The sequence below is a fragment of the Lactuca serriola genome, chromosome 3 (genome assembly GCF_051521515.1).
Source record: "Lactuca serriola cultivar US96UC23 chromosome 3, Lser_US96UC23_V15, whole genome shotgun sequence".
In the NCBI taxonomy this organism is placed as follows: Eukaryota; Viridiplantae; Streptophyta; class Magnoliopsida; order Asterales; family Asteraceae; genus Lactuca; species Lactuca serriola.
This window is the reverse complement of record NC_136410.1, coordinates 10553874-10625962: the sequence shown is the minus strand read 5'-3', so window position 1 is coordinate 10625962 and position 72089 is coordinate 10553874. Positions and strand designations below refer to the sequence as shown.

The 72089-nt window shown below is 37.1% G+C and overlaps 2 protein-coding genes and 1 long non-coding RNA gene across 3 annotated transcripts; all 3 read left to right on the top strand.

Annotated features, from left to right (window-relative positions):
* The first annotated feature begins 19667 nt into the window (after positions 1-19667).
* LOC145091467 (uncharacterized) lies at positions 19668-21322 on the top strand. Its single transcript, XR_013702185.1, has 3 exons — positions 19668-20301; positions 20404-20578; positions 20676-21322. It is a non-coding gene; the product is annotated as an uncharacterized LOC145091467 (long non-coding RNA).
* Positions 21323-25332: 4010 nt separating this feature from the next.
* Positions 25333-27713, top strand: LOC145091466 (short-chain dehydrogenase TIC 32, chloroplastic-like). Its single transcript, XM_079029197.1, has 6 exons — positions 25333-25650; positions 26132-26363; positions 26454-26533; positions 26682-26835; positions 26950-27110; positions 27322-27713. Exons 1-6 carry the CDS (start codon positions 25542-25544, stop codon positions 27531-27533), a joined length of 948 nt encoding a protein of 315 aa, XP_078885323.1. The 5' UTR covers positions 25333-25541; the 3' UTR covers positions 27534-27713.
* Positions 27714-29331: 1618 nt separating this feature from the next.
* Positions 29332-32174, top strand: LOC145091464 (short-chain dehydrogenase TIC 32, chloroplastic-like). Its single transcript, XM_079029196.1, has 7 exons — positions 29332-30114; positions 30657-30888; positions 30994-31073; positions 31173-31326; positions 31430-31590; positions 31704-31750; positions 31847-32174. Exons 1-7 carry the CDS (start codon positions 30006-30008, stop codon positions 32009-32011), a joined length of 948 nt encoding a protein of 315 aa, XP_078885322.1. The 5' UTR covers positions 29332-30005; the 3' UTR covers positions 32012-32174.
* Positions 32175-72089: the final 39915 nt, after the last annotated feature.

The following is a 72089-nucleotide window of genomic DNA, read 5'->3' as shown; positions in this document are numbered from 1 at the left end:
ACATTTTTGTATTTTTCAAGAAAAAAAAAATTCAATTTTGACAAAAAAAATCTATGTTTTAATTTGGTGGATTTATAAACAAACTAACAACAAATGGTGTTGCTATGACATCCATCATTCATTTGATCTGCAAGATGCTTATTACACTTAAACACTTGGATTGTGGTGACTTGGTAAGGCATGTGGAAGATATGGTGGATAACCTATTGACCCATGTTCAAATCCTGGCACCACTCAACCCTTGTGGCCATGGAGGTTCGCCTGCAGTGACTCCAGGGCATGAGGCAAAGCCTCATGTTTGCAGCGGGGGATTAGTCGGTGCGCGAAAGCTGGCCCGGAAACCCTCGTTAGGGAAGTTTCCTTTCCAAAAAAACATGCTTATTACACTTTTGATACAGTATTTAACATATTTGGTTATGTTTGTATCAATGGATTAATTATAACCAAAAGATAATTATTCTTGACAGGATATTTTAATGATGTCCGAGCTAATCCTTGCCTCCTTGGTACTTCCAAGTATGATTCAATTTCCCCATATGTTAAGGCTTAATGCAAGAAATTACAGTATACTTTCATTTTATTAAATATAATAATGCACTTTATTTTTTTAGGATTGATTTTCAAGAATAGAATGTCTTATTCAAATGGAAGTGAATTTTTTGATAAGTGGAAGTAAGTTGTTTTATCTTGCCATTAGCAATTTTTGTACTTGATGCATTGCATTTAGCCATTTTTGGATCAAATGCCAGAAATAGCTACATTTTTTGTCAAATATAACAATATACTTCCATTTTTGTTTTTATAGATTTTCCAAAGTAGAATGTCTGAGGTAAATGAAAGTAGATTTCTTGAGTTGTGTGTGTTGTTGTTGCTATGTGTGTATGTGTAGTATATGAGAGTGTGTTTTGTGTGTGTATGTGGTTGTGTATGATTGATGTTGTAAACAGTCAAGTATGATGTCATTTTTTGTTTGCCTTTATCATCACTCGCAACAATTAAATACTTTACATAATGTCATTTTATAGTATGGTATATTAGAACATGGACCAAACAAGCAGCACCGTCATTTTGATTGAAACAAAGACAAAATTACATTTTTTTATCCATAAATTTTGTTTCCTTTATTTTTTAAAGATGAATAAAAAAAATAGCAATTTACAACCATTTATCTGCATATGTTGATTACATGTTCTTTGTTTATTGTAGTTTGACATAATTGTCATTTCTATTCTTTAACATCTTACATTCATTTTTTTTAAACATAAGTTTTTTTTTATTTAGGCATTGTACTTTGAAACTTAAATTATATTTAACCTTGGAATATACAAAAGAACTAAAGACAAACCGACAATGCTTCAAAATTCTATCATAGATTACTAATGTTACTTTTGGCGACACTACAAATGATTCTTTGCAAAATGTTTGAAGTTGACGTGTACCTCAAGACAATGTTTATTTGAAGTTAGTGATTTATGTACATGAAAGTCGAGATTTGGTTTCACTTTCAGGTTATGACGTTTCTAATTTAGAAATACCAATATGAGTATTAATGTAATTAAATATTATTGTCTTTTTCAGAGAAATGTATTTTGTTCAACAATTCTATGTATTATAAATTAAAGTACTTACAACTTTATGGGTTTTGAGCTTTGGTTTGAATGTAATTAGAAAAGATTTGTTATCAAACTAAATATTACAATCATATTAACTATATCGTTCCAAAAGTATAACCAAAAACATATAACTACAAAACATTTTGTTATCAAACTAAATATTAAGTTTTAATCGTGAGTTTTACTTTCAAATGTTTATATATTGTAAATTATATTTCATCAGAATTCTAATATTTTTCTTTGGAATTGACAAGTAATTATATAATACAAAAATAATTTTGTTCATCTATACTACCATAAATTAAATCTAAGTTAAAATGTTTTTTTGATAAGTGAAATAACTATTTACAATTCTTAATTTAAAAGTGGATGGGAGACTAATTTATTACATTTAATTTGGAAACAATTTATGAGTAGTTCATTATTTTTGTTTTAAAGGCTGAATATTATCATTTTATATAACATAAGATATTGATGGGGTTTACTTATAAAAAGCTCGCACAGTTTAAATTAATTGGTATTTTCTGTTTAACGGCTATTTGTTTGATTTTTTTATCTGTTACCGAAAAACAATGTTTTCATGCATCTAGAAATTGTTGTCTTGGTTGCAAAACGACTAATTTAAATAATTAAAGTAACGGAACAATTACTCATATAACTTAAGATGTTTTATCTAAAAAAACGAGTATACAATTTTTTACGTAAACCCTAACCCTCACCACCACATCTTACTCTCATTTGCGTAAAAAAACTAATCTCCTCTGTAGAAATAATGCACACCCGTCGCTTAGCGCGGGTAAACGACTAGTATATATATATATATATATATATATATATATATATATATATATATATATATATATATATATATATATATATATATATATAAAGATAGGTTCTGTTGAGATTAAATATAAAATAGAGATCTTGAGAATGAACCTCAGCCACGTATTTCACATCTGCTACTCTAAGCCTTCGACGTACCGGCATGGCAGACCTGGTATAATAATAAATGATTATACAGCGCCGACCATTCCTTTCTCCTCCACTACCGCCACCACCACTACTACCACCTCTGACACCAGCCGATCCCACCACTGTCACTTTCGTTACTTATACCACCGTCACCTCTGTCACCACCATCTCTTCTGCCACCAACTGTCATAATCATTTATGATTACTCAATCTGTGGACAAACATATATGTATAATCATTTATGATTAGGCATACCCCGTTGTTGCCGGTACGCTGGAGCATTAGAGCGGCAAATGAGAAATACGTGGTTGAGATTGAATCTCAATATCTCTACGTTTTTTTAATCTCAAGTTAATTGTTATATATATATATATATATATATATATATATATATATATATATATATATATATATATATATATATGGTTGAGAACAGTAGAAAGTTGAGAACGCGAAAACAGCTGATGACCAATCATTACACAATGGCATTATAGGAATTTTACCATAATTAAATATGAATTAGTCAATAGAAAATTAATTGTTCCTTTTTGTCATATCTGTAACTGCCGTTTTCCATTAAATTAGCTTTCACAATCAAATGTTTTTTTGGATAATTAGAGGATACGAAAACAACTATGATTTAAATTTATAGGGATGTTGATGGTCTATCGCATAATTTTACCTTTTAGTATGTTGTAAAAATGAACGATTGAATGTATGGATAATTATTAATTATTACAATGTGGCATAATCAATTATGAATATGTGATCGATTCATAATTGATTCAAGTGAGTGAATGTAGTAATGTTGATGTTGAACGAATTAATTTTGTTTTCGATAGGTTAGTTGTGAAGAAAAGAAAATGTCTCATTGTGTAATCATGTATGATTACATGTATATGTTATTGTCTGGTAGCATAGTTTAACAGTTAAATCTAATGAAGAAATAAATTATTAAATATTTGGAGTATTGGTAAATTTGTTGTATTCATAAATGCAATAGCATAACGAATTCATAGGTGGATACATATGATGTTAATAATACAATTTGATGTTTAAATCAAATGTATATAAATTCAAGGCTGAATGTAATGTTTTTACTAGTGTAGAAAATGACACAAAAGTAATTTCGGGTAGGGATGGTGGTAGTTATGATGGTGACGAAAGTGCCAAGGGAGTCATTTCAAAGTGTTGATGATATCGAAGGTGGACATTTTTTAAGCATTAACTTGATGGAATATATATTCATGATTGATTATATCGTCATATACATGACTTGTAAGCAACGTTCTTGGTTCGGTGAAGAATCTGATTCAACGAATGAGTCATTCATTAGTAATCTTGTAGATTCATCACGTGGAACTTCGAAGTTATGGAATCCCATTCAGATTTCCGGTCAAAGATTTTATGCCTGATGAAAGAAAAGGTTTCCTTAAAATTATTAGAACGTGCAATATAAAATAAAACTCACTCATATATTATAAGTAGTGAAAGTAGTATAATAAAAGTATTAACAAGATGATTACCTGATTTTGAATATATAACCCATTGCAACCAGAACACGGACACTTGCATGTGGATCATACTTATGTTTTGAACACTTTCTAAGAAGAAATTCGTCAGAAATAGGGCTCCTGAATTCTTGAGTTGAAGTTAACCCTAAATTAGAAACACATATTTTAAGGTAAGTAATTTGGATATAAGAATTATATAACGAATCTTACATTAGACACTAACATTGTTCTGGTTTAACTCTGAACTATTCTTTTGGTTTAAAACTTTATTCGGCTCTTTAGAGTTTGTTATAGGAACTTTGGTAGGTTTATTGCTAGCAGATGCATGATAGTCACGACATGAAATTAATATATATTTTTATAATAATACAAAAGAAGAGAATACAATAACTAAGCTGAAAAGTAAAGAAATACAATGATGGTTAACTCTAACATAAACACATTTATGGGTAAAAATAGGAAACTTCATTGATGATTAACTCTATAAACGTTCAAATATTAGAAAATAGTGATGAAAAATATAAAATTTATAAATGGCAAGCTAAGGTGTAATCATCGACGATGACACGTATATGTAAGGTGATGTTTGTTTTTCTGAAGCCAAAATGTCTACAGTCTGCAGACCATATCTGCAAGCCTCTGCAACAGAAGTGGTTGACCAAATGTATGCGGTCTGTAATAAGAAGTCTGTTTGTTTTTTAACGTCTGCAAGTACTGAAATAAATTGATTTTTCAAAATTAATTTCATGTCATAAACATAAAAAAGCATTTTTAGCAAAAAAGATAGGCAGCGGAGAAAGGAAAAAAAAAGATAGACGCCTTTTTTTTTTGTTTAGGCTAAAATGAGTCGTGAAGACCTTTGAAGACAGTGTCCCATGTCTGCGCCAAGAAGACCTCGCGCAGACGTTTTTTTTATCTGCGCACTTCCAAAAAACAGACACTCTACGATGACATATGTCTGTGCGTTGTCTACGCGGCGCAGACAAAAGTGGTTGCGCAAATCTAAAAAAAAACAGCCCCTAAATGTCATGTAGCATAATGTAATAGTAAAACAAGATAATCATAAATGATTAAGCATTTTGGTTATTGCTTTGTGTCAATGTGTTCAGTAAAAGTTTATATGTATTAACTTTAATCAAAGTTTGTTCGTAGTGACTAGTGCTTAACATAAACCTATCTAACATTAGATAAAAATTTAGGTATTGTTTGTTTTTCTAACAACGATAGGTTTATGGTAAATAAAATATTGTCTATGGCAAATAAAATCTATTTAGGGAGAGAAAGTATCTTACAATAAACTACAATGTACGTGTAATCCGTTTTGAATAAAGATCATCATTTACTGTTTAAATATAGATAAAACCAAAAAATTTAGAAAACGTAAAAACATTACAACTCAAGTTAGGGAAAAAAATAGACCTTAATCAGTTAAAAAACGAGTTGAATGTATTACATAAATCAACAACAAAAAAATTACAACTATATGCTTACAAAAAATGGAATTCATTAAAAATAGATCGATCTTAACTACGTATTGTTGCCGATTACGAAGAAAGAGTTCAAGAAATGTCATTGACGAAAGTCGAGATTACTTTTGGTGCAATTCCCGAATGTCGATTGTCCCTCCGATTGTTCGTGATCCGTCGCTTTATATTCCCGACGATAATGATAAAACTCACTTGATTGGGATAAATCCCGATATTCTCATATATCAAACTTAGAGATTAGTTGTTAGCAAAAGATGTCGTTCAAAACAATTTTGTTAGCAAAAGAGAAGAGATAGGTACGTATGAACAATGATTATTTGCTTGTGTCTATGATAATGATCAAGTATTTGATTCGTGAGACATCGTCTTATTTTGTATATACGAGATTAATAGATATGAGAATAATTCTAAATTTAAATTGGCTCATATTTAGGAATAGAAAAACTTGTAATCTAATGTATGTTTAAATTGGCTCATATTCAAATTATAATTTACATTTTCATCATATAGTTTTAATCGATTGACATAAATGAAACTTTGTTTTTAGCAATTGATATGAAAATTTAGATGGTTATGATGTGTTTTCTTGTTCTCAACCTTCGGGTGTTCTCAATATAACTTACCAATATATATATATATATATATATATATATATATATATATATATATATATATATATATATATATATATATATATATATATATATATATTCATAATAAAAGACTCTCTAAGGTGTCATATGTCCCTCTTATACACCCCATTCAATCCACATGTCATCTTTATACCATCTACTAATTTTTTTCCCGCTCACAATCTCTTATTCTCCGGGATTTCCTGATCCCGAAATCATGGTCAAATTCAAATTTAAAATCCCTATTTCTCCCCACTAGGGTTTTATTCAATAGATAATCTTCTCATCACCTCCACCATAATCGTGTAATGAAAATCAGAATACCTAACCTCTCAAACCTTGGATTTCAGGTTTTCGTCCTCATCTATGCTTCTAATCAATTGCAGGTTTAAGCTTCTATTTGGTTTTTTGATTGATTTTATTTCGCCTATGACGATCCTCAATTTTGTATATGTTCTATTACTGGCATTCAAGGTAAATCACATTTCAAATTGCTGAAAGAAAGAGAAGGTATACATGACACTTTCCTATAAGAAATGGTGATCAGTGGTCTCAATTTGGATGAACAAAAACAGGGCCAGGTTTGTTCAGACTTTCTTCAGGCTTTTTTTTTCGCTGCAACTCCTCATGTTATCCTTGGGTAAACCTCTATCCTACAAAAGACCCACTAATATTTTGAATTTTTGTTAGTCAAGAACCTGGGTTCTTTATCATTTCCATGAAATAATGTATCCTTGTGTTTATTTGTGTGTGTATTTGTATATGTATTTTTTGTGTAAAGACCAAGCTTCATAACCACACAAAAATTATACATACAAGCATCCTTCTCTTTCTCAAATATATAACTTTGGTGGTCATTTTCTAAGAGTTGGTTCTATGAAGGTCTTTGGTAAAATCTAGATCCATAAATCAAACATTATTTTCTTTTTGTTATCTCAAGGTAAAATACAAATCTGATGCAGGTAAAACACCAACATTCACAACCAACAACGGAAATGTCTCAAGTAACGGTGAAAACGATTATAGTTTTAAAAACTGTTTCTACCCGTATTCCATTTCTATTTCCTTTTGAATTTGTAACAATGAACTGCATTCACCCCAACGCCACTATGATATGCTACATGTATAATTATAGACTTCAACCTTTAATTATAAATGTTCGTATGTAACAGGAAATGCAATCATTAAGAAATAATCTTTTATGGACTGTCAAATTGAAACTCCACAGTATGTGAGAGGTTAGGCTTACTACAAAGCATACATAACCATATAACTACTAACTTTTGTATTATATATAAAAAAACTTATATTTTGCATAAATCTTCATCTTTTGAATCCGAGCAAAGCTTTCAGCTGTAGAAAAATGTAACGCCGTAAATTTTTGAAACAATTTTTCACTTTAAAAACATAATTTCATTCATAAGAAATTCTCAAATCAATGTTTCACATATTATCCAACTAAAACATATCCCAAGATCCCAATACATAAAGACTCCAAAAGTGTGTACTGATCATGTCGGGACCTTCCTGCGATCCTCACTGGTACCTGAAACACATAACACATAACACGATAAGCATAAATGCTTAGTGAGTTCCCCAAAATACCACATACAACACATATTAGCCACTCGAGGCTATAACTCTGTATGACCCTCTGGTCAGTGTGTCTCAGTGGGACCCTCCAGTTCCATAACTCTGTGGACCCTCTGGTCCTAACTTTGTGGACCTTCTGGTCCTAACTCTGTAAACTCTGAATCATACATAGCACCAATCACATAAAAATAATGCAATGTATCACATCATATAAATAGCATACAAGATACTCTATCACATAACTCTAATTACCACTCTTGGTAAAGTATGGTGAGAAGACTCACCTCGGGTAACTAAATCTCGAACTCAAAAATACGGGTCTAGCCGCCGCCTAACCACATAGAATAATTACTCTAATCAATACGACTCTCAAAGGCTAGGCTAATCTTCCTCTAGGTTCTCTCAGAAGAGTAAAATGGTCTTTTACCCCTCCCATGGCTCAAAGGTCCAAACATTGGCTAAACCCTAAAAGTCAACAAAAGTCAACCCTCCGAGTTACACGGCGCGTACAAAATCTATACGCTGAGCGTACCCGGAAACTTCACAGAATCGGGAAACGCGACCCCCAACGTTGCGCGTATCAGGATTACGCCCCGCGTAAGTCCCAGTCTCATACTCCTTTGATTTTTGGGTCTTAAACGGTTAATACACATGTTCAACTTCTAGATCTGACTATTCTAAAGCCACTTAATCCATAAAGTCGGTGACTTTAAGCCTTTGCATGGCTTTAGAAGTCACCAACACCCAAATCATTCCATTTCTAACCTTTAGGAGCCCATAACTCAAGCATGGTCAACTCTTAATGACCAAGACTGGATTTTTATGACATAGCAACCCCAAAATAAGCTAACATGGGACAGATCTCGGGTCCTAGGAGCTTATCAACACATAAAGTTATCAACTTGGGGGACAAAACCCTAAAACATCTCCATACAAAACAAAAAAAGAAAAGAAGGAAAGCTTGAAGCTTTGTACCTCAAAATGAAGCTTTTCCCACTGCTAATCTCGGATCCAAAAACTTGAGCTCTAACTCCTTCTCTTCCAAAGCTTTCTCTTCACCTCAAATGTCCAAGAATACACCAACAAGCTCTCCAAGTCACTCTCTTGCTATAGGAATGAGATTTAGGGTTTGGGAGGTTAGGTCTCTCAGAATCGTGGCCAGAAAAGAGGCCATAATGGTCTTTAAATTGGTGGCTTGCAAAGGATTAGGGTTTCATTACTGGGCCGGGACGCCCTGCGTATACATTGGTACGCCCCGCGTACCGGGCAATCCTCCGCGATCAGGCACACACACGAGTACGCTGAGCGTACACCCCAGTATGCCCCCCGTACCCATCTTCTATTCTTTTCCTTGACAATGACTAAAATAGACAACTGCCCAAAGATTAGGGTTCATAAAGCATACCTTATTTTTGGGATGTTACAATTCTCCCCCACTAGAACCATACTTCGCCCTCGAAGTCTCATGCCGTAAACAGCTCCGGATGCTGCTCCCGCATCTCCGACTCTGGCTCCCAAGTCAGCTCGGACCCTCTCTGATGCTGCCACTGGACCTGCACCAAAGGCACCTCCTTGTTCCTTAGAACCTTGATCTTCCTATCCACTATTGGAATTGGCCTCTCGACATAATTCAGGCTCGCATCCACTTGAATATCCGCCAGTGGAACCACCTCCGTCTCGTCGGCTATACACTTCCTCAAGTGAGATACGTGGAAGGTATCATGAATTTGAATCAACTCAGTAGGTAGCTCTAAACGATATGCTACCCTGCCAACCCTCGCAATCACCTTGAACGGACCAATGTACCGGGGCCCTAGCTTGCCCCTCTTCCTGAATCGGATCACTCCTTTCCAAGGAGATGCCTTCAGGAGCACGAAATCTCCAACCTGAAACTCGAGCTCGGGTCGACGCCTATTCGCATAACTCTTCTGGCGGCTCTAAGATGTCAACAACCACTACCTGACCTGATGTATCTGCTCTGTCGTCTGAAGCACTATCGCAATACTGCCCATCACTCGATGCCCCACCTCTCCCCAACATATTGGATTCCGACACCTCCTCTCGTACAACAACTCGAATGGAGGGATACCAATACTCGAATGGTGGCTGTTGTTATAAGAGAACTTAGCCAAAGGCAAGTACGTGTCCCAACTTCCTCTGAAGTCCAACACACATGCTCGAAGCATGTCCTCGAGCTTCTGAATCGTCCGCACACTCTGTCTGTCCGTTTGGGGGTGGTAAGCAGTACTAAAATGTAACCTTGTACCCAACACCTCATGGAACTTCTTCCAGAACATGGAAGTGAAACGTACATCTCGATCGGACACAATCGAGATCGGGACTCCATGCCGCGATACCACCTCTCTCACATACATCTCTGTCAGTCTCTTTGCGGAAGAGCTCTCACTAATAACAAGGAAGTGAGTGCTCTTCGTTAGCCGGTCAATGATCACCCAAATTGCATCGACACCCCTCGCGGTCCTCGGCAATTTGGTGATAAAATCCATCGAAATATGTTCCCACTTTCACTGGGGAACCTCAAGTGGCTGCAACTTGCCATGCGGATGCTGGTGCTCGGCCTTAACCCTGCGAAAGGTCAAGCACCTCTCAACGAACCATGCAACATCCCTCTTCATATAGGGCCACCAATAGTCTCTTTTTAGGTCCAAATACATCTTAGTGGCATCGGGATGGATCGAGAACCTCGATCTATGCGCCTCCTCCATCAGAATGGTTCATGCCCCGCCCACAAACGACACCCAAATCCGACTCTGAAAGGTCATAAGCCTTCGACTATCAGTAACGAACTCAGATATCTGCCCGATCACCCGCTCTCTCTTGCGGTTCTCCGGCATCATGGCTTCTGTCTGGGCCTCTCGTATGGTATGCAACACCGGAGTCATCACCGTCATCCTCATACAAATGTATCGCATCGGGGCACTCTCCGCCCTCCGGCTCAGGGCATCAGCTACAACGTTAGCCTTTCCCGTATGGTACAGGATCTCACAATCATAATCCTTTACCACATCCAACCATCTCCTATGGCGCATATTCAGGTTGGGCTGATCCATCAAGTACTTCAAACTCTTGTGGTTCGTGTATATGATACACCGGACCCCATACAAATAGTGACGCCAGATCTTGAGGGCGAACACCACTGCCCCCAACTCCAAATCGTGGGTGGGATACTTCGTCTCATGAGGCTTCAATTGCCTCGATGCATATGCTATCACATGCCCTATCTGCATAAGCACCGCACCCAACCCCGATATCGACGCGTCACAATACACCACAAAATCTTCCATCCCTTCCGGAAGGGCTAACACCGGGGCTTCGCATAATCTCTGGCGAAGCGTCTCAAAGGAGGCCTGATGCTCAGGACCCCAACTGAAATTCACTCCCTTCTGGGTCAACTTGGTAAGAGGAACGACAATCTTGGAGAAATCCCTAATAAATCTACGATAATAGCCGGCCAACCCCAGAAAGCTCCTGATCTCGGTGGGGGATCTCGACACCTTCCAACTCATCACAGCCTCAATCTTAGCCGGATCGACCAATATCCCATTCTGGTTGACGAGATGCCCCAAGAACTGGACCTCTCGCAACCAGAAATCGCACTTGGAGAATTTGGCGTAAAGCCTCTACAATCTCAAAACTCCAAGAATCTCCCTCAAATGCTCCTCATGCTGCTCTCTGGACCTCGAATACACTAATATATCGTCGATGAACATGATCACCGATCGATCCAACATCGGCCTGCACACCCTTTTCATGAGATTCATGAACGTTGTCGGTGCATTGGTGAGCCCAAAAAGCATCACCACGAACTCGTAATGCCCGTAATGAGTCCTGAACGCCGTCTTCTGGATATCCTCATCACGCACTCTCATCTGATGATATCCAGACCTCAAATCAATCTTAGAGAACCAAGACGCTACCTGCAACTGATCGAACAGATCATCGATCCTGATAAGGGGTAACGGTTCTTGACCGTCAACTTGTTCAACTCCCAATAATCAATGCACATCCGGTTTGAACCATCCTTTTTCTTGACAAAAAGGATCGGCGCTCCCCACGGTGAGCTACTCGGCCGAATAAACCCCTTTCCCAGCAGCTCCTGAAGCTGCGAGGATAACTCTTACATCTCTGGCGGCGCAAGGCGATAAGGTGCCTTGACAATAGGCACCGCTCTCGGAACAAAATCGATACGAAACTCCACCTGCCTCTCGGGAGGCACACCCGGAAACTCCTCGGGGAAATCTTTTGGGAACTCTCGCACTATCGGTACATCACCAATTGAATTCGGCCTCTCTGCGGCCACTCGTGTGTCCATCACATAGGCCACAAACCCACTACAGCCCTACTGTAGACTCTGCCTCGCTCTAGCAGCCGAACAAAATGCTGACCCCGAACGGGTACCCTCGCCATACACCGTAAGCACTCCCCCACTAGGGTCTCGTATGGTCACCAGCTGTTGCTCGCAGTCGATGACCGCTCTGAATCTGCTCAACCGGTCCATGCCCACGATGACACAAACATCCCCCTTCGTAATCGGGACCAGATCTATCGGGAACTCAACACTGAAGATCTCGAGTACACATCCTCGAATCACCTCAGTGGCATATACCGCTCGCTCGTCAGCTATGTAAACTCGAAGAGGTCGACTCAACGCCTCTCGACATGTACTGATGTGCTGACTAAATGCTAAAGACACGAAAGATCGACTCGCACCCGAGTCAAATAACACCAAATCAGGTACAGAACTCACAAGAAAAGTACCTACGCATACCATAATATAAACATAGTATCTCAAACTCAGAAATAAATAAATGAAAGAATACATGCCATCCACGACGTCGGGCGCTGCGCGGACCTCCTCCTCTGTCAATTGGAAGGCTCTCCCACGAGCCTTCGGTGCCTCGGCCTTCACTAGCCGTCCCTCAATAGCTCGTACGACAGCAGGGGAAGATCCATGCGATGCTCCCTGTGCCGATCCCCGTAGCTGCGGACACTCGGCCTTCTGGTGTCCTGTCTGGTTGTAGTGGAAGCAGACTGCAAATCCCTTGGGGAAATCCTTGGCCATGTGCCCCTCTTTGCTACACTTGTAGCAAGACCCTGCTCGACAAATCCCCTCATGACTCTTGCCGCACTTACCACAATTGCGGCCCTTCTGGTTCCCTGGCCTCGAATCAGTGGGCTTTGCCCACTTGGCTGCCGGCTAGGACTATGCCGGTCGCCGATCCCTCCCCTGAGACTTCGCCTCCTCCCTGTCCTGAGTCTCAAGCTCAAGCTCCCTCTTCCGAGCATTTGCCTGGAGCTCGGAAAATGTCCGGTACAACGAGTTCGCCACAAACTCGCGTATGTCTCTCCTCAGAATACCCAGATATCGACTCATACGTGCATGTTCGGAAGACACATGCTTAGGGCAGAACATCGCCATCTCGTGAAACATCCTGGTGATCACAGTAACAGACTCGGTACCCTGCTTGAGGGTCAAGAACTCATGGGCCAACCGTTCCCTCTCCACCGGGGGAACGTACTCATCACGAAACATAGCGGTGAACCTTTCCCAGGTCACCGCAAAAAGCTCCTCAGAAGTGAAGTGCGTTGTCACAAACTTCCACCAGTCCTTCGCTCCTAAGCGAAGCTGGTTCAGCGCGAACCATACCCTCAGATGCTCTGGACATGAACACGTATTGAAACATCCCTCGATGTCAGAAATCCATCTCATCGCAATAATCGGGTCCTACGTCCCATCAAACTCCGGTGGCTTCGTGTTGTTGAACTCTCGGAACAACAACGAATCGCCACCCTGAGGTCTAGCAGCAGCTACAGTTGCAGTAGCTATAGCAGCTGCAGCCTCAGTAACTACTGCGTATCTCTGGTCAAATGTCTTAGTCAGGGTGGTCTTGATAGACCCAAACATCTCCATTATATATGTGTGTAGGGGTGAGCGCGGTGCGGTTCGGTGCGGTTATTAGCCAAAACCTCACCACTAACCGCAAATGCGGTTAATCCATTTTCAAAACCGCATGGTGCGGTTATTTTGCGGTGCGGTTAGGCGGTTATTTTTGCGGTGCGGTTTTGTTTTTTTTGTGTTGCGGTTATTAACCGCATGGATTTGGTGCGCTTATTTTGTGTGGTTTTTAACCACAGTTTAGAGTTCAAATAGTTTTAAGAGTTCAAACATATTACTTGTAATAATAATAAAAACCATAAGGTATAAGACAATTAACTATTTAACTTAAACTCAAACAACTAATATCTTAAAAACATCAAATCAATAGTAATTAACAATAAATATCTTAAAATTGTCTAATTTCATCCTTTTTTCAAATTTAAACATAAGAAAAAACCAACACTTTTGTCTTTTAGTATTTTATCCGTCTTTCATTCATGAAACTTGTCTTATTTTTAATATTTAATAAACTAATAATTGATAAAAAATTGTATATAATATATGCGGTGCGGTGCGGTTTTTTTTGCGGTTTTTGGAAACTAATAACCGCACCGCACCGCAAATTTGCGGTTTTTGAAAAACAGAAAACCTCACCATCGGTTTTTATTGCGGTTGTGGTTTATGCGGTTTTTGCGGTTAATTTTAGTTGTGGTGCGGTTTTTGCTCACCCCTATATGTGCGGATAGCCGCAGCCACCTCATCGTGGATTATCTGACGAAGCTCCTCATCACTCACTCCGCTGGTCTCTGGTCTGTGGCGTGTCCCAACCATGATGTCTCTGAAATACAACATAAAAATATCAGAGACTCGCTCGAGTGTACTCGCACTCGATAACTCAACCCTACTTGCTCCCTAGTACCCTAAGGATTCTTACTTGGAATGCGCACTGATCCGGTGTCTCCAGTAGTACGGGCCCTATACTACCGTCCACACCGCATTAGTATTCACCCCAAGTCCTCCTCCTAGGATCCCAGATCACAAGTACTCTAATCTCGCTATGCATAGGCTACTCTCCAGCAGACCTCTCGTAAGCTCCTCGCTGCTAACTCACTCTCAAGCATCTCATAGCAGCAGTAATCTCCTAGGCTAAGGAATCACAAATCAGGCCACTCTAGTCCTAATATGAATACCTAGCCTACTCTAGCATGCATAACATATCATATCATATCTCATAACACATAATGTAAGGGTATTTTGGGAACTCACCGTTCGAGCGCTGGCTGATCGTACACACTGCTCTGCTCTGCTCGTTTCAATGCCTTTTACTCTTTTTAGACAAATTTTTTAATTTGTGAACATTTTCTCAAATTCTCAGTTCGAGTTCAGATACGCCCAAAGGTGCATCCGAATCCCTCAAACCAAGACTCCGATACCAACTTGTAACGCCGTAAATTTTCGAAAAAAATTTTCACTTTAAAAACATAATTTCATTCATAAGAAATTCTCAAATCAATGTTTCACATACTATCCAACTAAAACATATTCCAAGATCCCAATACATAAAGACTCTAGAAGTGTGTATTGATCATGCTGGCGCCTTCCTGCGATCCTTACTGGCGCCTGAAACACATAACACATAACACGGTAAGCATAAATGCTTAGTGAGTTCCCCAAAATACCACATATAACACTTATTATCCATTCGAGGCTATAACTCTGTATGACCCTCTAGTCGGTGTGTCTCAATGGGACCCTCCAGTCCCATAACTCTGTGGACCCTCTGGTCCTAACTCTGTGGAGCTTCCGGTCCTAACTCTATAAACTCTGAATCATACATAGCACCAATCACATAAAAATAAAGTAGTGTATCACATCATATAAATAGCATACAACATACTCTATCACATAACTCTAATTACCACTCTTGGTAAAGTATAGTGAGAAGACTCACCTCGGGTAACTTGGTAAATCTCGAACTCGAAAATACTGGTCTAGCCTCCGCCTAACCACATAGAATAATTACTCTAATCGATACGAATCTCAAAGGCTAGGCTAATCTTCCTCTAGGTTCTCTCAGAAGGGTAAAAGACCATTTTACCCCTCCCATGGCTCAAAGGTGCAAACATTGGCTAAACCCTAAAAGTCAACCCTTCGGGTTACGCGGCGCGTACCAAATCTGTACATTGAGTGTACCCGACAACTTCACAGAATCGGGGAACGTGACCCCCTATGCCGCGGGTACTGGGATTACGCCCCACGCAAGTCCCAGTCTCATACTCCTTTGATTTTTGGGTCTTAAACGGTAAAGACACATGTTCAACTTCCATATCTGACTATTCTAAAGCCACTTAATCCATAAAGTCTGTGAGTTTAAGCCTTTGCATGACTGTAGAAGTCACCAACACTCAAATCATTCCATTTCCAACCTTTAGGAGCCCATAACTCAAGCATGGTCAACTCTTAATAACCAAGACTGGATTTTTATGACATAGCAACCCCAAAATAAGCTAACATGGGACAGATCTCGGGTCCTAGGAGCTTATCAACACATAAAGTTATCAACTTGGGGGACAAAACCCTAAAACATCCCCATATAAAAAAAAAACAAAAAAAAGGAAATCTTGAAGCTTTTTACCTCAAAATGAAGCTTTTCCCACTGCTAATCTCGGATCCAAAAGCTTGAGCTCTAACTCCTTCTCTTCCAAAGCTTTCTCTTCACCTCAAACGTCCAAGAATACACCAACAAGCTCTCCAAGGCACTCTCTTGCTACAAGAACGAGATTTAGGGTTTGGGAGGTTAGGTCTCTGGGAATGGTGGCCAGAAAATAGGCCATAATGGTCTTTAAATAGGTGGCTTACAAAGGATTAGGGTTTCATTATAGGGTCGGGTACGCCTCGCGTACACATTGGTACGCCCCGCGTACCGGGTAATCCTCTGCGATCAAGCATGCGCACGAGTACGCTGAGCGTACACCCCAGTACGCCCCACGTATCCGTCTTCCATTCTTTTCATTGACAAGGACTAAAATAGACAACTGCCCAAAGATTAGGGTTCATAAAGCATACCTAATTTTTGGGATGTTACAAAAAACAGCCACCTGATTCCCAGAAGTTCAATACATCAGGTAAGGTATATAAAATTACTTTCGAATTTTGTGTTTTTCTTTGTTTTTTTGCTGTTCCCTTTGTTTAATTTTTGTGTATTTTCAATGCATACCAACAAAGAAAATACATCGTCAAAAAACATGAAACATAACCATATATTTTTTCTCGGTTTCAATTATATCAATCGATTGTTATCATTTACCTTTCATCTGTGGTGCTTATAGTTTTGCATATAATTGACTACTTCATTTTCTGGTCAAAACATTTTTTTGTTAAAATATATTTACCATTTTTGTTACTTTTGTTAAAAAACAATCAAAGAATGTTGCTAAAACTATCTAATATACAATTTTTGTAGTTATTTATACATGTTGGACGAAATATGAACCTTTTTTTTTCTGGGCTTCGACTCCACTTCTGATTTCTAAAGTTCCCGTACATATTTTCTTCTTTTCTGATGACTGGAAATACATAGGATATTTTAGAAAGTATATCGAAAGCTTGAATGAAATACATTGGTTTATTGCTGGTCATTCCCACTTTTTCTGACATATAATTTTTTTCGTTTGAAAAATAGATCCTATTATTCAAAATACCTAAGGTAGTAGAAATAAAAGAAACATATATTCAAGCTTGGACTAGCAATGTCACTGTATTCTCAAGTGTAAATAAATCCACTTGACAATAACCAAGTATCTACAGGGGCAATTTCATTAAAATCAGTAAAGACAATACATATAAGTAGGTTCAAAATTTGCTACATCTATTGGTTTACAATTGATCCATCTTTGATACTTTCATTATCTTAATTATTGATTTTTTTCTTTTTGTTTTTAGGTTGAATTATTGTTGTTCAACACTAAAAACCAATACTTATTTTCCGAAATTAAGCGTGGTGATGGAGGTTTACAAAATTGGGATGAGGGGTTTTTGAGAGCGGAGAATATCAGAGACAGTATAAACATGACTGTTTAGGTTAACCATTTGCATGGTAAAAATGGATCATTTGTTTTGTATTTTTGATTTTTTGAACTAGGTTGTTGGAAATGTTGCATAGTTTGGGTAGAAAGGATTAAAAGTCATTTAATGTATAATTTTTTAAACTCCTAAGTCAAAGGAAACTAACATAAGATATTTTTGCAATTTATCAATTATACTTTATTAAGCTCTTCAATTTTTTTTCAACAAAATACTAACGGAAATTATACCTGTAAATTATAGCAATGTACTTTCAAAGTACATTGTTATTGTAGTGTAGAAAGGATAAAAAATTACTTAAATATATACTTTTAAAACTCCTAAAATAAAGGATTAAATTTAAAAGTCATTGAAAATTCCTGTTAATTATAGTAATGTACTTTCTAAGTACATTACTATTTTTGGGTTATCTTCCAAAATTAGAAGATTAAAAGTCATAAGGACCATTTATGTAACTATCTCCTACATTATAGCATTGGGGACCATCTCTTGTTTCTCTTTTTGTGTATTTTAATGAGTACAATCATATCAACCCATGTGTTACATGCTTTTGTAACTAACAAGTTATTATTTGTTTTTTGATAGTTGGTAGTTGGAATTCTCATTAAAATGTCAAGTTGCAATCTAATAATTTTTCGTCTACGCCTTTTTCATTTTAGAGCTAATGTTGTATAAAAATAATCTTGGGTAAAAGAATATTTTAGATTTTTTGAAACCATGTTATAATTAATTAATGATTACTATTTTTGTAATCTAGGTTTTTTTTATTTTGTTTACCGTGTAGTACACGGGTTATAACTTAGTATATATATATATATATATATATATATATATATACACACACACACACACACATACACACTAGTTTATAACCCGTGAGAACCACGATTATAAAATTAATTAAACTTTCATGTTAAAAAAATCAAAATTATTAATCAATTATTTCAATTAAATTATTGCTTAAGATATATTTTTTTTAGTTATATAAAATTATAATTGTTGATTTGAATAAATACATGAAGTTATATCACCTTATAATCTGTATTGATTTTATTTTATTTTTTAATCTAATGATATTAATTTAATACAATTAAAGTGAAAAAATTTAAATGAGAAATTTAAAATTTAAAATTTAAAATGAATAATTAATATATTGACAAGTGGCATGCTAATGGACATAAAATATTAATGACTAGTTATAATATAATGACATTTGTCAATAGAAGAAGTAACCTATTCGTTTGGAGGTAGCTCGACGGTCGACCGATGATAAACGATTAATCGGACTAGGCGTAGATTAATCGGGGACCCTTAATTATTAATAAAATTATTTAAAAAATTAATATTTCATAAAAAAACTAAGTATTTGAAAATTTAAAATTTTAAAAATTTTAGTTTAATATTTTAAAATTTGAAAGCTTAAAATTTTTGGTGTAATATTTGAAAATTAAATTTTTTTGAATTTTTAAAAAAAATTCCGCCTATAACCGCCGAGACCGCCAAAGACTGCTAAGACCGACTTTGACCAATTTTAACCAATTTCTGCCAAGCACCCTAACTGTAATCGGTTTAAGGCCGCCAAACGATTAATCAGCCGTCAATGCCGATTTCTGCAATGTTGATATATATATATATATATATATATATATATATATATATATATATATATATATATATATATATATATATATAAAAGGCATACATAATCAATGTCTGTACAAAAAATTAAGCATGTTATCTTAAAAAACAAGGAGAGTAGATCTGAACCGTTGAATATTATTCGAATGGTGGGGATTAAAAACAAGGACTCACACGGATTGCCAACGTGTTATAATCCAAGGCGGGCAATTCAAATCTTTTTGAAATCAAATTTTCGCACATCTGGAACCAAAAGCCTTCCTTTCTCTCTCACATTTGAGAAAAACTAGCCGCTCTCTACATTGTTCATGAATCCTTCACCCTGCCTTTCCACTTCAAAACGACATCTACAATCAGGTTCTAAAACCTGACATAGAAAGTATCCCTCGGTTAATGTTTTTTGAAATCTTTTCTTCTGCTATTTTCTTTATCAAGTTTGTTTGTACGATTTTCTAATTTTTTTTGTGTTCTCTGGATCCCAAGTTCGATTTGTTATCATCCCCAACATAATCTATCTTGTACAGTTCGTCATACCTTCTATAACGATCTTCTCCAACACTTGCTGCCTCTAACGCCTCTGTTGCTCCAAACTTCACTGTCTCCCTCCTTCCAAAACCTCTCCTCCAATTCTTCAAATCCCTTCTTCTTCGCGGGTATCGTTTCATTCCCTTTCATCTTTATCATTCGTTTGATGTTTAATCTTCCTAGCATCCATGAAACGAGTAATTACATGAGAAGGTACGAACCTAGTACAAAATTACTGATGATTCCCCCATCAGTTTTGCATAATCCATGTCGAAAGTATGCATAACAGCTTTAGTCTCTGCTTCCCTCTTCTTCGCTGCTGATCCTGCTCTTGCATTCAAGGTTAGTTCATCTCTTCTGTTAACTGTGACATAATTTTTTGAAATCATGAAATTGAGTTTTGGGATTTAAACTTCTTATTGATACAAACATGTAATTATTAAGGGCGGAGGACCATATCTTTAAATCTCTTACTCGCTTTCCGGAAAACAACCGACAAAAACATTGTTCTCTGTATCTCTCCATCGTCATTCCACTTTCAAGATCTGCAACCTTAGTCGGCGTTGTAGTCGGCACACCGACGATCGACTCCTCTTTGTAGACAAATCCACACACGCAGGTAAGATTTTCATGATGTTTTTGTTAATTGTGAGTGTGAAGTTGTCGACTGTTTCATGTAGAAGGAATTGATAGCTGTTTTTGGTTTATTATTTCAGATCTGGACATGATTTCGTCTCAAACAGATATCATTAGTTATGCTTTTGCATTTTGGCTTACTTTTTAAACTCAAAACTTCATATTGATGGCTGGTTTGGGTTAATAATTTCATATTTGACCATGGTTACTCTTTGTCTTTCACATACACACTCCATGGATATTGGATAGATCTGGAATCAGATCTCCTCTCTCTCTCTCTCTCTCTCTCTCTCTCTCTCTCTCACTCCCTCTACTACAGAAACGGGATAGCACAAGTAACAACAACAACTAACTCAAGGTTTATTTCGAGTTCTATTTCTTTGTAATTATATTTTTTTAAAGTTCCAGATTGGCTTATTGTGATTTAACTCCCCTGTTATATATCTTCATGTAATGATTTGTTTTGAAGCACAGAATGTATTTTAGCTTTCATATTTTCAATCCAAATATGTAATGTAACTTTAAGTTTTGTGGGTCTTTAATAGTTTAAAGCTTTTTTAGTTATTTTTTTGGGGTTTTGATCGATTAAGGTGTGCTTGAAAAAGGATAGTGTTTTCTAGCTTTCCCTCATATTTAAGGTGAAGAGTGGTGCCCAAATGGGCTTCTGATTAAGATGAATGATAAATGTAACTGTATATTACTTTTATTGATCTGTTTTGCCTTTTAATGTAGGTATGAGTGATATGTTCATTTGTGTAGATGCAATTGTTGATTCTATGCTCCACAACCATGGTAAAATACCATGCAGATATAAGTATGATGTTTATTACTCAAATATTGGTTCTTTTGGTTTGATATAGTGATTAGTTAAACAGAAGTAAGGACCGTATGGTGTGTAGTTGTGTTATTCATTGGAGCATTCATTTGAGGGGAAAATGACTCTTGAGGATAATTAACTTTTGCGTTTGTATTTATTTGGTCCATTTTTTTTTGTATTCAATAGACCATCGAACTTGTTGTTGGTGTTTACCATAGCCCTTTTGACCGGCTTTTGACCTGTAATAGCCGGTCAAAGGGTTATGGTGAACACAAACAACAAGTTCGATGATATATTGAGTACAAAAAAAAGGAAAGGGACCAAATGAGAACAAACGCAACAGTTGGTTACCCTCTTGATTTATTTTCCCTTTACTCATTTACAACAAATCTCATATCATCTCCTACTGATATTAATGACTTTATGAGATTCATTATTGCTTTATCTTCAAAACATAACCTACGAAAGGACATTATTCATACATGTACAACTTTGTAATGCACTTGAATATTTATTAGGTGAATCTTGATTAAGTAGGCGCATTTCATGACTACATTTATATTTGCAATCAAATGATTTATCGTATCATGGATTCTAGACAAGTCTACAAACGAGTGGAATCACAAGTGCTGTGATTTTTGAGTTTATTTAGCTTTAAGATCGAACTCATGGGATAAGATACAACATCAATATGTATAATATCATGCTGTTTTTGTAGACACATCACCATAAATAAATATATAATTATTTTGAAGAGTTTTTGAAACATATACCTTAACCGTTGTAGTTATGTTTAATTTTGATTTTCATATTTGTTGTGCTATTCATAAATTATTTATTATTTTAAAATTCAATCATGTTTTGGTAATACAATATCATTGTGCGATATACAATATTTTTACCATCCGAATATATAATATAACAAAATAAAATACGATACTCAAATAATAAATTAGATAATTATCATACAAAAATATAAAAATACATTAAGATACGTGAATTATTTTTCTATAAAGCAATAATTAAAGAACGTAAAAGTAATCATAAACTTTTTCAAAATTTATTTTATCTCAAGTAATGTGAGAAATATATAAAAATGTAAATTAATAATTTAAATGAAAAGTAATAATAAACTTTTTTAAAATTTATTTTAACTAAAGTAATTAAAGAAATATATAATAAATGAAAATTAATAATTTAAATGAAAATAATAATAGATATATGCCGATATGCGATACATTACTTTTCAAATTCCATATTTTCATGTCATACCTACCAACATGTCATCATGAAACTAATATTATACCAACATGTAATACTCATCATTTTAAATGAAAGTAATATTAGATACATCATAAGACTATACAATATTTATGTTTCCAAGAATTTATCTTTTTTCAATTTCCAAAAATACGTATCGTTTTACTTTAATTGTAGTTTGATTTGAATTAGAATATGTATTATTTTAATTTCCAAACATATTAAAATCATATTCAGATATTTAAATGAACTTTATTGTTTTAGAACCAATTTTAATTTTCTCTTTCCCGCTTTTATTTTTAATTTACGATACTACCTATGATAAATCTATGCATTATGTGTTTTTTGAACTCACTTTTTTTTTATCTTGAAACAACATGCTGAAATACCACCTATGATAAATGTATGTATTATGTGTTTTTTGAACTTACTTTTATTTTTATCTTGAAAGCAACCACCCAAGGCAATAAATCTCACCAGATAGGAAAGTATCCCCCCCTTGCATTTATGTACATAGCTGAAAGCTATTCACCGAACATAATTATCTGACACAAAATAGCACGCCAAAAAACTGAAACGAACTATATGACATGAAAATGAAACTAATCACCGTATAGAACTATGAGTCGTAAGGAACTATCTGACGCCGCTGCATCGCGCGAGTATATATATATATATATATATATATATATATATATATATATATATATATATATATATATATATACGGAGAGAGAGAGAGAGAGAGAGAGAGAGAACCATAATTATTGGTTTTCAAAGTAACCAAATATTTTTTTTCAAATTTTAGAGTTTATTCTTTATCGAAAAAAAACTAAAAATATCTACATTCATAACTTAACATTGTTAATGTTAAATATATTTTTCGAATTCACCGTGTGAATTTAGATTTACATTGTGAATTTAATGAATTTTTTTATCGAATTTGATATAATTGGAAAAATGATAAAAAGTTATGAATTTCTGTATTTTTAGTTTTTTTTTTGATAAAAAATAAGTTCTAAAAGTTGAAAAAAAATTGGTTCACTGGTTAATTATGATTATATAGGGTGAGGTTCAATAAAGAACCATAATTAACCAAGGAACCAATCTTTTTTTCAACTTTTAGAACTTATTTTTTATCAAAAAAAAAAAACTAAAAATACAGAAATTCATAACTTTTTATCCTTTTTCCAATGATATAAAAATCGATTTTTTTTTACGTCAAATTCACAATGTGAATCTTCGAAAATTCACAATGTGAATCCGGATTCACACGGTGAATCCGAAAAATATTTTTCACATTCACAATGTTAATATATGAATTTAGATATTTTTAGATTTTTTTTCGATAAAGAATAAGCTCTAGAAATTGAAAAAAAGATTTGGTTCTTTGAATAACCCATAATTATGGTTCTCTCTCTCTCTCTCTCTCTCTATATATATATATATATATATATATATATATATATATATATATATATATATATATATATATATATATATTATGTGGCGTATTATTCATGTAGACCCCAATTTCATTTGATTTAAATATATATTAACTTGTTCTTAATAATATTGATTACCTTAAATGAAAAAAAATGTTTGACCAATGACATGTTCATATAAAGTTGACTTTCAATTCTTTGGCTGCCGAATATGATGGGGTTTATGTCGACGGTGATTCATCCATGACGAATGTTTAGGTCAATTTACATCTTTAGTCCCTCAACAACGACTATGACATGTTCTAAACACTACGTAGTTGCATATTTTTCTGTTGGCCATTATTGACAAAAAACTCAACCTTTTGACAATGTTCGTAAGGAGTAGGGATCCCATCCCATGCTTGTATTGAAATGATATTTTTTCTTCTTTACAGCTCTTTTAAAAAACTAGAAATATATAAATTACTAATTTTCAGATATTAGCGTGTTAGTTATTTTATTCAAGGAATGTTTAATTTAATTATATTTATTAACCCTGACAATTATTGGGATAAATTTTCATTGGATTTTCCGATTTATAATTGGGACATGATGTCCATGGATAATATCATTATAAAATGAAGAAAATAATCTTTTATTAATGATTTTGAAGTTGTCATTACCAGCTTAATATCAATCTTTCTCAAGTGGTTTCACTAGTTGCGAAAAGATTGTTGGTTCATGAAACCCCTTGTAGCCATAACTAAACCAAGGCGACATAAACATAATAATAATGTTACTAATTAAATGTCACTCTAAATCGAACTATTTTAAACTCTATTCACTTAAAACATCCTTTGATATATTATCCTCAAAACACTTGACTTGTGAATTTTAATAGTTTATATGTATCAATTGTAATTAAATAACGTGTATATACAACTAACAAGTATAAAGTAGTGTCATGTCCAACAAGTTCTATATAATACATATGAATTGGTCTTAAAAAATGATTTAGCTAGAATGGGTTAGGGTTAGGGTTAGGGTTAGGGTTAATAGGAGATTAGGATCAACGACACTGGTCTTGCACTTGGTTTAAAAAGTATAGGGACTTAAAATTACAATATGATAAAGTTCATGGACTTAAACAATATATTTGATCCTTCTAGATTTCAAATGGGATCGTTCAAGATTGACGTCTGAGTCTGAGTCTGACTTTCCTTTTACTTTCCATGTTTTTTATTCTATAGCGTGAAAGACCGAGTAGGGCGTTGAATCGCTTATCTGCAGACTGCGATACTATATAATCCATGCTTTCATCTCAAATTGAAATCATCTTCTACAAAACTTATCTAAGTGGGTTTTCTTGATCATCTGCGACGTTATACATAGTGCCTTTGATTCTTACAAGTGTTTTCGTTTTCAACCCAAAAAATCACGCAAAAATGACTTGGATTTCAATATTCACGGGAAAATCTGGATTTGCTGCTTCTTCTACAGCTGAAGATGTTACAAAAGGAGTCGATGGAACTGGCCTCACCGCTATTGTTACTGGTAATTTTACTTCTAATTCATGTTTGTGTGTGTGTGTTCCTGTGCTCTGTTTCTGATTGATGAATAATTGAATATTGCTCCGTCGGATCCTGATCGCTGTGTGTTTGTTTGCGGAAACTATTTTCCGATTGACTTCTTGAAGTCGATGAACTTTTCATCTATGCCATTATCAGTTGTTTGTCTATATCTGGACGATTCTAATTGATGTTGAAGTTACAACCCTGATCTATTTGATCATTAAGATTAAGAAGTCGAAATAAAAAACAGGGATCATAGAGTTTTGAAATTTTGTTACTAAAATTTGAAGCGGGATTTGATAGTGATCTGACGATTATTTATAAACCATTATCTGCATATTCTAATGAAGCTAAATGTCCTCATCGTCTAAATTTGATGCAACCGAATATGAACATAATATTCAAAAGAATATGAACATAATATTCAAAATCCTCTTAAACCCCCCGTTGTATTTGACTTTCAGGAGCTACAAGTGGCATCGGATTAGAAACGGCACGTGTGCTTGCCTTACGTGGGGTGCATGTGGTTATGCCAGTCAGAAACATGGAATCTGGTAAAAAAGTGAAAGAAAGCATCGTCGAGAAAATCCCCAACGCAAAAATTGATGTGATGGAGTTAGATATCAGCTCACAGGAATCCGTTCGACAATTTGCATCACAGTATTGTTCAAAGGGGTATCCATTGAACATCTTGATGTAAGACAAAGACAAATTCGTTTGATCATTTATTAAATTGGGGATGTTGGAAATGAACTGATTTTATCAATTTTCTTTTGTATTAAAAAGTCTGAATGCAGGGATCATGAGTCCTCCCTTCTCTCTTAGCAAAGACAACATAGAATTGCAATTTGCAACCAACCATGTTGGTATGTGTCATCGTTTCCATACTACTTATATATATATATATATATATATATATATATATATATATATATATATATATATATATATATATGCCGTTTTAGATGCAGAAAGGGACATACATAAATAATTTGTTTAATTTGTTACTTGTAGGTAACTTCCTTTTGACAAACTTGTTGTTGGATACCATGAAAAAGACTGTGAAAGAAAGTGGGAAAGAAGGAAGAATCGCTATTCTTTCATCAGAGATCCACAGGATGACATACAAAGAAGGAATTAGGTTCGATAAAATCAATGATGAGAAGAGGTAAACCTTCCTTTCCTTTCAAGATGGGATGCATGTCATTATAATATTCTATAAACCTTCATTTATAATGCGTGTGTGTTTTTTTTGCTGATTCATGCATGATATGGTTTTCAGCTATAGCGCATTCTCAGCTTATGGGCAATCAAAACTTGCAAATGTATTGCATGCGAAAGAGCTGACAAGGAGGTTTCAGGAAGAAGGTGTGAAAATAACTGCAAATGTTGTGCACCCTGGAGTTATTGCCACCAACCTTGCACGCAATGGCGGTTTCAATGGTATAATATATCTATCTCTCAACCCCTAATTTCACATCCAATTTCTTATTTACTCCCCCAATACTGACTATATATATATATATATATATATATATATATATATATATATATATTGTGTCTTCACAAGAAATTAGTCCTCTTAGTTTTTCCATATATGAATGCATGCATGCTGAATTGATTGATGATCTGTAACTTGTGTTGATATTTACAGCTTTTTTCTATGGTGTATTCAACCGCATCTTGAAGAACATCCCACAGGGAACTGCAACTACATGCTATGTAGCCTTGAACCCACAAGTTGAGGGGGTTAGTGGTGAGTATTTTGCAGACAGCAACTTGGGTAAAGCAAGCAAACATGCTCAAGATGCAGAGCTCGCTAAGAAACTCTGGGATTTCAGTATGAATCTCACCAAATCCAACTAATCTATCTATCTATCTAAAGATATCTGCTGGTCAACTCCTTGTATGTTCATGTAGCATATAGATAATCTACACTACACATTCAATGTAACCGTATCTGTTGTCACAAGAGTTGTGAAATTTTTATATATGTAACCTTGTTTACTTTTTCTTTAATGGTGAATGAAACTCAGTTTTTGTCAACGTCAATAGACTTATCTTTCGTGGGTTTGTTAGGAGATGATTTGTACATAACAAATTTTCTCCATACACAACAATTGATGCTTTAAAATATTGTACTGTACAACTCTATAATGCATAAATTGTTGTGTATAGTAAAATTTTTTTGTGTAAGATCATTCAGCCAACCCATTGAGTCGGGAAACAAACTCATTAGCATTGTATCTTTTGTTTATGAAAGAAAGTTTATGGGCCTACATTCCTCGGGTCAATTTGCCGTGTCCAAAAGAACACTCGACTTAATATTATTAAGCGAACCCCGACTCAATGGGCCATTGAGTTGGGGAAAAGGATATCCATGATTAGAGGGTTGGTTTTGTACTTTTTTTTTAAAATTCAATAGTAATTGACACGGATATTATGGTTTTGTAGTTTGTATAATGAGTCTTTATTTTTTTTTCTTAATTCTACTCGAATCATTTGGTTTTCTTTTGTTGTGGTTTCAGTCTTTATAAGAGTTACCTTGATTAAATTTACAAACTATTAAAAAACTTCAATAAAGATATATGCTTTTAACTTGCTAGCTAACTAGTTTAATTGAAAAAAACTCAAATAAACTAACTAATGATTAAAAGATATATAAAAATATAAATAAATGAATAAAATGTTGTTTTTTGGTTTTATCGGTTCTGTAATCAATCTAAAATTCAAATTAATAATTAGTTTCTGTTGAGACTATCTAAAATTTGAATATTAAAAACTTATTATTTCAATCCGACTTGTGTCCAATTAGAAGAGTCATGCCGAATATGTAAAACTCATATTTTAGGGCTAGAAGTTTTAATTTTTAAGTATATCTTTTCTATAATGAAAACTAAAAATTAAAATAATTAACTTAATAAACAATAATGCTTATAATTATTTTTAAAGTTAGTCGATTTAAAAAAATAAATTAAATATTAATTAAATACTTAGATGCTAAACTAGGTTAATATCTTGAAAATTGAGAATTAAGAAATGCTATTTAAATAAATACATTTAATTTGGATTTTGACTTGTAAAAAAATTATAAGCAAGATTGAAAAAAATAAAATATAATCTGTTTGATGTCTTTTATCAAATATGGTAAAAAAAAATTGGAATTAATTTAGTCAAATTCAAAATATTTATAACACAATATTTTTAATTTGGTCATATAGCCTCTGATATATCTATTACTTACCAGATCTAATAAAAGAATGTGTTTAGTTCCATGTTAGAGAACCCTAAATATATTATTGAAAATCAATTTAAAATAAAAATAGTATTATTAATTCAATCAATAATTATAGACTATTAGACAACCCTAAATATACTATTGAAAGTCAATTTGAAGTAAAAAAAGTGGTATGTGGACTTAGTTTTGGAAACTTAAATATAACCTTGTAGTTGCTTAGATCTGGACCTAAAATATCAAACACATTAATTAAAAAAATTGGAATAGAGTTGTTCCCTTGTTGGTAACCAAATTTTGTTAAAGAACAATAAAAAGTCCAGGGACCAAATTTTAGTTTTGTTAAAGAACAATAAAAAGTCCAGGGACCAAATTTTGACATATGACAAATTGGTTGGGGAACAAAAAAAGACCCCTAATTCCCTCATTCACCACATTTCAAACGATTAGCGTCTCGAGAACAAGCACATTCACTGGGAATTTCTGTGATGTTGTGCGCACAAGCACAACCACGACGGACTCGACCGAGCTTCATCAGGAGTCGCCTCGTGTGAAGAGAGCTAGGGCCGTCGAGGAGGCGTGTAATGGGTATGAGCAGATTCTGTTCAGTTCAGTTGGATGAATAATAGCCTAGTGGTTGGGTATGCTGGCAATGCTTTTGCTGGGTCAGACAAAGTGAACGTTCAACTAATTGATGTCATCAACAAGGAGATTAAGATCCGGAGCCCTGTTTTGTCGCAACAGGTTTACAGCGGCGAGGAGGGTCATTTAGCATATTTGGACCCAACCCAAGGTCGCCGCCGGTAGTCATTAACGGAAGATGGGGCCGTTTGCTGACTTAAAGTTGGATAACGTCATAAGTCATAACCCCTGTTCATCAAGATGCCGGGAAATTTGGACATATTTTTCAATATCCACTTACGGCGGCTAGTGGAGGCACCGGGTTCTGGAATCTGGGGTGGCCCGCGCATTCAATCGCTTGCCCCAGTTATTATATTCTTCTTAGATTGATGCTCTGTAACATTATATATAGTGGTACTTTGATGCAAGTTTTTATTACAACTTGAAATCATCTACTACAAAATCTTCCTCTAAGTGGAAAAATGACATGGATTTCAATATGCACGGGAAAATCTGGATTTGCTGCGTCTTCTACAGCTGAAGATGTTACTAAAGGAGTTGATGGAACCGGCCTCACTGCCATTGTTACTGGTAATCTTACTTCTAATGCATGGGTGTGGCTGTATTCATGTCCTCTGTTTACTATATATGATATTGCTTCTCCCGAGTCTTATGTTTTTTATGATTGTTCAGTGATAGGCCTCAATCAACCATTTGGAAAAAAGTAAAAAAAAAAAACTGTTGATGGTTTGGTTGTGCCAAGTGTATCGTCAATCTAGGAGTTAGAAGAATGTCAATTTGCAGAAACTATTTTCCTATACATCGATTTAACCGGCCCTTAAGCCATAACATGTTCAACTGTATGACAATTTCATGATGAACTTTATAAACGGTTCATATCAATCAGTGATTTGTCAGTTGTTTGTCTATAACTACTGGACGATTTTTATTGATGTTGTAGTTAAAACGCTAATCTATTTGAACTTTAATATTGAGAACTGGCACTATAAAGTAGGGATACGTTCATATTATGAACCATATTTGCGTGTAACATGTTTTAATAAAACAAATATGCGCATGATCCATTAATCCATATTCAATCCTTTTACACCCATATTTTATATGACTTTCAGGAGCAACGAGTGGTATCGGATTAGAAACCACACGTGTGCTTGCCTTACGTGGGGTACATGTCATTATGCCAGTCAGAAACCTTGAATCTGGTAAAAAAGTGAAAGAAAGCATTGTTGAGAAAATCCCAAATGCAAAACTTGATGTGATGGAATTAGATATCAGCTCAATGCAATCTGTGCGACAGTTTGCATCACAGTATCGTTCAAAGGGGTATCCTTTGAACATCTTAATGTAAGACAATCTCATCATCTAAAACATTCCTTTGTGGTTAGTTATTTAGTTATTAGTTTAGATGTTGCAAATGAACTAATTCTGTTGATATTTGGTGTTGAAAAGTCTGAATGCAGGGATTATGACTCCTCCCTTCTCTCTTAGCAAAGACAACATAGAATTGCAATTTGCAACCAACCATGTTGGTATGTGTCATGCTCTCCATACTACTTCTATATGTTGTTTTAGATGCAGAAAGGGACATACATGGTGATGAAAAGGAATTGGTTTGTTTTGTTATTTAGGTAACTTCCTTTTGACAAACTTATTGTTGGATACCATGAAAAAGACTGTGAAAGAAAGTGGGAAAGAAGGAAGAATTGTTATTCTTTCATCAGAGATTCATAGGATGACATACAAAGAAGGAATCAGGTTCGATAAGATCAATGATGAGAAGAGGTAAACCTTTATTTTCTTTCAAGATTGGAAGCATCTCATTAAATTCTATAAACAATGAATTAACATGCATATATATGGTGTTTATTGGTGATTTGTGATACAGCTATTGCGCGTTCTCAGCTTATGGGCAATCAAAACTGGCTAATGCATTGCATGCAAAAGAACTCACAAGGAGGTTTCAGGAAGAAGGTGTGAAAATAACTGCAAATGCTGTGCACCCTGGAGTTATTGCCACCAACCTTGCACGCAATGGCGGTTTTAATGGTATATATATCTCTCTCAACCCCTAATTTCACATCCAGTTTCTTATTTACTCCCCAAAGATTAAATATATCTTCTTTCATTCTGACCAATATCATAAATTTGTGTTGGTGCAGCTGTATTCTATGGTATATTCAACCGTTTCTTGAAGAACATCCCTCAGGTTTCTTAAATTCTCCACTTGTTTGGCTTTATTCATTGCTTATTTTATCAAAGATGATTAGAAGACTGATTATATATAAATTATAATTGTGGTCAGGGGGCTGCAACTACATGCTATGTGGCTCTGCATCCACAAGTAAAGGGCGTTAGTGGCCAGTATTTTGCGGACAGCAACTTGTCTAAAGCAAGCAACTATGCTCAAGACCCTGAACTCGCCAACAAACTCTGGGATTTCAGTTTGAGGTTGACGAATTCAAAGTAATCTGGTCGTCAACTTCTTGGACCGATGTAAATTTCATAAAACAAATAATGTTGTATGTTTTTAACTTTTTATATATAATGGTATTTGTGGTAACAAGGGTTTTAGATGTTTTATGTAATCGTTTTTAGTTTATATGATGAATGAAACTCGTTTCTACATTTTAGTTTTAGGCTCTACTTTGGTTTGGAAACGACCCAAATAAGGGCTAAAGTGGCCTTCTGTGACATGCTATTTGGTCTCGCATTGGATTTTGCAACAGTATAATGGATATAAGACAGGTCCAATATGATAGCTGATGATTGGATGCGTTGAATCATTGAAAAATATAAATCTGTTATTTTTACACTTTCCAGTCTTACAACTTAAGGCGACCCTCTTTACTAATTTCCAAGATTATCAAGATATGATTTTATCTGTTATTGTTTTATACCCGTAATTGTAGAGTGTAAAGAAGTCTGAGTCGAGTCAAATATTCAAGCTTGAAATTCGCCTCATGCAAAAATAAAAGCCTTGACAAATTAGTCTGACACTTTCGATTTCGACTCGACTTAAATGTGTACATATAACTAAGTTCACAAGCTTCATGAGTAGAATATTCCAATAATCATGCCGTCATGCTTGGCTCAATAATACTTTTGAATAGCTTGAGCTCAACTTAAACCAAATCAATCTACAACATGACAAATCTAGAATAGAAAACCACATGGTTTTCTGACCGTGTTCAACTAGACGGTTCAAGAGAAACATGTTCAACCGGGTGGGTTTAATAAGAAGACTAACCGGTTAGTTTGTATAAAAACTGGTGGTGAGATGCTCAGGCCCAAACTACTCTTTATTTGTTTAATTCCAAGTCTAAAATCAACTTAAATTTGGAGTAAATCAAACCAAGCCTCAACAAGTTTCATCGTATGAAAATATGAAAAAAAAATAAATCTTCTATGGACTTCTTTCTAATTACATAAAAGTAGTTATCTAAAAAACACCATTGATTTAAAATAATAATAATAATAATTAAGTCAATTTGCAAAACTATAAATGAGTTTTTTTGTTAAAAGTTAGAAGCTTTTAGTGCCGAACGAAAATTTTCTTTTTTCGAGTTTTTTCTTTAAAGCTAGAAGCTCTTAAATATTGTGTGTCGAACATGACTTAAGTTCGTGTTGATTGATGTTCTTACGAGATGGAATAAGTTGGTACCAACTAAAGTCAATGTCTTTGGCTTAGCATACGTCACTAAATCTCTTGGCGATGAAAGAAAACTTAGATCAACAGGGCATTAATTTGGAATCAACTTTATGCTCGTTGTGAGAGGAGGATATTGTATCAATTTGCCATTTTTTCTCTTGTTTGGCTAAATGAAGATTAGATCTTGGTAACGAACTTCAGACGTGGATAATTAAGGATATGTCTTCCATTTTTGGTTTGTCATATTTAGTTTGTTTTAGAGATTTAAGTGGCAAATTATGAAGAAATTAACAAGTGCTTGTTTCTCTTTGTCCATATTGGTAGGTAACAAAACATTTAAAGGGTTTATAGGGCTTTCCTTGCCTTTAATGTTAAAAGGATTTAATGGCTATTAAGGGATGCACCATGTCCACATGCACGTTTAGTTAGGCCACAAATGTGAGACACAAGCTTGCAAAATAGAACGATTTAGACTCACTTTGTTTTTTGCATATCACATCATCGCTAGACGTTGAGAAGCATTTATTTTTAGCAGGAGTTAGGTCGGATCGGGTTAGACCAACACATTAACTTCATGAATAAGTTCACAGGAAATTGCAGGTTTACACAACTATATATCTGTAAGCGCTTGGATTTTATCCATGTTCATGTTTATGTGTAACACCCATTGTCCAGGATGGATTGATTTAGGTTTCAAGGAGTCAAAAGGTCAAATTTTGGAAGAAATGGAGCTTCACGATGTGACCTTTGATTAGTCACGACGTGAGATGGGTTATTACGAAAATTTTGTTCAGGACTGGTCTCATGACGTGAGACATAGAGGATCACGACGTGAGGATCGATGCAGCCCAATCCCATGATCATTTAGGGTTTCCTTCATATTTAAGTCCCTCTAAACCCATTTTAGGGTTCATTATCAGCCTCCAAACCCTCTTTCACCTTAGAAAAACCATAGCCTCCATCCCTTGCTTGATTCTTGGCCATTTGGAGCATTTCTTGGTTTGAAGAAGAAGAGAAGAAGAAGAATAAGGTGAACTTTTGATGAGGCTTGCAAGGAATCATCATCATCCTCACCTCACATTGTTTCCGGACCCTTTTAAGCATCAAAGCTTCCACCTTTATTGTTGTTTGTGGCTAGATCTAAGTTTTGTCCCACTTTTTTCCTTGGTTGAGCAAGTTTGAATGTGGGGAAACCATAAAGTTGGCAACTTTATGGGTAATAAGGTTCTTTAGAGTGTTAGGAAGTTCAGATCTAGTGAATGGTTGAGTTTAGGAACCTTCCATGAAAGTTGGATAATATTTTCTTCAATATTGGTCCTAAATGAGATATAGACATGTATTGGACATACATTCCTATAAAGCATCGACTTTAAGTGTATTATGGAGTAATAAGACCTTTTGAAAAGTTAGACTAAAATTTTTAATGGATTAAGGACTTAAATGGTTGGATTTTGACTTCAGACTGTGCTCACGAAATGAGACATAGGGTCTCACGATGTGAGGCTGGAATGACCTCGTTTTCTGTTAAACTTCTTGGAGCTTACGAGTGAGAAAAGGATGCTCACGTTGTGAGGTCAACTCCAATGGCTTTTCATGTCTGAGTTGGCTGAGTTGAGTTGAGATGAGTTGAAATCGGATTGAGTGAGCTCTCACGACGTGACCAAGGGCTGGTCACGACATGAGGATGAATAGTTGACATTATGGGTTGTTGACTTTGACTTTGACCATTGACTTTTGGCTTGGTTGACTTTTGGTCAATCTCTATTTTTAGAAGGTAGACTTAGGGTTTGCCTTGTGTAGATTGTTAGGAAGTGTTTAGAACCCATCTTTTAGATGTGAGAGTGGTTGGTTGTGATCGGTGTGGCGTTGCACGAGGTTTTAGTCAGCATTGTGATTCAGGTGAGTCTCCTAACTGTACCCGTGGGTCGAAGGCACCAACGTCGGTCGAATAGGATATGTTATATAGGAAGACCAAGTGGTGGCATCTTGTAATTACATGAAAGACCTGGATATGGCTCCTTGCAATTATATCTTAGACCATGGTTTGGACCTTGGCAGTTATATGTAGTATGCTAGTTGTCTTTTTGATATTTGCTTGGAAGACCGAGAGGTGGCTCTTGGCACTTATCTGTAAGACCCAGGGTTTTGGCCCCCGTCCTGGAAAGGAAAGACCATGATACGGCATGTGGCATAATGGAAAGACTAAGGTTGGTGTAACATCCCAAAATATGATCCCAAAAATTTCATTTTTAAAATAGATAAACTAGTATTTCTCCAATATCATCCATACATCTCAACAAAACCAATGTATCAAATGTCATAAAAATTAGAGTAAAATATCATATGTGGAATCCCAAAGGTGTATGCGATGCAGTCAACCCGAGGTCTTCCCTTTGCAACCGGAAGTACCTAAAACATAAACTAAAAACAGTAAGCACAAAGCTTAGTGAGTTCCCCACACAACCCCATACCATACATAATAAATCATACACTGGGCCCCTGCCCGGCATCAGGCCTCTCCCGGCATCGAGCCCTACTCGGTATACAAATCTTTTATTCTCATGCCTCGCCTGTTACTAGGCATCACCCGTTATACACAGACAATCAATATAACATAATCATGCTAACAAATATAATGATCATAAACACTAGCATATGTTCAAGTCCTCAGGCATCGCCTGTCATTGAGCCCCTCCCGATATACATAGCAACACATAACACATGCAAGGGTCATGCAGACTCCTAGCATTCTAACATAATCAATAAGTGCCGACATTGGTGCCTTAGACCCGTTAAACCCTATGAGGAAACTCACCTCAAATGTTGAATCTCATAGAAAGAAATCCCTAGTTGTTGCCCTGATGACTCCCTGAGCTATCAGTACAAAATAACACCCAATAAATACTTGGGTTCTAATCAATATCCAACGCTCCATAATTGGGGTAAAATGACCATTTTACCCCTGTCCTAATTTGATCCATGACTAAGGCCCAAATCCACAATATAAAAGGCCCTACACTAACTAATCTTCCAAGGCCCACTTGTGGCCCACTTATGGCCCAATTTTCCAAATTCGGCCCAAACCCCTCCAATGGGCCTTACCCTCAAGCCCATAATTTCCTTAGTACAAAAGCCTGTTTTCAGATGGCCCACTAAGGCCCAAAGCAACTAGGTCCATGAAATGGCCCAAACCGAGGCCCAAAGGTGCGAAGCCCATTCTGACTGAGTACTTAGGGCATACTTAGTTGTACGCTACGAATACACGCTTGATGGCTTGTACGCTGCACGTACTCCTATATTACGCCAACGTTTTCCATTAAGCACTTAATGCTTAGCCCAAAAGTCCAAACCATAGATTTGAGTCCTATTCAATGTCTAGACCCATAAAGTCACTGACTTTGTGACTTTGTGAATAATAGATTGTTGAAAATTGTTATCGAGATTTAAGATGCGAAATAATAGAATTGAATCATGAATGACAAAGAACACACGAAGTAAATATTAATCAGATCTCGTTTTATTAAGACTGATTACAGAATAAGCTGAAGAGAGTTTTTGTGTTTCGATATCGTTATCTCAACTTCAAGCCTAAGTCCCTATTTATAGGGAACTTACAAAAAGTATACTAAGCCATATACAGTGAAACTGCGCATGCTATACTTCGCATTTAAAATAAACTTAGTAAAATACATACAAAATGAGAATCATTACAAGATACTATTCGACTTTTACAACTTAACACCTACACTTTGCATGCCCTAAATGAAGCCAAACTCAAAATATAACATTCTACCTTCATGAAAATGGCTTTAACTCATGCATGGATGGATCTAGACCTTAAAATGGCAACTTTATGACTCAATGACCAAAATAACCCCAAGAGTGGCAACTCTAAGCTTCAGAAACGATATGAACTCATAAGATCTCATCAATGGGACTAAAAGGGTCCATAAATCCAAACCAAAAGAGATCTAAGCTGAGAAGCATCAAGTTCAAGACTTTATACCTCAAATAAGTGCCAAATGATGATGGGGTTTTGGATTTATAATCCTTCACTCCTTTAAAGAAGCTTCAAAGATGGTCACCTTCCTTCAAAGCACCAAAATGCACCTCAAAATGGTGCAGCTGTATTCTATGGTATATTCAACCGATTCTTGAAGAACATCCCACAGGTTTCTTAAATTCTCCACTTGTTCGGCTTTATTCATTGCTTATTTTATCAAAGATGATTAAAAAAGACTGATTATATATAAACTATAATTATGGTCAAGGGGCTACAAGTACATGCTATGTGGCACTGCATCCACGAGTAAAGGGAGTTAGTGGCCAGTATTTTACGGGTAGCAACTTGTCTAAAGCAAGCAACTATGCTCAAGACCCTGAACTCGCCAACAAACTCTGGGATTTCAGTTTGAGGTTGACGAATTCAAAGTAATCTGGTCGTCAACTTCTTGGACCGATGTAAATTTCATAAAACAAATAATGTTGTATGTTTTTAACTTTTTATATATAATGGTATTTGTGGTAACAAGGGTTTTAGATGTTTTATGTAATCGTTTTTAGTTTATATGATGAATGAAACTCGTTTATATATTTTAGTTTTAGGCTCTACTTTGGTTTGGAAACGACCCAAATAAGGGCTAAAGTGGCCTTCTGTGACATGCTATATGGTCTCGCATTAGATTTTGCAGCAATATAATCGATAAGACGGTCCAATATGATAGCTGATGATTGGATGCGTTGAATCATTGAAAAATATAAATCTATTATTTTTACACCTTCCACTCTTACAACTTAAGTGGGCACTCTTTACTAATTTCCAATATTATCAAGATATGATTTTATGTGTTATTGTTTTATACCCGTAATTGTAGAGTGTAAAGAAGTATGATTCGAGTCAAATATTCAAGCTTGAAATTCGCCTCATGCAAAAATAAAAGCCTTGACAAATTAGTCGACACTTTCGATTTCGAATTGACTTAAATGAGTAAATATAACTAAGCTCACAAGCTTCATGAGTAGAATATTCCAATAATCATGCAGTCATGCTTGGCTCAATAATACTTGTGAGAAATATGGTGTAGTGACACTTGGAAATCTGAGAATCGTGATAATCACTTTCAAATCGAAGTATTTGGGTGGTACTCTCAAATCCTCAATTGGATAAGACTCAGATAAAATCAAAGAGAAAGAAAGAGAGAATGAGATGGTGTAATTTTCGTGAGTATCAGAAAACTGACTAAAAATTGGTTATATACATTCCTTGTCTGAAAACTGTCAAAACTGTCATATAACAGTTTTTCTCAACAGTCAAAACTGTTATAAATCCGGGTTTGGTATAAGGATTAATGCAAAGTCAAAACCGGGTCAAATATTCAAAATTTGGATTTTCTGATGCATTTTTAATACAGCAATATAACCCAGCCAAGGGCTCTGCCCCTTGGACCCCGCTCCCAAGGGCGCTGCCCCCGGACCCCCGTTCGTTCAGGGGTTTTGCCCTTAAATGACAGTGTACTTTGATACTTGATCAAACTTAAACAAGTGTGTACTCCACACCTTCCTTACTTGTTTAATATTTATCAAGATCATTTTTAGTCAACAAAGTAATCCTATTACACTTAAATAACATTCATGATAACAAATCACCAACAATACTTTCGAATAGTTTGAGCTCAACTTAAACCAAATCAATCTACAACATGAAAAATCTAGAATAGAAAACCACATGGTTTTCTGACCGTGTTCAACTAGGCGATTCAAGAGAAACATGTTCAACCGGGTGGGTTTAACAAGAAGACTAACCGCCGGTTAGTTTGTATAACAGACCCAAACTGCTCCTAATTTTTTAACTCCAAGGCTAAAACCAACTAAATTTTGGAGTAAATTTGGTATAAACCAAGCCTCAACAAGTTTCATGGTATGAAAATATAAAATACATACTTCTATATATAACAAAACAACTCCCCCCCCCTCACTTTTAGTTTCTTCTCGAAGTCAATATGGACTTCTTTCAAATTACATAAAAGTAGTTATCTAAAAAACACCATTGATTTAAAGTAATAATAATAATAAAGAATTTGCAAAATTATAAAATATTTTTTTGTTAAAAGTTAGAAGCTTTTACTGCCGAACAAATATTTTCTTTTTTCGAGTTTTTTCTTTAAAGCTAGAAGCTCTCAAATGTTGTGTGTCGAACATGACTTAAGTTCGTTTTGATTGATGTTCTTACGAGATGGAATAAGTTGGTACCAATTAGATTCAATGTCTTTGGCTTAGCATAAGTCACCAAATCTCTTGGCGATGAAAGTAAACTTAGATCAACAAGGCATTGATTTGGAGTCAACTTTATACTCGTTGCAAGAGGAGGATATTGAATCAGTTTGTCATTTTTTTTCTCTTGTTGTTTGGCTAAATGAAGATTAGATCTTGGTAAAGAACTCCGGATGTGGATAATTAAGGATATGTCTTCCATTTTTGGTTTATCATATTTTGTTTGTTTTAGAGATTTAAGTTGGAAACTGTTAAGAAATTAACAAGTTGGCTTGTTTCCTTTTTCTACATTGGTAGGTAACAAAACATTTGAAGGGTTTATAGGGCTTTCCTTTCCTTTAGCGTTAAAAGGATTTAATGGATGTTAAGGGATGAACCAGGTCTACATGCACATTTAGTTAGGACACTGTCGTGAGATACAAGCTTGCAAAATAACACGATTTAGACACACTTTGCTTTTTGCATATCACATCATCGATAGAAGTTGAGAAGCTTTTATTTTTAGCAAGGGTTAGGTCGGATCTGGTTAGACCAACACGTTGACTTCACGGATAAGTTCACAGCCAATTGCAGGTTTACACATCTATATATCTATAAGCACTTGGATTTTATCCATGTTAATGTTTATGTGTAACACCCGTTGTATAGGATGGATCGATTTAGGGTTTCAAGGAGTCAAAAGGTCGAATTTTGAAAGAAATGGAGCTTCACGACGTGACCTTTGATTGGTCATGACATGAGATGGGTTATTATGAAAAATTTGTTCGGGATTGGTCCCATGACGTGAGACATAGAGGGTCACAACGTGAGGACTGATGCAACCCAAGCCCATGATCATTTAGGGTATCCTTCGTATTTAACTCCCTCTAAATCCATTTTAGGCTTCATTATCAGCCTCCAAACCCTCTTTCACCTCAGAAAAACCCTAACCTCCATCCCTTGATTGATTCTTGGCCATTTTGGAGCATTTCCTGGTTTGAAGAAGAAGAGGAGAAGAAGAATAAGGTGAAATTTTGAAGAGGCTTGCAAGGATTCATCATCATCATCACCTCACATTGTTTCTGGACCCTTATAAGTATCAAAGCTTCCACCTTTATTAATGTTTGTGGCTAAATCTAAGTTTTGTCCCATTTTTCTCCTTGGTTGAGCAAGTTTGAATGTATGGAAACCATAAATTTGGCAACTTTATGGGTAATAAGGGTCTTTATAGTGTCAGGAAATTCAAATCTAGTGAATGGCTGGGTTTAGGAACCTTCCATGAAAGTTGGATGATCTTTTCTTCAATATTGGTCCCAAATGAGATCTAGACATGTATTAGACATACATTCCCATAAAGCATCGACTTTTAAGTGTATTATGGAGTAATAAGACCTTCTGGAAAGTTAGACTAAAAGGCTTAATGGATTTAGGACTTAAATGGTTGGATTTTGACTTCAGGATGTGCTCACGATGTGAGACATAGGGTCTCACAACGTAAGGGTTGAATGGCCGTGTTTTTGTTAAGGTTCTTGGAGCTCATGACGTGAGAGAAGACTGGTCATGTTGTGAGGTCAGCTCCAATGGATTTGCATATCTGAGTTGGCTGAGTTGAGTTGAGATGAGTTAGAATCGAACTGAGTGAGCTCTGACGACGTGGCCAAGGGCTGGTCACGATGTGTAACAACCCGAAATTTCATATCACTTCTTGTAACTCAAATTGTAATCCAATTCGATCAACCAAACGATGCTTCCAAATCCGTTTCCGATTTCATCATTAAATTAAGTCATTAACATATATCGATCTAAAATGACTTAATGGGTATCTTAATGCCATTAGGAATCATTCTAACACTCCATTATAGTTAACGGAATAATTCTAGAATCGACCATATCGGGTTACGGCAACTTGGTCGGGTGCAACCAAAAGCCCCGCCTAACGCCGGTATCGGGTAGAATTCCGTCGTGTTCAATTCCCGAACACTATATAAGTGATTCAAAGCTTTCATTTGAAGATTTTGGCCATTTCTTCCATAAACACTTCCAAACTCTCTCCTCATCCAAAATCAAAGGTCCAAAAACAAAGAATTAAGGCTCCAAATCAAAGAGGTAACATCCCTAACTTGTTATCTAACCTCTTTAGCCTTCAATTTGATGTTTAAATTGATTTTTAGGACCTAGAGCATGTGTTTACGGCCAAGGATCAAGCTTGGGCCGTAAACACCTAAAAATGCGGTTTTCGAGCCAATTAACCCTTCCAAATCATTGTTGGGACTTAGATATGACTTTGAGGCTTACAAACCTGGAATTGGAACACCCTAAACATTCATTTTGAGGGAAAAACAAGAGTTTACGGCCAAGACATGTGCTTGGGCCGTAAACTCCATAAACATGGGGGATAAACTCATTTTTACATGTTAGAATGCCTTGAAACTTAACCAATAGCCTTGTGGTAAATCCTAGAACCATCTAAAAATAGTTTAGAGACCTTAAACACATCAAAAATACCACATATAGGAGTTTACGGCCTAGGAACATACCCTTTGGCCATAAACTCATGAAACTATGTCAAAAGATGCATCTAATTCACTCCAAAGGCTTGCATAAATTTCTAGAATCACATGTGATTGTTTCAAGTGTCAAAAACTAATTTTTCATGAGCATAGAAGATTTTACGGCCATAGAACATGCCTCTAGGCCGTAAAATCCTAAAAATATGTTAAATGGTGCCCTAAATTCATAACAAGGCTTGGAAAATTAACTAGAATCACATGTGATTGTTCTTTGTACCTCAAATGAATTATTCTTGACCATAGTAGAGTTTACGGCCGTAAACTCCAAGCTTAAGGCCGTAAACTCCCATTTAAATGGTATAAATCCAAACAAATTAATCCAAGGCATTTTAGAAGTCCATTCCAACAATCCCCATGTCCATTCAAGCCATTAAACCCTCAAAATCACACCAACATGAGTTTACGGCCGTAAACTCATGTGTGTGTGTGTGTTTTGTGGCTGTAAACTCCCTAATATGTTTACTCTTGGGGAGTAAACACAAGTCCTAAGTCCCTAGTGTCAATATACATCCGTAGATGTCACCCGGGTCACTCCAAACACTCGTTTTGAGGTGTTTAACCTCGTTGGAGTGTAATGTTCCATATGGTTAGTGATTGTAAATCTAATTAGTTATATATGGACATTATTACATGTTACATAGGGACATCGCGAGTAAACAAGCCCCGAACCAACGTCTAGTATCCAAAACCGTCGCATTTCCGAGTCCGGTGAGTTCATACCCCTACCTTTTTTCAATGTTTTTCACTATTTTCAAGGGGGGAACACAAGCAAAGTACAAGGGTTTTCTTGTACTCAAAACTTATTTTTGTGTGTGTGTGTTTCACATTTCATATGCTTTTAATACTAATATACACAACTGATAACCAGTAGAACACGCAGATCACGTAAACATTTATTTGTGAAATGGGTTTTATAAACTGTTATGTTTTATATATTTCACAAATGGTTTTCCATATTTTATCAGTTAAAAGCATGACATTAGAACACATGAAAAATATAATTTGTACACTGTCTTGTCCTCGGTAACATTCCACAGAGATATGCGAATGGAGGATTATCATATTATTACTAGTAAATTTGTTATTCCTGTACGATTGGAGACACGTCCTCGGCGAACACTCCACAGAGATACGCGAGTGGAGGAGTACACCTGTAACCAGAATCTCTGGGATTTAGAGAGCGTGACTTGAGTGTATAGATCTATACGGGGCTGACTACCCCACACCTGGCTGCTAGCTACAGCCGAACCGAAATGGTTCAAGGGTGACTAAAGTCATAATGTTGTGGACTACTTATCGCCACAGGTTCAGTCTTTAGTATGGTTATGGAACTCGCAATTACGATAACAGAGACTTACTTATAGTAATAATGAATAACTTTATACATCTTTTACATTGAAAACCAACATTCAGGAAAGTATGGGACTTTCCTGGGAAATCTTGTACATAACCAAGCCTAACAGAATACATCTTTACAATGGAAACCCACAATCAGGAAAGCATGGGGCCTTCCTGGGGAACATATACTTAATTAGAAAAGTGTAACAAAACAGATAACATTACATCTTTTACAAATGATAACTCACAATCAGGAAAATATGGGACTTTCCTGGGGATACATTGGAACTCAAGCATAATAGTTTAACAAACCGGATAATCAAACTATACATTTTTCACATGAGTAACATGTTTTCAGTGTACAAACCTACTATACTTTGTAATTGTGAAACAACAATCAACTTTTAAGAAAATGTGGGATTTTCTTAGCGTGTGTTACATTTTTCAGAAACAGAAAGGAAGTATGAACATTTTCACAAAACAAAACTACTTATGAACTCACCAACGTTATGCTGATTTTCAAAACCGCTTGTGTTCTCAGGTCAACGTTAGAACAGGTACCGAAGATCCTTTTTGCTCGAAGTTGGAGTACTCAGAAGACCCGTTTCATTTTGTTCATATATATATATACTATGTATCACAACTATACAACTTTACTTTTGAAAACAATTGTAAAAATTTTATATGTAATGTAATGGTTGTTCTACTTTACTTACTATGTACATTGGATTTGGTACTCAACATGGAGTCAACCCTGGAAATGTTTCCGCCTTCGGTTTTCGGGGTGTGACAAATTGGTATCAGAGCCCTTCTTTATAGTGAATATAGTATACCAAACCTTACATGGTATAAAACTATAAACACTAAAGGGCCTAAGTGCTCTGAAATAAAAGTATCTTCAAACTATAAGTATTTTTAAAAGTATATAAGTATACCGAGCCGTCGAGATCCGTAACTATAAATAGAACAAAACATAAGTAAATGGGTGTTGTGTATTGCGGTTAAACCTGAGCAATTATGTAGTTGTGTCTTGGATCAATATAGCTTGGCCAACTATATTCATTTGAGACACGGCCAACATGTGCTTGGGAGTGACTGTGGTATGCGGCATGCCTAAAACTTACCCTAATACCACAAACATCGAGCCAGTGTCGTAACGAATCATGAAATACTATGGGAGTATTTCTCGAATCAATCCTTTGTAGAAATCCTCGTTCACGCATAGATCCTCGATCATTCTGTAGCGATAGTTTACCTGCTTTGATAATTTTTCCTGCCTTATCGCTTATTCGAAATTTATATCTGTCATATCTCTCGATTCAATTCAGAGGACTTATCATCCTCTCTTTCTTGATCTTATTAGATCAAGATGCCTCCAAGAAAGAGACCCAGCTCAAAGACCAACAACCCTCCGCCACCACCTCCTCCTGAAATTGATCCCGTGTTATTCCAAACAGCTGTTACCGCCGCGGTGGCAGCTGCCATGTCCCAATTGAACACCGGTAGTTCCGGTGGTTCAGGAGGTGGTACTCAAGATCAAGAAAGCAATCAGAGACATTGAAGTTCCTATAAGGATTTCATGAATGCAAAACCAACATCCTTTGATGACACTGGAGGTGTCATTTCCCTATCCCGATGGTTCGAGAAAATCGAATCCATATTCGAAATCTGTGCCTGTGCTGAGTCCGATAAGGTCAAATTTGCAGCCTATACCTTCAGTAATAAAGCCTTGACATGGTGGAATAGCCGAGCCAAATCCTTGACCCTACCCGTAGCCAATGCCATGGGTTGGAACGCCATGAAGGAACTCCTCCTTGCCGAATACTGTCCCCGTGGTGAAATGCAGAAACTAGAGCATGAGCTCTGGAACCTGAAGATGAAAGGTTCCGACATTGCTGCATATACTTCCCGATTCGATGATCTTGCCCTTCTCTGCCCTGGTTTGGTCACTCCTGAAAGCAAAAAGGTCGAGAGGTTTATTTGGTGGCTAACCAATCCAACAAAAGGTCACGTCTTAGCTGCTCCCCCGGACACATACGATAGTGCTAAGACTTTAGCCCAAGCCATAATTGATCACAGTGATGATGTTGAGGAAGCCACCACTGCCCCTGAGTCGACTAAAAGCAGTGGTGAGAAAAGAAAATTCTGGAAGAAGAAGAAGGGTCAATCTTCCCAAGGCTCCTCCAAAAGACAACAAACAGTAGCAGTCAATGCTGCTACTACCCCCGTTGTTGCTGCTTCTGTTGTGGGATCCATAGCTCCAACTCCTACCAACCGGTATGCTGGTAATCTCCCTCTCTGTGAAAAGTGCAAGTATCACCACAATCCTGGCCCCTGTCGAGAACTTTCCTGTACTAATTGTGGTAAGAAGGGGCATACAGTCCGATTTTGCAAGGCTCCAGCTCAATCGGCCAATCAATCTTCTGGAACAGGTGTCGGTCAAGCCTGTTACAACTGTGGTGAAGCCGGGCACTTTAAAAGGAACTGCCCGAAAAAGTCTACAGCTAATAATACCGGAAGGGTCCTCGCCATGGGACGGGAGGAAGCGGTCGCCGATCCCACTGTTGTCTCGGGTACGTTCCTTCTCGACAACTCATATGCTAATATTCTTTTCGATTCGGGTGCTGAGAGGAGCTTTATTAGTCATGCATTCAAACATAACCTAAAACATAATTCCCAACCTTTAACCGAAATATTTACCATCGAGATGGCTAACGGAGAGAAGGAAAGCGCTAGCGAGGTGTTCGTAGGTTGTACCCTTACCCTGAACGACCATTCGTATCCCATCGATCTTATGCCAGTATCCATAAAGAGCTTTGATGTCATCATTGGCATGGATTGGTTGAGTCCCAATCATGCGGATATCCTTTGTTTCAAAAAATCCATCCGTCTCAACCTTCCTTCGGGTCAAACTCTAGTAATCTATGGTGATAAACACGGTTCCAACCTTTGTATCATTTCCTGCATCAAAGCTCAGAAACTCCTGCGAAAGGAGTGTATTGCATTCTTGGCCCATGTAATCAATGAGAAGCAGGAAGTTAAAGACCTCGCGAGCATCCCCGAAGTCTGTAACTTTCCTGATGTGTTTCCCGAAGAGCTTCCAGGAATCCCTCCCGAGCGTCAGGTCGAGTTCCGTATTGACCTAATTCCTGGAGTTACTCCCGTAGCGAAGTCTCCGTATCGCTTAATTCCAGCAGAAATGCAGGAGTTATCCAGTCAACTCAACGAGTTGCTTAGTAAAGGATTCATTAGACCGAGTTCCTCACCCTGGGGAGCTCCGGTTTTGTTTGTCAAGAAGAAAGATGGATCCTTTCGTATGTGTATTGATTATCGCGAGCTGAACAAGTTGACTGTTAAAAACCGATATCCTCTTCCGCGAATAGACGACCTCTTCGATCAAATCCGGGGAGCCAGTTACTTCTCCAAGATAGACCTTCGATCAGGGTATCATCAGCTACGAGTTCATGAGAGTGATGTTTCCAAAATAGCTTTCAGGACTCGATATGGACACTACGAGTTCGTAGTGATGCCCTTTGGTCTAACCAACGCACCGGCAGTGTTCATGGACTTGATGAACCGGGTGTGTCATCCTTATCTGGACAAGTTTGTCATTATGTTCATTGATGACATACTCGTCTATTCCCGAAGTGAAGAAGACCACAAACAACACTTGAGGCTAGTGTTGGAGACCCTGCGATCCGAGAAGTTGTACGTGAAATTTTCCAAATGCGAGTTCTGGATTCGGAAGGTAACTTTCCTTGGTCATGTGATAAGCGAGGAGGGTATTCATGTAGATCCTTCCAAGATAAAGGCGATAGAGAATTGGTCAGCACCGAAGACACCCACAGAAATCCGACAATTCTTGGGTCTCGCTGGCTATTATCGGAGATTCATCCAGAACTTTTCCAGAATCGCCAAACCTCTAACCACTCTAACACAGAAAGGTGTACCCTTTTGTTGGAGTGATAAACAAGAAACCGCATTCCAAACACTGAAGAAAGCCTTGTGCAACGCACCTGTTCTGTCCTTACCCGAAGGGACAGAGGACTCCGTTGTCTACTGCGATGCGTCTAATCAAGGCTTAGGCTGTGTGCTTATGCAAAAGGGAAAAGTAATTGCCTATGCTTCTAGACAGTTGAAAGCACACGAGGTCAACTATACCACGCACGACTTGGAACTAGGAGTCGTAGTCTTTGCGTTGAAGATTTGGAGACATTATCTCTACGGAACCAAGTGCACAATCTTCACTGATCACAAGAGCCTGCAACACATCTTTGATCAGAAAGACTTGAACATGAGACAAAGGCGATGGGTAGAACTACTCAGTGATTATGAGTGTGAAATCCGTTACCATCCCGACAAGGCCAATGTGGTAGCAGATGCCCTTAGCCGAAAGGAGAGTGCAGGCCGTAAAGTGAAGAACCAGACGATGACCATCCATTCCAACCTACCCATGCAAATCCGAGAAGCCCAATTAGAAGCCCTCAAACCCGAGAATGTGTCGACTGAAGCCTTGAGAGGAATGGAAAAGAAACTTGAGATCTGAGGTGACGAAGTCCATTGTTTCATGGATCGAATCTGGATTCCCAAGTTCGGAGGATTCAGAGAGATAGTTATGGAGGAAGCGCACAGAACCAAATACTCTGTTCACCCGGGGTCTGACAAGATGTACTTAGATCTCAAGAAACAATACTGGTGGCCAAGCATGAAGGCTGAGATAGCTACGTTTGTGGGCAAGTGTCTGACTTGCGCCAAAGTAAAAGTTGAGCACCAGAAACCCTCGGGTCTGCTCCAGCAACCCGAGATACCTGAATGGAAATGGGAGATGATCACCATGGATTTCATCACCAAACTACCCAAGTGCTCGAGTGGGTACGATACCATTTAGGTGATTGTCGATCGTTTGACAAAGTCAGCTCACTTCGTTCCAATCAAAGAATCATACAAGATGGAAAGACTCGCGCTGATTTATATCCAGGAGGTAGTCTGACTGCACGGTGTACCTGCATCCATTATCTCTGATCGAGATAGCAGGTTTACCTCCCGGTTTTGGCAGTCTCTCTAGAAAACTCTTGGAACCAAACTAGATATAATCACGGCGTACCATCCTCAGACAGATGGACAGAGTGAGAGAACAATCCAAACTCTGGAAGACATGCTTAGGACATGTGTCATTGACTTTGGAAAGTCATGGGACGCACATCTACCTTTGATCAAATTCTCATACAACAACAGTTATCACACCAACATTAGGGCTGCCCCGTTCGAAGCCCTATACGGTCGTAAGTGCAGATCCCCTCTGTGCTGGGCCGAAGTGGGAGATACACAACTAGCCAAGAGTCGAGTCCCCGACAGTGCTCTCACTGGTCCTGAGATCATCCGTGAAATCACCGAGAAGATCATCCAAATACGAGAACGACTGAAAGCTTCACGTGAGCGCCAGAAGAGTTACGCTGATAACCGTCGGAAACCACTGGAATTCCAGGTTGGAGACCATGTCCTGTTGAAGGTCTCGCCCTGGAAAGGCACTATTCGCTTTGGTAAGCGTGGGAAACTTAATCCGAGGTACATTGGACCTTTCGAGATCCTCACCAGGATTGGTCCGGTAGCCTATAAATTTCATTTACCTCACGAGCTCAGTAACATCCATCCCGTCTTCCATGTTTCAAATCTCAAGAAGTGCCTATCCGATGAAACCCTAGTGATTCCGTTAGACGAGATCGAGATCGATGAAAACCTCAACTTCGTGGAGGAACCGATCGAAATCATGGATCGAGAAGTCAAACGTACGAAACAAAGTCGCATCCCGTTAGTGAAGGTTCGCTGGAATGCCAAGCAGGGACCGGAGTTCACTTGGGAGCGGGAAGACTCGATGAAACAGAAGTATCCACAACTCTTTATAGATCCATGATTTGTATATTATCTTGTATCTTGTCTTGAATTTCGGGACGAAATTCCCTCTAACGGGGGGATAATGTAACAACCCGAAATTTCATATCACTTCTTGTAACTCAAATTGTAATCCAATTCGATCAACCAAACGATGTTTCCAAATCTGTTTCCGATTTCATCATTAAATTAAGTCATTAACATATATCGATCTAAAATGACTTAATGGGTGTATTAATGCCATTAGGAATCATTCTAACACTCCATTATAGTTAACGGAATAATTCTAGAATTGACCATGTCGGGTTACGGCAACTTGGTCGGGTGCAACCAAAAGCCCCGCCTAACGCCGGTATCGGGTAGAATTCCGTCGTGTTCAATTCCCGAACACTATATAAGTGATTCAAAGCTTTCATTTGAAGCTTTTGGCCATTTCTTCCATAAACACTTCCAACCTCTCTCCTCATCCAAAATCAAAGGTCCAAAAACAAAGAATTAAGGCTCCAAATCAAATAGGTAACATCCCTAACTTGTTATCTAACCTCTTTAGCCTTCAATTTGATGTTTAAATTGAGTTTTAGGACCTAGAGCATGTGTTTACGGCTAAGGATCAAGCTTGGGCCGTAAACGTCCTCGGCGAACACTCCACAGAGATACGCGAGTGGAGGACTATACCCGTAACCAGAATCTCTGGGATTTAGAGAGCGTGACTTGAGTGTATAGATCTATACGGGGCTGACTACCCCACACCTGGGGGCTAGCTACAGCCGAACCGAAATGGTTCAAGGGTGACGAAAGTCATAATGTTGTGGACTACTTATCGCCACAGGTTCAGTCTTTAGTATGGTTATGGAACTCACAATTAGGATAACAGAGATTTACTTATGGTAATAATGAATAACTTTATACATCTTTTACATTGAAAACCAACATTCAGGAAAGTATGGGACTTTCCTGGGAAATCTTGTACATAACCAAGCCTAACAGAATACATCTTTACAATGGAAACCCACAATCAGGAAAACATGGGGCCTTCCTGGGGAACATATACTTAATTAGAAAAGTGTAACAAAACAGATAACATTACATCTTTTACAAATGATAACTCACAATTAGGAAAATATGGGACTTTCCTGGGGATACATTGGAACTCAAGCAGAACAGTTTAACAAACCGGATAATCAAACTATACATTTTTCACATGAGTAACATGTTTTCAGTGTACAAACCTACTATACTTTGTAATTGTGAAACAACAATCAACTTTTAAGAAAATGTGGGATTTTCTTAGCGTGTGTTACATTTTTCAGAAACAGAAAGGAAGTATGAACATTTTCACAAAACAAAACTACTTATGAACTCACCAACGTTATGCTGATTTTCAAAACCACTTGTGTTCTCAGGTCAACGTTAGAACAGGTACCGAAGATCCTTTTTGCTCGAAGTTGGAGTACTCAGAAGACCCGTTTCATTTTGTTCATATATATATATACTATGTATCACAACTGTACAACTTTACTTTTGAAAACAATTGTAAAACTTTTATATGTAATGTAATGGTTGTTCTACTTTACTTACTATGTACATTGGATTTGGTACTCAACGTGGAGTCAACCCCCGGAAATGTTTCCGCCTTCGGTTTTCGGGGTGTGACACGATGTGAGAATGAATAGTTAACATTATGGGCTATTGACTTTGACTTTGACCGTTGACTTTTGTCTTGGGTTGACTTTTGGTCAATCTTTATTTTTATAAGGTAGACTTAAGGTTTGCCTTTCGTGGATTTTTAGGAAGTGTTTAGCACCCATCTTTTGGCGGCGAGAGTTGTTGGTTGTGATCGATACGACGGTGCACGGGGTTTTAGTCAGCATTGTAATTCAGGTGGGTCTCTTCACTCTACCCGTGGGTCGAAGGCACCAATGTCGGTTGACTAGGATATGTTATATAGGAAGACCGAGTGGTGGCATCTGGTAATTACATGAAAGACATGGATACGGCTCCTTGCAATTATATGCAAGTCCAATGTTTGGAGCTTGGCAATTATATGTGGTATGCTAGTTGTCTTTGTGATACTTGCATGGAAGACCGAGAGGTGGCTCTTAGCACTTGTCTGTAAGACCCAAGGTTTTGGCCCCTGGCCTGGCAAGGAAAGACCATGATGCGGTCCATGGCATAATGTAAAGACTATGGTTGGCACATAGCAATCTCTATGATATGTATAGTATATGGTATTTTGGGGAACTCACTAAGCTTTGTGCTTATAATTTTATGTTTATGGTTTCAGTTACTTTCGGTACGAAAGAGAAGGACCCAGTGTGACTACACAACATCCCCCAGAGTTTTTCGTATTGGCAATTTATGATCTTTACACTGATTTTATATAATATATTCTTTTTGATCGGTTTTGGATCAACTTGTTTGTATGGTTTATTATTTTAAAAATGAAAATTTTACTATGAATTTTTGGGACGTTACAAGTTGGTTTCATTGCCTTGGTTTGAGGGATTTGGGCACACTTTCATGTGTGTCTAAACTCAAACTGATGAATTCAAAATCTTTTTGAAAGAAAATGAATTTTCTAAAATGATTTTTATAAAGAAAAATAGGGTATGATGCGAGAAATCAGCCGAGCTCAAGTAATTGATTTTCAAATGTTCTCGAAATGGAGTGACTCGTTATTCTTTGGAGTTCAATCTCACTTTTCTTATGGGTTTGCGAAAGGAATGGAGGAACATCAGTCTGATGATTAAAACTCAAGAAAGTTTTGATGGTTAATCATTGGGAAATTTGTATAATTTTCTAAAAGCTCACGAAAGTGAGATTAATGAAATTGATGAATAAGGTAAATTGAGTTTAGGAGTGTAACGCCCGTAGATTAGGGCTAGTCAATTTAGAGACGATAAGCGTCAAAAATGACTTTTTGATGGAAGATTATTTAGAAAGAGTAATCTTAACTAAATTATAGTATATGTTACATGGATTCCGTGCATATAAAGAACGCCGGAATGCGAGTTATAACGAAGAAGTTATGACCTGTCGAAGTTTCGCGACAGAACCGGCACGACGCTGAATGACGTAAAAAGTGAATTTACGTTAGAGAGATATTTAGCCTTAGCGATCTAAATGAAAGTCGTAGAGTTCGTTAAACTGTGAGCGTGCATAAAAAGAACGTCCAAATCTGACTTCGTATGAGGAAGTTATGATTTTTCTAAGTTTCGACTTAGCGGTATGCAGCCCAAATACTCGATTTGAGATCGAGCAGTTTTTAGCCGAAACAATCTAAACGAGAATCGAAGATCTTGTTGATAGTAGTGCAATAGTAAAAAGACAAATGAAAACGGATGTCGGATGAAGAAGTTATGAATTTATAACAGAGTTTTCTTGTCCCGGCCTACTAAAAATAAATAATAAAAATAAACTCAAAATTAGCCGACAGAGTCTATATGAATTTTTGAAGATATTTAAATAATTAAAATATTAAATTTAATTATAAATTTCGATATTATCCGAAGGGGGGGAGTCAGCGACCTTATCCAGGTTACGCCCAGCGTAACTAGAGATTACGCCCAGTGTAATCCTTCTTCGAGCACCCTATAAATAGATGTTGAGGGCTGTCGAGTTTTGGTGCTCCATTCTTCCCTTTCCCTCGCGTTTTTACCTCGTTTTGCATGCAAGAAATACCCTGAAGCCCCAGTATCATTCCTGAGACCCGAAGCAAGTCTCGAAGCCCCGAAGATCCCGAGAAGTGAAATGCCCGAGCCGAAGATCTGCCCGCAAGAAGCCTGGTTTTTGTGAAGATCTCCCAGTTTCACCGAAGAATACAACTTCTACAAGCCGTAGCGCTGTCCGATCATCTTCTGATCAAGTGAGTGTATAGTTACTTTCTTCTAACACATAAATATAAAGTATTAGCTATGAAATACGTGCTATGTGTTATATATTATTTGTCTATTTGAGATGGGCTTGGAATTGATGTTTTTATATGGGTGTTAAATGATTTGAACTGTGTTTGTATTTATATCTACAAAAATGTTGGGTAGAACATGTGTAGATGGAATAGTTGGTGACGATGCGACTTCGTACCTATTGAGTAAGCCTTGGTGACGATGCGACTTCGTGCCTATTGAGTAAGCCTTGGTGACGATGCGACTTCGTGCCTATTGAGTAAACCCTAGCGACTATGTGACTTAGTGCCTATCAAGTAAACCTTGGTGATGATGTGACTTCGTGCCTATTGATAAACCTTGGTGACGATGTGACTTCGTGCCTATTGTATAAATCTTGGCGACTATGGAGTTAGCGCTTGTTGAGTAAACCTTGGTGACTATGGAGTTAGCGTCTGATAGCTATGGATTTAGTATCTGATAGATAAACTTTGGCAGCAATGGACTTCATGCCAATTCCTTAGGTAAATCCTTTGGAATGAATGAATGAAGGATAGAGGGTTCTTAGGGTAAAACCTTGAGAAAATAAAGGAGATATGGGGATGGGTATTTGGGTTGATTGTTTGATAATTGAATATAATAAATGTATTATTATGGGTTGAAAACCCTATATGCTCACCGGGCTCCCAATCCTGACCCACTCCGTTTTCTTTGCATTACAGGTTATGGCACAAGGGTATAAGTTGGTGGACTTGACGAGAGATTTTGGATTATAGATCAGTAGTTATAAATAACTGTTGTAAGATCTATTTTATATTGTTTATACTTTTGGTCTGTATCGGAACATGACATCCCAAGATTTTGTTATTTAATGAAAATACATTTCTTTAAGAAATGGTTTGATAAATTTTATTTTGGGAACAAATTCCACAACTCTTTTAATTAAAGGATTACTCTGATTGTATAAAACAAAGCATAAACAAATCGGTTTTTTCTGGCCGTGAAACTGGGGATGTCACAAGGAGGACCATTGGTGCTGATGTCAAAAGTGGCTGCAAAGGAATCAGAAGTCGAATCTAATGAAGGAATCAAAAATTATGAAAAAGGTTTCTTGGTTAAATCTGATGACGAAGCAGTCACATACTATTCGAACAACAAGATGAAGAAATTCTTCAAGAATCCTTTCAGTGGAAAGTTTTAAGAAATTCTGAGAAAAAAGGTGTGACTTCGACCGGATAAAATGTGAAGGTTGAGGTTAAAGTGGAAAAGAAAGATGTGAAGAGATCGCTTGAGAAGAAGCTCTAAACTCAACTTGTAGGGGTCTTTTGGGGTTATAATACAATGATGCATTGATTTGATTGTGGGTGTAAGATCAGTAGTTATCAAGTTCATACCTTTGTAGTGGGGTCAGTTGCGGGTTCGCATGAGAATTGCTCTAGTGCAAGTAGGTCTCTGAATTGGTTGGATACGCGTTTCGATAATTGAGATGTTGTTCTTCGTCATCCGATAAGTCATCGAGGACTTGTAGTGGATTTAGTGGAAAGTGCTCAGGAATATTGAGCTCGTTGAGTTTTTAGGGAGTATTCATTCAATTTTAGAAGGTGGATGTTCGCTAGGATTGGCTAGTAATGGAATGCTAGTTCTTGCAAGTTCAGGTTCTTGACAACTTTGAGTGGTAAGGTTATGAGATGGATCGGAAATCTATCAATTTTATGCTTGGAAGAGCGCAACTGAATCCAAGTGGCGGAGAACTATCAGACGAAGGGATTGCACAAGGAATGGGAATTCAGGTTACCTTGCGCATCAGTGGTGACGCATGGTGAGTATGTGATTAGGTTCAGGTTGAGGGTTATGTTAGAGCCTCTCTGCCTGTACTTGTCTGATAAAGACTTGAAAATCGAAGCATGACTCGAACACGTAATTAGGGTATAGTTGTATGAAGCTTCAACCCATGATTTATTTGGTTGGCAGGTAGTGGTGGAAGTTTTGTAAGACTGTGGGGGTAGCTATAGCATTCACTAGGTTGGCAGGTAGCAATAGATGTGTTGTGAGACTGTGGGATGGTGGCAACATTCACTAGGTTGGCAGGTAGCAATAGAAGTGTTGTAAGACTGCGGGATGGCCATAACATTCACTAGGTTGGCAGGTAGCGATAGAAGTGTCGTAAGACTGTGGGGTGGTCGTAGCATTCACTAGGTTGGCAGGTAGCGATAGAAGTGTTGTAAGACTGCGGGGTGACCGTATAATTCAATAGGTTAACATATAGTGTAGTAGTCTTGTAAGACTATGAGGTGGCCCGTAGCATTCACGTGGTCCATGAGCAATTGCAAGGATGTTGAGGAGCTATGACTAGGCTCGTAGTTTCCTCTAGGTGGAATTAGACCATGATAGGACGGGCCACGAGGCTGTGGGAAGGCCACAACATTCGTGGGATTGAGGAAGGTTATGGGCTGTTTTGGGGCCAGTCATGATGTAAGACTATAACTGGGCGTGTAGCATTCATTTAGAGCAAACTTGTAACATTCCAAAAATTCAACAATTTGAAAACTTTTCAAAACAACCCTTTTGTCTAATAGAAGTGTTAGAAACCCATTGTTTCAAAACATTATTTAAAATCAGAGTCTCCCAAGATCCAATTAATTGTAAAACCGAGGTTGTGTACAGTCACGCCTTCACCTTGCCACGGTCCACTGAAGTACCTGAAACTATAAATCAAACTGTAAGCACGGAGCTTAGTGAGTTTCCCCCAAAATACCAACACACGAACAAATAACATATTCAAATAACAACATGTACTGGGTCAACAATTAAAAGACTGGATTACCCCATGAGCCCAAAGTATGAGTCTTGCTTGCTTATCAGGGCCACAACTCATATCTGGCTTGCTCCTGAGCCCACAACATAAGTCTGGCTTGCGATGGGGCCCATAACTTATGTCTGGCTTGCTCCCTAGTCCAATCAGTCATTAGTTTAGAATACAAATGTTCAACCCTCAATACAAGTCTGGCATACCAACTGGTCCTCAACTCGTATCTGGAATGCTACTGAGCCCTTAGTATGACTCTGGCATGCCCTACCCGGCCCTCAACACATATGGAATGCTCTAATTCCCTCAAGCCCTCAGTACGAGTCTGGCATACCACCTGGTGCTCAGCTCGTATTTGGAATGCACCTGAGCCCTCAGCATGAGTCTGGCATGCCCCACCCAGTCCTCAGCTCATAACTGGAATGCCCCAGGGTTTGTTGGCTATAATACGAAGCAGTACAACCTCAACCCAACATATAATAGATAACGTATAATCAGCCAACAGGCAGATCTACAGATCACTAGGCATAACATCATCCTATCTACCAGGATACATATCTAACAGATCACTACTGGACATAATCATATGATAAATTAGGATAACAATCCATAGGGACAACCTTGGTGCCTTCGACCCAAAAGTACAGTATGGAAAACTAACCCCTTGATCTGATCCATAGTTGATCAGGTCCCGACGCCGAATCTCAGCTCCAACCAACACCTATTCATCAAATAGTGACCAATCCTTAGATACGACTCCAAATACCACAAATACCCCTTAAGTCAAACTTAGTCAAAGTCAAAAGTCAAAGTCAACAATCCATGTTGACCCCAACACACTGTGTTGACTTAGGTGTTGTTTGATTTTTTAAAGCAAAAATTCATGAAGTCTGCAGACCACCTCTGCAACCCTCTGTAGTAGAAGAGATGGATCAAACAGTTGTAGACTGTAATAAGAAGCGTGATTGTTTTTTTAACATCTGCATTCCGTTGCATATATTAAAAAATTAAAATAAACTAATTTTATAAACCGAAAATAGTTTTTAATACCAAAAATTTAATAATGTATGACATTTCAGCAATAATTTATGATATTTCAGCAAAAAATAATGATATTTCAACAAAGAATAAAGATATTTTAGCACAAAAAATAATGATATTTCATCAAGAAATTATTATTATTTAATATAAAAAAAACGAAGAAAAATAAACAAGAATAAACAAAAAAAAACAAAAAAATGGTAAAATAAGATTTTAATAACGTATAATCAAGATTTCAGCAAGAAAAAAGAGGAAAAAGAGGTTAGAAGAGGCAATACAAGTGTTGCGCCAAATAGAACACGCACAAAGGTTTTTTTTTTTACTATGAAGACTTCTAAAAAACAAACAACTGCGAGATTAAAAGTGTTGCGCGTGTGCTGCACCGCGCAACAATAAGAGGTCTGAAGAGGTTTTTTATATATAAAAAAACAAACAACACCTTAGAAACACGCCGTGCTCAGCTTGTATCTAAACAATCGGAAAAATCCTGGCCAACACATCGTGTTGACTTAGAAACACGACGTGTTTGCGGAAGCTCCAACAACTTAATACATTAAGTCGTTTTCTTTGATTCCAAGTGCTCCAAAGCTCAGATCTAGTCCAAATTATGATCCAGAAGGATAAAGTTTCCAACTTTATCCATTAGGACTACCTAAGAAGGTCCAAAACCCAATCCAAAAAGTTTAATAATGAAATGGATTAACCAATAAACACTTAATCCTTAAAGTATGAAGTCCATCCTTTCCAGAAGTGATTCCAACACCAAAACCATCCCAAAGGTTGGTGCTTTTTAGACATACATGTCCAATGTATGTCTTGAACCCATATTAGGTAAAAAAATGAGGATTTATGACCTAATCTCTATGAAAGGAATCAAAACTTGATTAAAGACTAGATCCAAGACACTATTAGGTCACCTTGACCTGGAAATTTATAAAGTTGCAAACTTTATGAGATCTAACCATTCCAACATTCAAGAACAAGAGGCAAAAGGGACAAAACCTAAGATCTAACAACTTTAAATGATAAAAACCGAGTCTTGGACACTTACCAAGGTCCAGAAGAGTGTCAAACTGAAGAATGGGGGCTTGCTTGTTGGATCTTTGCTTCCTTATTCCACCTTCTTCCTTCTGTAGCTCTAACAACACCAAACTTGCTCAAAAATGGGAGGAAAATATGATTAGGGTTTCTTTCAGTGATTGAGGGGCTGATGGGGGCTGAGGTTGAACAAACCCTAGCCTCCACATTCCTTTAAATAGGGAGCAATACCCGGAAGATTATGGTTTCATCACTAGCCATCAACACGCCGTGTTCCAAGAGGCAACACGTCGTGTTCCAAAAGGAAATACACCGTGTTGTCCTTAATAAAATTCGTGTTTCCTCATATCTATACACGCTGTGTTGGTGCCTCCAACAACGCCATGTCAAATCCTCAAAAGGTGATTATTTCCCAAAAATTGCTCCTCAAATTTACGGGTGTTACAACTCTCCCCTACTTAAATTAGATTTTGTTCTCGAAATCATTCATTACTATCTTCTTTACCGAACTAAACGATCATGACTGGACTCCCTGAATCGCAAAATACGACTGGGGAAGCACCTCGCTCTGGTGACCGCCCACCCTTACTGATGTCGAATCCAAAATAGAAGATATCACGAGCCCTAACGAAGAATGAATCTCAACTTTTTCCTAAGACTATGAGTATCCAACTGCTATACCTGAAATTGAAAACCTTAACACAGTCAGAGTCCAATACAGACAAAACCTATCAAAACTGCTCCCGTAAAGACTCAACTTCACAATCTGAACCGAAAAACATATCCGGCCTGAACGAATTTACAGATACCCAAAAACATATACCCCCGACCACCTACTAAATCCCTGATAAAAGTCGACCCTAACATACAATGGCCTTCCATTAATAGAATCCATTCTAAGAAGAACTCACATACTGATTACAGACGAATCCTTACTCCAAAGCTAGGAATCCAATTACGTATCTGAAAAGAACCCAAATACATCAATTGCGAATTTTCCCCTAATCCCAATTCCATAAAACGCACCAAAAGCCTTTAATTAACCCGTGACTCCTTGACACGCCATTCCAACAACTGCTCCTATGAGCAAAAATGAGAATTCCAGTAATTCTGCATTTATATCCGATCCTTAACAATTCAGGTGCACCTCCATCAAGCAAAACACCCGTTACACTAAAGAAGAACTTTTGATTTGAGACTTCATGATCGGTTCCCAACCGTGATAATTAACCCCTCATAATAACTTGCGAGCAAACGGGGTTATAATGCAACCATTGCAAGAGATTTTATGATATACGCCTGATACTACCAATAACCTTTAATTGTTCCGTTTATCCAAACCAGCTGATTGTGAGACTTCCGACTTTCATCAATGCACCAATACCGAACGTACCATACTCAAGTGAAATCAAAAATCATGATCATTGGGCCCACATCCTATGTCTAGTATACCCTTACAAGATCCACAACATAGGTCTGGATTGCCACCGATCCCATAACATGAGTCTGGAATGCCTTGCCCGACCCTCAGCCCATGTCTGGAATGATCCCGCTATAACGACGATCTTGTTAACATTACATATTCCGCCTGGCACTCACAACCCACAACACGGGCCAAAAGACTCTCAATGCTAACCGAGCATAACAATGACATAACTATACCACACCCAATTCCTTCACAAAACAAGCTTCTACTAATGCAACACAACGAAATCATGGCCACACAACCCAAGAATAGGATAAACGGTTGCACCCTTGATCAAATTCAAAGGCTATCACCCAGAAGAACCAAACGAATAATTTGATCCAAGCCCCAAAGCTATCTTGTCCAACCCACATACACACAATGAATTACCACAATGCATATCCTTAAGGAGCCCATAACCTCCTCCAAAAAGGGCAGAAATACCAAAGTTTTATTGAACAACGAACTTCAATATTTAATAGAAGACATCCTTATGATCGATCAAAATAAGATTTCATACTTGATTTAGACTGAACAGGTTCCACCAATACGCAACCGACTCGAGAAGACTTCTTAAATGACCCTGAATGCCACCTAACCCAAGACTGCTATGAACCAAAATTTCACATTGCCATTGAGGGTAAGCATACCCAGAGACCAAAGGAACATAAAACATACTAAATTTGATGACAAGTTGACACATCTAGAGAACTTCAACTGCCACACTCAAAACCTTCAGAAACCATTTTCTGAATGACAAACGATGTGACCAGTAATCGAGAACGCATTTCCAATAAATCTAATGAACTAAAACCCTCACGGAGTGGAGCGTACCATATTTTGAAACTGATTCCATGATCGATCTCTTCCCATGCTAGATTATAAATAGAAATCCATAACACCATCTGAAAATGTCCCTCTATCATTAGTTCTCAACCTGAACAATCCCAGCGGCTCCTCCTCTATGCATTGACACCCCAAAAGGAACCAATAGCTGCAACGCTCCTTAATCACCCACTCCTTGCTGAGTGATAACCCATGTGTCTCCAGATCACATGCACACGATCACTACATACTATATACCCCTTCCCTGACCAAACCCTAAATCGAGATACCACATACTCGCACTGTGGATCCCCAAAAACCATTCCTCAATACCATGAACCCGAACAGATCGATGATCATCCAAGCAGAATAGTTAGTTCTCCCCCAATTAGGGTGTGAATTACCACCCATTGGTGTTAAAACCAACTACAAATCAAACCGGCTTAACCAGGTACAACCATCCCTGACCCCGGGAAAAAATAATAAACACAGGATGATCTTCTAGATAAGGATCAAACAAATCCCAAGAGAATCCTGAATTTCAGCTGAAGATCTCTGAATTTCCCAATCATGACCACTTAACATAAGGATCCCTTACAAGAGCATAAACCAATACCGACTTATGATCCAAAACATCCACTCCTTGCCTATAACCCAAGAAAACGGACTCTTAATCACATCACCGACATCCATACCACATCAACCCACCTGCAGACTACCGCGTTGACATTCTATCTCCAAACACCACGACCAATGGTCCCCATACTAGTTTTACATCCCAACACTGAAAGTTATAAGACTGATCACTCCTCTGAACCCGGAAGATTGAAAGGGGAAAATTATTGCTATTGATAGCGACATACCAAACCATCAATCAACTATTCTACTTCCAACTACAATCCCCAAACCGATCATAACAGTCGATCCATCCTTGAGACCAGCGACATTAATACGCGGCCTTGAGCAAAACCCTCGAGACCTCAAAACCAACAAGCTCCTTTATGTATGCACCAATCAATCCAAACAAATTTCTCCACTGGGGCCAAACAATTCCAGATCCATCCCTATGCATGAGCAACTATAACGAATGATCAAAAGATACGGAGCTACTGCCACGAATAAAGGTATCAAACTATGCTAATCTCTCTTGAACGGTCTTTAGAATTCCCAAGACTTTTCATTGTTTCGAGTATGGAACCTGTGCTTCCAGTATTACAGGCCCAATACTACCTTCCACACCTATCCATACTTTCCTCAAGGATCATCCCGGGTCCTCCAAGACCTACTCATAATAATACTTCCAATACCTACTCAACAACGAACAAACGTGCTAAAATACTTCCTAGGCTATCCTAGGATCCCCCGCTTCCCCTGCCATCAGCTGCTGAAGAACTCCTCATAATGTCAGCTAGCTACTTCGTGAATACAATGACATGTAATACAGCTTAGATAATCCTTCAAGTAAAAGACTCATCCCTACAACGGTTGGATTCAGACAAGAGTTGCACAATAGGGTCAAACCCATCACTATGAGATTATTCAAGCTTGATTACATGTGACTTAACATATTCCCTTAACAACTAATTCACATCACTTAAGATTCCCACAAAGCACAAAGCAAGCAACATTCGAGCAGTGGAGTCGACTGGCACTAAATCATAATAAAAATCAGACGGATTCTCATACGAAATTCCGATCTCTATCTCCCAACATCTCGAATACACACTAGCATACTCATGCACTCTATCCTCACTCCCTGACTCCCTAGAGGAAGGCTAAACATATTGCTACTGGCCGACTGACCCCACATAACACATCCTACCACCAACTGCCCTACGACCCTCAATTGGTTCCAAATAACTATCGCATGAACACTATCACATACTACACAACTTAAAAAATCTTAGGCTAAAGGATTCAATCCTGCTACGGTTAGACTCAGACAAGAGCTACACACCAGGGCCAAATCCCTTAACCTAAGGCCATTTAACTCATGCATTATGTGACTTAGCGCATTCACTCAATAGTTAGTTCACACACGAAAGCATCATAAAACAATCAATAAGCATTCTACAAGAGATAAGGCATCATATATCAGGCAATTATATCATACGATTCCTGAAGATCCCTATCCTATTACTAGCATGTTGTTCTATCATAACATAACATAATCTCAAATAACTATGTGGTAATCTGGGGTCTACTTACTGGCTCCGACTGATCGTACACATCGCATCCTCCTTGTTTATTTTGAAAACCATTTGAAAAATGTTTTTTTAATCTTTTTCCTTGTTTGAGATTGGATTCACACAAGTGTTCCTCCAATTCACTCAAACCAAGGCTCTGATACCAACTTGTAACATCCTAAAAATTCAACAATTTGAAAACTTTTCAAAGCAACCCTTTTATCTAATAGAAGTGTTACAAAACCATTGTTTCAAAACATTATTTAAAATTAGAGTCTCCCAAGATCCAATTAACTGTAAAACCGAGGATGTGTATGGTCACGCCTTCACCTTGCCACGGTCCATTGAAGTATCTGAAACCATAAACCAAATTGTAAGCACAAAGCTTAGTGTGTTTCTCCCAAAATACCAACACACGAACAAATAAAATATTCAAATAACAGCATGTACTAGGTCCGCATCTAAAAGACTGGTATACCCCCTAAACCCATAGTATGAGTCTGGCTTGCTTATCGGGCCCACAACTCATATCTGGCTTGTTCTTGAGCCCACAGTATAAGTCTGGCTTGCCCTCGAGGCCAACAACTTTTGTTTGGCTTACTACCTAGTGAATCAGTCATCATATTAAAATACAAATATTCAGTCCTCAGTACGAGTCTGGCATACCTACCGGTCCTCAGCTCGTATCTGGAATGCTACTGAGCCCTCAATATGAGTCTGGCATGCCCTAACCGGCCCTTAGCTCATATCTGGAATGCTCTAATACCCTCAAGCACTCAGTACGAGTCTGGCATACCACCTGGTTCTCATCTCGTATCTAGAATGCGCCTAAGCCCTCAGTATGAGTCTGGCATGCCCCACCCGGCCCTCAACTCATAACTGGAATGCCCCAGGGTTTGTTAGCTACAACACGAAGCAGTACAACCTCAACCCAGCATATAACAGATAACATATAGTCAGTTAACAGGCAAACAGGCAGATCTAGAGATCACTAGGCATAGCATCATTCTATCTACCAGGATACAGATCTAATAGATCACTACTAAACACAATCATACTAAAAACCAGGACAACAATCCATAGGGCTAGCCTTGGTGTCATCAACCCAACAATATAGTGAGGAAAACTCACATCTCGATATGATCCATAGCTGATGAGGTCCCAACTCTGAATCTTAGCTCCAACCAATACCTATTCATCAAACAATGACCAATCCTTAGATACCACTAAAAATACCTCAAATACCCCTTAGGTTTAACTTGGTCAAAGTCAAAGGTCAAAATCAATAGTCCATGTTGACCTAAACGCGACGTGTTGACTTAGAAACACGCCATGCTCCGCCTGCATCCAAACAGTCGGGAAGATTTTGGCCAACACGTCGTGTTGACTTAGAAACATGTCGTGTTTGCTGAAGTTCCAACATCTTAATACATTAAGTTGTTTTCTTTGATTCCAAGAGCTCCAAATCTCAGATCTAGTCCAAAATATGATCCAGAAGGATAAAGTTTCCAACTTTATCCATTAGGACTACCCAAGAAGGTCCCAAACCCAATCCATAAAGTTTAATAGTGCAAGGTCTTAACCAATAAGCACTTAATCTTTAAATTCCAAAGTCTCTCCTTTCAAAAAGTGATTCCAATACCAAAACCATACCAAAGGTTGGTGATTTTTAAACATAGATGTCCAATGTATGTCTTGAACCTATATTAGGCCAAAAATGAGGATTTATGACCTAATCTCTATACATGATATCAAAACTTGATTAAAGACCAGATCCAAGACAATAGTAGGTCACCTTGACTTGGAGATTCATAAAGTTGCAAACTTTATGGGATCTAATCATTCTAACATTCAAGAACAATAAGCAAAAGGGACAAAACCCAAGATCTAACAACTTCAAATGATAAAAATCGAGTCTTTTACACTTACAAAGGTCCAAAAGAGTGCCAAACTGAAGAATAGGGGCTTGCTTGTTAGATCTTTTCTTCCTTCTTTAGCTCTAAAAACACCAAACTAGCTCAAAATGGTGGAAAATATGATTAAGGTTTCTTTCAGGGCTTGAGGGGCTGATGGGGGCTGAGAGTGAACAAACCCCAACCTCCACATTCCTTTAAATAGGGAGGAAAACCCGGAAGATTCATGTTTCATCACTAGCCATCAACACGCAGTGTTGTCCTGAAAAAAATTTCATGTTTACTCATATATGGGCAAGCCTTGTTGGTGCCTCCAACATGCTGTGTCAAATCGTCAAAAGGTGATTCTTTCCTTAAAATTGCTCCTAAAATTTCCGGGTGTTACAGTAGGTTACGTTGCATCGGTGTAATGGCTGGTTATGTTACCCTTGGTTGGAACATGAGGGTTGTTGGAGCATTATATACAAGAATTATAGAGTATCTTTTTCCAGACAGACTCATGGATAGAGTCTCGTGGTTCGATCGTTTGAAAGGATGTCGGTTTCACCGACCGGTCAGGAATTCAACACTTCAGATAACTGATATACCAGCTCGGAGCTCAAAAGATCTTAGGTAGATCGAAAATGTGAATATTTAGTTAGCAGGATGTGATTATGCATTGATTAGGCACCAATGATTGAGACTTATCTTCTGAGTTGCCTTTTCTTTGGGTGTGAGGTTTTATGCATCGACAAATGACCAAGGTTCTTTCCTCTCGTATCAGCAGGATAATTCAAAGTCGTAAGGATTTCATTCGGATTAGGTTGCGAAGTGGATCCATATTGGTTGTGTTTTAGAATGGTGTGTCTGTCGGGGAGTCAGACAAGGTATTGGGTTTTCGGATTCTGGGTAGAGTAGTGATGGTTTCTCTACATCGATTAATGTTAGTGGGTCAAGGATTCATTATTCGTTAGTGTATGTGAGTTCTCTAAGAATAGGTTTTGATTATAGTATTAGGAGGCAGTCATCTATATAAATCGACTTCTTAATTTGGGCAGAGATTCTAGAAGGATGGTCCGAATAGTCTGGCGAGTAGTAGGGAGAAATTTTGAGGACGAAATCTAATTTAAGTGGAGGAGAGTTGTAACACCCGTTATTCGGGATCGATCGATTTAGGGTTTTATGGAGTCAAAATTTTGAATTTTGGAAGAAATGGAGCCTCACGACATAACCTTTGAGTGGTCACAATGTGAGATGGTTTATTATGAAAAAACAAATCTGGGACTGGTCTCACGACGTGATGCATAGAGGCTCACGATGTGAGAACTGATGCAACCCAAGACCATGATCATTTAGGGGTTCCTTCGTTTTAAGTCCCTTTAAACCCATTTTAGGGTTCATTATCAGCCTCCAAACCCTTTTTCACCTCAGAAAAACCCTAACCTCCATCCCTTGCTTGATTCTTGGCCATTTTAGAGCATTTCTTTGTTTGAAGAAGAAGAGAAGAAGAAGAAGAAGAATAAGGTGAAATTTTGAAAAGGCTTACAAGGAATCATCATCATCATCATCTCACATTGTTTATGGATCCTAATAAGCATCAAAGCTTCCACCTTTATTGTTGTTTATGGCTAAATTTAAGTTTTGTCTCACTTTTCTCCTTGGTTGAGCAAGTTTGAATCAACGGAAACCATAAAATTGGCAACTTTATAGGTTATAAGGGTCTTTAGAGTGTCATGAAGTTTAGATCTAGTGAATGATTGGGTTTAGGAACCTTGCATGAAAGTTAGATGATCGTTTCTTCAATATTGGCCCCAAATGAGATCTAGACATGTATTGGACATAAATTCCCATAAAGCATCAACTTTTAAGTGTATTATGGAGTAATAAGACTTTCTGGAAAGTTAGAGTAAAAGGCTTAATGGATTAAGGACTAAATGTTTTGATAATTACTTCAGACTATGCTCACAACGTGAGACATAGGGTCTCATGACGTGAGGGTTGAATTAACCCATTTTCTGTTAGGCTTCTTGGAGCTCGTGACGTGAGAGAAGGTTGCTCATATCGTGAGGTTAGCTTCAGTGGTTTTTCATGTCTGAGTTGGGTGAGTTGAGTTGAGATGAGTTGGAATCGGACTAAGTGAGCTCTCACGACGTGACCAAGGGCTGGTCACGACGTGAGGATGAATAGTTGACATTAAGGGCTACTGACTTTGACTTTGACTGTTGACTTTTTTTCTTGGGTTGACATTTGTTCAATCTCTATTTTTAGAAGGTAGACTTAGGGTTTGCCTTGTGTGGACTTTTAGGAAGTGTTTAGCACCTCGTCTTTTGGCGGTAAGAGTTGTTGGTTGTGACCGATACGATGTTGCACGAGGTTTTACTCAACATTGTGATTCAGGTGAGTCTCTTCACTGTACCCGTGGTTCGAAGGAACCAATGGCGACCCACTAGGATATGTTATATAGGAACACCAGGTGGTAGCATCTGGTAGTCACATGAAAGACCTAGATATGGCTCTTGGCTATTATATGCAAGACCAGGGTCCGGACCTTGTCAATTACATATAATATTCTAGTTGTCATTATGATACTTGCATGGAAGACTAGGAGGTGGCTCTTGGCACTTGTCCGTAAGACCCATGGTTTTGGATAGTAAGGAAAGACCATGATATGGTTCATGTCAGAATGGCAAGACTATGGTTGATACATAGAAATCACTATTATAAGTATGGTATGTGGTATTTTGGGGAACTCACTAAGCTTTGTGCTTATAGTTTTATGTTTATGGTTTCAGGTACGAAAGGTACTAAAGGGAAAGGCCCGATGTGACTGCACAACATCCCCATTTTTCCACATTGGTAGTTTATGATCCTTACTCTGATGTTTAAATAATATATTTTCTTTGATCGGTTTTGGATCAACTTGTTTGTATGGTTTTCATGTTTTAAAATTGAAAATTTTACTACGAGTTTTTGGGATGTTACATAATGTCTTTTGATCCCACGTCAGTTCTCATCGGAGGAGAAAGACGCCAGGGTTTTCAGCAAACTCAACACCTCTCGTTTGCTCTAGCTGGAAAACATCATTTTCCATCTTCTCTGCCTCTCTATTCCATCGACGAACAAACCTCAAATCCAGAAATAGGCATCGATCCAAACCACCTTACTAATCTTACTTATAAATCTATAAAATTTAAACCCTCAAAAATTGAAAAAAAGGACATATTTCTAATAACTTGATACCGTTGAATTGATTTGTATTCAAGCCTTAAATGAAAATATTCATTGTAGCGTTTTTTTTCTTGTACCAGGTTTTGCTTAATATATTCTTTTAGGTTGTTCGTGAAAAATATCTAAGTTAATATGTTTTGTTAATATTTTTATATATTATTATTTAATTAAAATATTAATTTAAGTTATAAAATTTTAGATAAGATATTAATAGTATAATATTAATTTAAATATTTTATAGGGGTGGAGGTGTGTCAGAAAATCTCAATGGATGAATACACTTTAAAGAAAATTAAAATGTAAATTTTTTCTTCATGATATAAATGGTTGATTAAAATGTAAATTTGGTCCATGTGGTTAGCAAAAAAATATAGAGAAGGTCCAAAATCTTTTGTAGTTATATAATGGTCTAAAATTTGATATTTTCTATGGTTATGGTCTCCGTCAAACATTAAAAACTCTTATACCATTTTAATTTGATTTTTACATTTTTTATATTACTGTTACTATTTTTATAATCTAAAAATAAAAAAAGAAATACCAAACCCCCTGTTACATACCTCTCTCTCTCTCTCTCTCTCTCTCTCTCTCCCTATCATCCAAAAAAAAAACCAAAAAGACACCAACACCACACTCCTCCATCTCCACCATCCTCACCTTCATCTTCTCTGGCGACCTACCCTTATCACCTTTTGATCTCTCTCTCTCTCTCTCTCTCTATATATATATATATATATATATATATATATATATATATATATATATATATATATATATATATCTTAGAAACACATACATATTAGAGCTCACAACTTATAAAGCCAATGACAATTATCATAATGGTTCTCACTCAACAAGTCAAATGCCTCATAGGAAACTCAAACTGAACTTGGATTTGAGTTTACATTCCACCTGAGGTACAATGTGTTGGATTAGGTGTATAAGCCCATAACTATAATTGGTATGTACTTGACCCGATAGTAGCATGGTCTTTTTGGGTTTCCTTCACCATAGCAATTTGATAGAATGGATATTGAAGAAAGAGGTTAATTGTGATTTATTAATATATTATAAGAATAATATATTAATTGAGAAATTATATTATTTAATTAGTATTGATCAAGAATTAATTTGGAATTAATTTGGTGATCAAAAAAGACTAATTAAATTAACGGAGACTGATTAGGTAAATCGGTAATAGTTATAGTTTGGGCTAATGATCCATATTGATTAGGGTTGGATGAAATCTATGTGAGGATCCATGAAGATTTCGTCCAAGGGCCTTTCAAGAGGGTTATTGGATGTCTTAAGGCCTAAGCAAGTGAAATAGGGTTTCAAGGTTAAAACCCTAAGGATCCTACACTATAAATAAGACCCCTAGCACTCCTAAAATCGGCCAATGCTTCTAAGGAAGAAACCCTAGCCGATTTTTAGTGCCTCTTAGCCTCTCTCTCTCTCTCTCATAATCTTCCATTGCTCTTGGTGTTTGTGAGTTATTAGATGTATCATATTTGAGGTACTAAGCTCTCAAAGGTTGAAGATCATTAGCTACAACAAAGAGGTATTCATCTAACTTGTTTTATGTTGTAATTCTCGAAAATTATATGCTAGTTAGGGTGTACGCTTTTGATATTCAATATTGCATGTATAATTTCACAAAAACCTAGATCCAAAGCATTAGGGTTGCATGTGCACCATAGGATTGTTGTAATGCTCAAAACCCATCACAATGTTCTTCACAAGAAAAACTAGCGACTAGACTTCCTTATACAACTTACTTCTCATGCTGATGGTGACACCGCCTCCTACCACCAATGACCCATTCCATCTCCCTTCTCCAAGAATGCAGATCTGTAACCATCTATCTTTATTTTGACCTAGAACACAACGATTCCTCATCATTGAGTTGCAATACACCAAAACAAGGATGTTCTTTGTAACACCTGCAGATTCGGGCTAAACGATTAAGATATAAGGTCACGTGTGAACACCTCAGCGGCTGGCCAGAGCCAGGATGCGACGTGCACCTGGTCTGGGCACGGTGTGCAGGTGCCCATTTTAGCCAATAAATACCTTTGAAAGCCTCATTTGTTTTCCCACACCACCAGAACTTCTCTTTGGTATTTCCACTCCATCATTTCGATTTTTTCTTAGTATTAAGGGTATTTGGGTAGTTGAGAGGTCTCTGAGAGCCCAAAATCTTGTCGCTATCAGGTCGTAGTTCTGCCAACGCAATTTCCCGGTTTTCACTAAAACCTCTATAAGTTAAGCTACATTTTTTACTTTTAATGTAACCTATATTTATAGTCATAAGCGAGGTTGTAAAAATCGTTCGGCGGTAGCTCGACGGTCGACTGGTGTTAAGGATTAATCGGTTTTGGCGGGGATAAATCGTGGATTAATCGGGGACCATTGACTATTAATAAAATATTAAAATTACTCAAATATTAATATATCTTAAGAAAAACAAGTACATCAAAATTAGAAAATAAGAAATTTTGTAATTTGAAATTTTGAAAATACGAAAATATGAGCATTTTAGTATAATACTTGAAATTTTGAAGTAAAAAAAAGTTGATTTTTTGAATTTTTTTAAATTTTGATTTTTTTTTTACTTTTTTTTACTTTTGTTGACTTTTGTTGACCGATTAATCCCGCCAAACCCGATTAATCCTAAATTTCCGATTAATACCCTAATCCTCGACGGTGGGAGAACACCAAGCGATTAATCCACAATTAATCGCCAATTAATCCCGTTTTCTGCAACCATGGTCATAAGTCGTTATTATGAACCGATAAATAAGATTTATCAGTAATTCCATGTTATTATACTGATTGATCTACCTACATGGATGATGTCAAGGTTGGATTTAGGGAGGTTTTTAAAGTTGGATTTTTAAACAGTGTATTATGTATACCAAACAGACCCTACCTCCGATATGATCCTACCTGGTTATTCCTTACTTGATAGATCTGGATATAGGCATTTGGATTACTGAGGAATCTAGACTATTATTAGTCAACAGGAGTATTAGACTAAGATGTAGTAATCACTATATTAGGTCACATCAGAGGAAAAGATAAAGTTCTAAGCCAAGGTTCTACCCAAATTTCGAAGTATCTAATCTTAACAAGTGAGTGCATAGTGACTTTCAACTTACACATAGATACAAGTATTCTAAATGCTTAAATGTTATGTGCGTTGTTTTGTATATGTTTATTATATTTATACAATATGATATGATTGTTACTTGATCTAGTTGTATACTATACTTAATAATACGATTGCGTAGTAAAAGGGATGTACGCAATAATAAATGATGGGTTGTAATAGGGTTGTGTGTGATAGTAGTTGTGATAGTTTAAGTGAGAGTTATGCGGAATAATAAGTCGTGACTTATCGTGCTTATCCATAGTACTATTCTACCATCGTGCCTATCCAAAGTATTGTTGTACTGTTGTGCTTACCCAAAGTACTATTGTATTGTTGTGCTTACCTAAAGTACCATTTGTACTGCCGTGTTGTGTCCAAAGTTTTATCATACCGCCTTGCCTAATCATTTAGGAAAAATATATATGCCTACTGTCAAAGATCCTTTAGAGAATATTTCTCGAGATCATCATTCTATGATTAGGAAGTGAGAATAATGGGAATGAGGTAATTGGGTTATTTGAATGCTGAAGAACATATAATTAAAGATTATAATATTGTAGGTTGAAAATCCTATGTGTTCACCAGGTTTCCCAACCTGATCCACTTAGTTTCTTTGTATCACAAGTAGCGATACGAAGTTACTGATAGATAATGTAATTATCCGCTGAGAGATTTAATAAGTTCGTAGGTTGCTAGAACATCGATGTAAGGCCTGTTTATGTTATGTCTTTGTATCAATTATAACATCCCAAGTTTTAATAATCAATGAAAAACATTTTCATAGAAAATACTTTTTAATGGGACAATTTCCTCATTTATAAAGATCATTTTGATTTAAAATAAGCATAAATAAAAAGTTTTTAAAATGACCATAAATTTAGGGGTGTCACAGTCTTATTAATAGTTGTGTCTAATTTGTTTAAGAAATAATTTTGAAACCTAAATTAGGATACAATTGATTTGCTTAGTTCTCCCTCAATGAAAATCTTGTTTTCCACTCCTAATTCTTTTTCTCTAGCTGTTTTGATCGGGATTTGGAGAGGTTTGAATTGGGGAAAGCATGCGAGTGGAGGTTGTTGTTGATGAGGATGGTAATGGCAAAGGAGGAAGATGAAGGACAAGGTTCTCCGCAATGGTGTTTTGTTAAAGAGATGAGAGGTTGAAGTTGTCGGTGGTATTAGGTTTAGGGGAGAGAGAGAGAGAGAGTAACATCCCAAAAACACAGTCTGAAAATTTCATTTAATTTAATAATAAAAACCATAGTCGATAAACCTCATGTAAAAAATCGTAAAAAATGTATCCAAAATATTATAACAACTGCCAAGTATATC

Excerpts from the sequence above, each read along its gene's own strand:
- LOC145091466 (XM_079029197.1), top strand. The coding sequence starts at position 25,542 with ATGACTTGGATTTCAATATTCACGGGAAAATCTGGATTTGCTGCTTCT. Across the intron at positions 26,534-26,681 it reads ATTTGCAACCAACCATGTTG|GTAACTTCCTTTTGACAAAC; the intron begins GTATGTGTCATC and ends TGTTACTTGTAG. Across the intron at positions 26,836-26,949 it reads AAAATCAATGATGAGAAGAG|CTATAGCGCATTCTCAGCTT; the intron begins GTAAACCTTCCT and ends TATGGTTTTCAG.
- LOC145091464 (XM_079029196.1), top strand. The coding sequence starts at position 30,006 with ATGACATGGATTTCAATATGCACGGGAAAATCTGGATTTGCTGCGTCT. Across the intron at positions 31,327-31,429 it reads AAGATCAATGATGAGAAGAG|CTATTGCGCGTTCTCAGCTT; the intron begins GTAAACCTTTAT and ends TTTGTGATACAG. Across the intron at positions 31,751-31,846 it reads TCTTGAAGAACATCCCTCAG|GGGGCTGCAACTACATGCTA; the intron begins GTTTCTTAAATT and ends AATTGTGGTCAG.